General features: G+C 36.5%; 1 protein-coding gene and 2 long non-coding RNA genes across 4 annotated transcripts; 2 read left to right on the forward strand and 1 right to left on the reverse strand.

The window, feature by feature from the left end:
* Positions 1-33,181: 33,181 nt before the first annotated feature.
* LOC114299905 (putative inactive receptor kinase At4g23740) lies at positions 33,182-35,920 on the forward strand. Its single transcript, XM_028244734.2, has 2 exons — positions 33,182-34,540; positions 35,015-35,920. Exons 1-2 carry the CDS (start codon positions 33,319-33,321, stop codon positions 35,626-35,628), a joined length of 1,836 nt encoding a protein of 611 aa, XP_028100535.2. The 5' UTR covers positions 33,182-33,318; the 3' UTR covers positions 35,629-35,920.
* A 13,750-nt stretch (positions 35,921-49,670) lies between these two features.
* On the reverse strand, positions 49,671-60,203 carry LOC114306028 (uncharacterized). Of its 2 annotated transcripts, XR_014349074.1 has the most exons (6): positions 59,795-60,201; positions 54,269-54,353; positions 54,044-54,147; positions 53,703-53,847; positions 52,919-53,161; positions 49,671-49,706 (listed from the first exon to the last, which is right to left on the reverse strand). It is a non-coding gene; the product is annotated as an uncharacterized LOC114306028 (long non-coding RNA). The 2 variants fall into 2 exon arrangements; XR_014349073.1 differs by lacking the exon at positions 49,671-49,706 and having other exon boundaries at positions 51,072-53,161; positions 59,795-60,203.
* On the forward strand, positions 55,368-55,677 carry LOC145806230 (uncharacterized). The gene is made up of 2 exons (XR_014349075.1): positions 55,368-55,478; positions 55,521-55,677. It is a non-coding gene; the product is annotated as an uncharacterized LOC145806230 (long non-coding RNA).
* Positions 60,204-70,976: the final 10,773 nt, after the last annotated feature.

Consider the following 70,976-nt stretch of genomic DNA (forward strand, 5'->3'; position numbering starts at 1 on the left):
AATAAGAAATGGCTTCCTGCAGTGCTGCAAAGTTGTTGAGCAATCCAGCATGACTGTCTCAAGTCATCTATCTCAAGCAACAGCTACTATTGACTTCTATATCAACATTTGTCATACTGCCAAGGCTGCAGAGGAGAAATTAGTGAGAGATCAGAGCTATGTTTTCACAGTACATTCTGAAGTCTCAATGCTGAAGGAACAACATTCCTTTGTCTCCCATTTTCGAACTCAACTACTGGCGAAGAAAGCTTAACTTGAGGAGGAGTTGTCTGCAGTGAATTCGAACTGACACCAAACTGCAGATCACCAACCAAGGATTGGCCAATCAAAAGCAAGAAATGACCACAGCCATTCAGTTGGTTCCCTCATTTAAGAATAGGAAGTCTGTTGTAAAAGAACAATTAAGGCATTGTAATGATTTTTGGGCCAATTTATGGCAGAATGTATTTAACTCTTTGTGAAGAAAAACAAATTCTGATTTATCATTTGAGTACTCTTGTGTTCTTTTGCTTGACATTTATTCTACTCCTTGTGTTTCCCAAATAGTTGGAAAATAAGGTTTCAAATATCTGCCATTGATCTTTTTGGGATGTATGTATCCATTCAAATTTCTCAAATGGTATGCCCCAAAAGGCAGGACTCTATGAATTTGATATGGTCCTTCCCAGTTAGGTGACCATTTACCAAACTTATGGCTTTTAATTCCCATTGGGAGCATTGTCTTCCATACCAAATCACCTTCATCAAAGCTAATGTATTTGACTTTCTTATTGTAGTTTTTGGCTGCTTTATTCTTTTGCAAGAGAATACTGTTTAATGCCAGAATTCTGGCTTCATCTATGCCTTCTAATTCTAAGCACATACCCTGATGGTATTGCTCATGATTTAGTTAGTCTTGGCATCTTACCCTCAAAGATTTAACATTAATTTCCACAAGTAACACTGCATCATGCCCATACACCAAGGCATAAGGAGTAACTCCTGTGCTTGACCTTGGGAAAGTTCTATAAGCCCACAATACATCCAACAATAAGTTATGCCAATCCCTAGGATTATCTTCCATAACCTTTTGTATTCCTTTCTTCAAGGACTTATTGGATGACTCAGCTTGACCATTGGCTTGTGCATAATAGGGGGTAGAGTTAACAAGGCTAATTCCAAACTCTGCTACAAAGGACTTCACCATTTTCCCATCGAACACAGTCTCATTATCAACAGTTATAGTTTATGGGATGCCAAATCTATGGATTAAATCCTTGATGAATCCAATGACCTCAGTTTGGTCTACAGCCTTGTATGGCTTAGCTTCGACCCACTTAGTGAAATAATCAGTGGCTACTAAAATGAAACAATGATGCTTCGAAGAGGGTGGGTGTATTTTCCCTATTATATCCATGGCCCATCCTCTGAATGGCCAATGCTTCACCACTACATGCAGGTCAGTTATGGGCACATGCCTTATTGTGCCATGCTTTTGACATGCCTGGCAACCTTTTGCATACTCTATGCAATCTTTAAGGATAGTTGGCCAATAGTAGGAATGTCTTCGAAGCAACCACCTCATCTTCACACCAGGCTGATGAGTACCACAGATGCCTTCATAAACCTCAGCCATAGCTGTTAATGCTTTTTTGGGGCCAAACATTCCAACAATAAACCATCTCCCCTCCTTTTATAGAGAGCATTGCCGTATATGATGTATTGCATGGATTGCAATTTAATTTTCCTGCTGGCCTTCGAGGATGGACCAACCAAGTACTGCATTATTAGATGCCTCCAATCTTGTTCCTGTAAGTCATTATGATTGACTTCCAAGACTACATTCCTTTTATTTAAGGGTGGTATAGATTTCTGGTATGTTGTTTGGTTTATGTCCTTTCGAGTATTATCCATTTTCTTGAAATTCGAAACTTTCTGAGCCACATCATTAGCCCTATTATTCAAGAATCTTGGGACATAAGTTACATTTGCTATTTGAAATTGAGAAAACAGATGTAATGCAACAACATAGTATGACAACATGTTTATACTCTAACATTTGAAAATTCCTTTCACTTGGTTAACCACCAATTGAGAATCTCCAAATATGTCAACTATATGAACTTGTAGTCCAATCAGAATTTCCAATCCCACTATTAAGGCTTCATATTCAGCTTGATTATTAGAACAAGTGCTTTCATCCACCCTTAAACCATGTGTGGTTTCTATTCCTTGTGGTGACTTAATCACTATACCGATTCCAGTTAGGTCATTGGCTTTCGATCCATCGAACCACATTTGCCATGGCTCAACACTAGCCATGCCAAGTTCCATTATCTCCTGGCTTTCTGTCTGAGATGGATGATCTGCCAAAAAATTGACTAAAACTTGTCATTTCACTGCCCTTTGGGGAACGTATTCTAAATGAAATTCTGATAAGGCTAATATCTATTTGCCAATTCTTTCCCTCAACATAGGTCTAGATAACATATACTTAACCAAATCTGTGGTTGCAATTACCAAGACAGTTGTAGGCAAAAGATAATATCTTAATTTCATTGTAGAAAAATACAATGCAAGGCACAGCTTTTCTACAGGTGAATATTTATATTCAGAAGAATTTAAAAACTTACTAAGGTAATAAACAGCTTGCTCATTGCCTTCTTCATTGTCTTGGGCTAAGAAAGCTCCCAACGAATCTTCTGATGCAGCTATGTACAACTTCAAGGGCTTGTCACCCTTTGGTGGCATCAGCACTGAAGGGTTGGCCAAGTAGGCTTTGATACCTTCGAAAGCAGTTTGATGCTCTGCTGTCCACACAAATTCCTCTTCATCTTTCAGCCTTAATAAGGAAGAAAATACTTTAGTTTTCCCTGCAGTGTTAAAAATGAATCTTCGAAGAAAATTAACCTGTCCAAGGAACTTTTGTAATTCCTTCTTACTTGATGGAGGCCTGGCTTCAATGATGGCTTTGGATTTATTCTGGTCAATCTGTATTCCTTTCTTGGGTACTACATAGCCCAAGAAATTTCCAGATGATACGCCAAAAGCACACTTAAGAGGATTAAGTTTCAACTTGAACTTTCTCATTCTTTCGAGAGCTGCTTCTAAGTGAAACAGATGCTCTTCCATGGATTGGGACTTAACTACAATATCATCAATATAACACTCCAAATATCCTCCAATGAGGTCATGAAAGATAGTGTTCATGGCTCTCTGATATGTAGCCCTAGCATTCTTCAGACCGAATGGCATTTTAACCCATTTGAAGGTACCAATATTTCCAGGACATCTGAATGCTGTTTTGTGAACATCCTCCTCCGTAATGCAGATTTGGTTATAACCAGAGTGCCCATCCATCATTGATAAAATTTGATGCCCTGCTGAACTGTCCACCAGCAAATCTACTAAAGGCATAGGATATTCATCTTTTGGAGTTGCTAGATTTAGGTTTCTAAAATCAATGCATACCCTCATTTTGCCATTCTTCTTAACTACAGGCACAATATTAGATAGCCATTCAATATACCTGGTTGTCCTAATAAAGCCTGCCTTGAGTAGTCTAAGAATTTCTTCCTTAACTTTCTGGATCACTTCTGGACCCATTCTTCTTGGTTTTTGTTTGTATGGCTTGAAGTTAGGCTTCATAGGGAGCCTATGTTCCACTAATGACCTATCCAATCCTGGTAGTTCATTATAAGACCATGCAAAACAATCTTTATATCTCCTCAGAATAGCCAACAACTGGTTCCTGTCAAGAATATTCAACCAAGCACTTATATAAATGGGTTGTTGTACAGAATCTTTCCCTAAATTTATTTCTTCTAAGGGGTCTTGTATCTGAGCACTTACTGGAGCTCCTTCTTTGATTCCTTCTGGTTTCGATGCAATCTCCTTGCCGTGTTCTGTTCCCAGGTTCTTTGATTCAACCTCTTTACCCTCCTCCTCATAGACGAAGTCTGTCCACAAGGCTTCTTCTTCCTGTATTTCTTGGACTTTTGTTCTATATCCAATGCACAGTATTTATCAAGGGCCAAAACTCTGGCTTGTTGCTGCTCCTGCTTGTAGCCAATTATCATGGCTTCTTTCTTTTGCTCCTGCACTTTCTGGACTATTGACTTTACATCCAATATTGAAAACTTAATTAAAGCCAAAGACTTGGCTTCTGGTGCTTTGTCTTGCTGCCTACAACCAGGTATCATTGTCATCTTTAATGACCACCTCTTCATCAGTACTCTTCTGGACTAAGTGCTTCAGGTATGTCACTTCCTCATCAGCTGTTACTTCGGCTAAGCCATCAGATTTCAGCAGTATACTGAGTGGTGTCACTCCCTCAATATACAACTTGGCTTTTGCGAAGTCTACGCAGGCTATGAAAGGTTGAGGATCTACATCAATTTCCTCTGTGTTCCCATTACCTAGAGCCATCATTATTTTCTGATGCAAAGAGGAAGGCACACATTTGTTAGTGTGGATCCAATCTCTACCAAGTAAAGCATTGTACTTAGCATTACTGTCGATGACGAAGAACGCCGTCATGCAGTCTCTGGTTCCCACACTCAAGTTGATGGGTAGAATTCCCTGGGCCATCTGTTTGTCCCCAGCAAAACCAACAATGGTGGTACTGATTGGGATTAACCTGGGATTCCTTTTCCCTAATTTCTTCAAGGAAGATTTTGGTAGTAAGTTCACCGCTGCCCCATTATCCACTAAGACTCGGTTCAACTGTATCCCATCGAAGAAGGTCTTAATATACAAAGGCTTAACATGCTGTATCATAGAATTCGAGGGATATTCAAAAGGATACGAGAGGTTAATACTTACCACTTCTTCACTCTCATATTCAGTTTGCACTGGGGTAACCATTCCGGAATTATCTTGTACCATACTCACTTGTGAGTCTTCACTAGAGATTGGAATTGGGTCAATTTCTTACCTCTCTTGATTCTCATCTCCAGCTTGGAATTCATGCGGTAGTATGTGTACCATGTTCACTGACACTGAGTCAAATTGGATGGCTGGCTGTGTCTGCTGCTCCCTTTGGCCACCTTGTTCAGTCACTCCAGAAGCATCCTCCATGCTGCTTTCAGGTACTTCATCGTTTGAATGGTTTGTCACGACTGGTTTTTCAACCAAAAATGTTTGTTCAGCCATGAAGGCTTCAAACATTTCTTCCTCAGCCATTTCTTTCTTTTAGCATAAGCCAACTTCCGTTTCTGCCTCGCTATCACTTTCCATCAATGCCTTCTCTAATCCTGCTAAACTGGACTTCTCTCTGGCTTTAAGTTCATAATGAACTTTGGCTAACTGTTCTCTGTTGTAACCCATTTTGCCTTGTAGAGTTGGTTTTGGAGTACGGTCTGACTTTGGATTCTTCTTTCCTTCTGTCTGCACCAATAAAGAATTCTTTCCATTCTCTTTCAAGTCTCGTTGGTACTGAGTGTACCTACACTGAATTTTTCTCCTTTGTGATCTAGAAATCACGGGGACCATATCTGGTTCCTTTGTTTTTGGGTACTTAAGCAAGACCCAATTGTTCAGAGCCACCAAAGGAGGTTTGACCATCCTACCTTGGTTTCCAGCAACCTCTCTCTCAGTAGACGCCTTCCTAGGTTTGTTCTGCATTACAAACCAGTCTGGGACCCCGGGTACCCACGAACCTACTAATCCTGCCGTGGAACTACTTCCTTCTTCCTTCGAAGCCTTCCTTGAAGCTAGCTGCAAAGGCCACTGCTTGGTCCTGACCTCATGCATCCTATCAACTGATGGTTCAACCTTCAATGTCTGCTGCCTAACACCAGATGGATATGGTCTTTTATTGTAAGCATTGATTGGTCTAGGACGTCTCTACACATTCTTGTAGTATTGTTTCCCATCAATCGGGAGTCCTTTCAACCATTTGTAGCTTAGTCTGCACCTAGGACACATCCTCTGCATTGCAGCTGCTTCTAAAGAATCGTCATCCAGTGCTTCTTCCTCAGAGTCTTCCTTCTGGTGTGAGAAACCTTGTCCAATAGTTGGTAAATTTCTAGTGTCTTTCTTGATTGCTGTCTGATTGGCCACATCCATCTGCACATTGACTTCTTCTAATTCTTTCAAAGATAGGTTCTGAAAATCTGGCATAATGACATTGGCTGCCACCTCTCCAATTTCTGGAAATGGATAACTGTCGATCCCCATGGCCTTTTCAACTTTGGCTGGGAATTTCAAACTCCCTTTCCGAATTTGTTCTTAGATCCTGTCTCGAAAAACAACACAGTTTTTAGTCGAGTGAGACCACCAAGAATTATGCCATTTACAATATACTTTCCCTTTAAGTTCATCAAGAGATGGAATTTTAACCCCTTTTGGTAACTTAAGGAAATTGGCCGCAAGCAAATGATCAAAGATGTCATCTACCTTAGTTAAATAGAAAGAGTATTTCCTGTAAAGGTCTTTCTTTTTAAACTGCTGGTCAATTGTTATATCTTTATGAATATGCTTCATAGATCACAGGTTCTTTCCCCACAATCTCTGCTGCATCAATCTCATAGTTAGGATCTTTGTAGTATGTCTTGTATGATGCATTATTTCGATCTTGCTCCTCTTCTAGTAATGCTTCATATCTAGATACTTTGTAAGTCAGTTCTATTAAGTCCCTGAACTCTGTTGAGTCAAACTTCTTTCGAAGCCTAAACTCTAAACCATTTGGAGCCAATCTTACGAATTCTGGCTCTGGCAAAATGACTCTACATTTATTTCGAGCCCTTTTAAATCTGGCAATAAACTGAGTAGCCTTCTCTTCAGGCCTTTGACTCAACCTTGCCAGGTCTGCCATGGAAACCTCTGGCTCCGATTGGAAGAATTGGGCATGAAATGCCTCTTCCATTTGTTGTCAAGTTTGGATTGAGCCAGGTGTAAGGTTAATGTACCATACAAATGCTCCCCTAATTAGAGAGTTTGGGAACAATCTTAGCTTCATATAATCATTATTAGTGAATTCACCGCATTGAGCAGCGAACCTAGCGATGTGCTCTACTGTTGACTGGTTTTCATTCCCATAAAAAAGGGCGAAATCTGGTATCCTGAAACCTCTTGGGTATTCATGTACCCTATCTACCCATTCTGGGTATGGTTTTCTGTATACAGGAGTCTGGACCCCTCGAGCCATTGGTCCACACATCTCCCTAACGATGTCAGCAATTTGGTCCCTAGGGACCATATTTTGTGCCTGCTGAACCACCATTGGAGGAACAAACATAGGATTTGGTGGACAAACTTGTGCTTGTGGTCCTCTTGGTCCATAAGGTGGCATGTTTGGGACTGGTTGTCCCTGTGGTGCAGGTTGTTGTTGGAGGTGTGGGTAACCCCTTTGAATTTGTCCTACGAAAGGACCTGCGAAAGGTGCTGGAACTGGTGTTGTGTCTCTTCCATTTGTAGGAAAACCTTCCAACCCCCCGGGTATAAATTCGAATAAGGGATTAGTGAACCCCTTTGTGCCAGGTATGGCTTCGAACATGGGATTTGGAACCATTCTTATGCCATTTTCTTGTACTGGACCAATTCCACCAAATTGCATGGCTTCACTGTTAAGTACTGAGACATTTTGACCTACTACAAGCCTTGGAACAGGTTCGTACCAAGACTGAGGTGATGGTCTTTCATGGTTCTGATTACTAGTTTGACCATTAGAATGTCCATTAACTTGCATAGGTTGTTTATCTCTAGCCAATCTTTGTTAAGGGACATTCGAAATTTCCTCCATGTGTCTTACGTTTGTTAGTTGGTGGTTATTCATTCGATCCAAAAAGGATGTTGCCCACCTTTCCATTGTGTTCATTAATTACTGTCCCATTGCATCTATTAAGCCTCCCCATGGATTCATTGGCTGAGTAGATAGGACAGTGGATGGTCTAATTCCTTGGTCTCGTCCAATATTACGAACATTTGGTATTTGTTCTGAAGTACTGGTCTGTTCGACCATAGGTTCTGATAAAATGGGAGTTTCCACAGGATGTGTTATCAGATTATCCTCTGGATCAGGTATCTCTACCTCTCATTCCACGCCTTCTTCCAAGCGTTCACTTTCTTCTTTTCTCCTACGTCTAGCCATTTTAAATGTAGTCCCACTGGGCGTGCTAAAAATATATGTTGGCTTTTTGGCTTTCAAAGGTTATTGTTGTAATTGCGAGCGTGCCAGCAAGGATCAATTAGTCCTTACAGAAAATTAATTGCCAACCAATTATCAGACGATTGTGTTTTAGTTCTTTCAGCCTCAATGAAGATGACTTTTACTAGTGGCCTGACTTTGGAGAATTAAACAGATAACAATGAATTGAAGAACAGTCGAAGTATTTCATTAAGATGAAAAGACTTACAATGATCCAAACTCAGCCTCGTAAAGGTTTACAGCAACTCTACTTGGAACTACTCCTATGAAATGAAGTGCAGTGCAGGAATTTTAAAGTACAGTAATGTAAAGAACTGTAAATGTAAAAAACTGTAAATGTAAAGCTAGAAAGGAAAATAAGTATAAATGACTAGTTTTTTGGATCTGAGTCTGGGGTTTTTTTCTGGGGCCTTCTCTACTATTTATATTGCTTCAAGATGACCATCGAATTGCATTTCCAACCGTCGAACTGCTCCTCCATGATCATCGATCATTTTGTCTCAATATTAGCTCCATTACGACATTACTTGCAGTTAAGCTTCCCTCCTAAATTTGAATCTGAAATGCGAGTAACCGTTGAAGCCACGTCACTTTGTATCTCTTTGTTGATCCGCTGCTACTCAGATCTCTTAATAACCAATACTAACTGCCACGTATACGATCAGGATCGTGGACTTAAATATTCTTTCTATATTACCCTTATTTCGCTACGCGTCGAATTGTAATTGGCTTGTACAAAATATGTAGCCAACAAGTACATTAAAAAGTTTTTTTAATGTGTTACATTAAAGTGCTACATTAGAGTATTACATTTTTGAAATGTTACATTATACTGCTAAGTTTGGAAAAAAGTACAATTTTTTTTTTTGAAGTGTTACGTTTAGTAATTTCAATATTATGAGAAAATCTACATTTATCCCTCAACACATAACACATGCGTATTTATGTTTGGCCCTTTATATAATTCACATTAAAATGGGACCTTTGAGTCCATAAGAAAAAAAAAAAAAAAAAAAAAAAAAAGGTCAAACAGTTTATAAGATCACTATTTAAGATTTATTAATGTTTCACCCTATTTTTATTATGAAAATGACAAGTTAAATATTTTTTTGAACATTTGGCCTGTAATAAGCACCTTTGCCTTTTGCAAGTCTCTCATTTCTCTCAAAATACATAAGCCATCTCTCTCTTTCTCTCTCTAGCACTTCATCACTACCATCGCTACCACTGCCACCATCACTCACTGTCTTTATAGTTTGCCACCAGAGTCGTTAATATCTCTCTCACGCTGGTGTCCACCCCCTTAGATCTACCACCGACAATCACCATCTTCACTGCCTCTACCATCTTAAATTGAGACAGACGATCTCATATCGGTGACCTCAAATCCATGTTCTCTCTCTCTCTCTCTCTCTCTCTCTCTCACGATGCTCTCCTTTTCTTTTTTTACACTTTTGGTACATAACTTGTTTCAATGTTAACTGGAAAAAAAAATCTTATGTGGTTCAATGCATGGATTTAATAATATTCGTCGTTTCAGAGAGAAAAATTTACGCTGGTTCTAATATATTTGAAATTAACAATCTCATAACTAAATTTGCAACCTCATATCTAAGATACGACCTTAAATACGTGCTCTCTCTATTTTCTCTATTTCTCTTCCTCTCGGTCTCTTTTGATATTTCGAATAGTAAAAATTTACTTTGTACAACAATAAAGTATTAAGACAATAAAATTATTGTCGCTGTAATTATCGCTGATCAACAGCGGCTAAAAGTGGCAGATAATTTTACTATCTTACAAACTCAAAGTAGGCCATTTGGTACTATATTCCCTAATTATACATGATATAGTGACCATGGAGCCCAAATTGGACTCAAAAGTAGAATAGACTTATCTAAATTAGACTAAAAAGTAGAATAGACTTATCTTCATATTCCTTGTCTAAACAAATGCAGCCAAAGTTGTCAAATTTGGATCGATGAGATACCAACCATAAGCATTGCACCAATGACAATGTGCCAATGGGCTCAAGACCATCCATGTCCTATTGCACATAGAGTTTTAAGGAAAAAGTTTGAAGTCATTAAAAAAGTTGTTTCAATTTAAAAGCTTTTAAATTTGATAAATATATGTGCCAATTTTTAATTTGTTATACGCAATCATATAATACTCTCTCTTGACACATCATTGTGGGTCTAAAATTATAGATTTTTGCAACAAATTTTTTTTTTTAATTTAAATGTCGTGTATATCATGGTTTAAGAAATATTAGAAACCCATAATTTAGGCTTATAAATTCATTTATAATAAAGTGACAAGAGAGTTGAGTCCTATATAATTGAAAATATAATTAATTAAAAATTAATACTTATCATATCACCTTATTATAAATTTAATTTGAGAAAATTATTTTATAGGTCTCAAATATTTTTCTAATGGGTTTTTATATTTGTGGATTGTTGGGGCTGTTCCAAAAAAATCCAAAGGCAACATTCCTTTCAGCTATGGTTATTGGATGCCTCCAAAAGAGGTAGTTGCAAAAGTAAGAGGTTGGTTTTGAGACAGTCGTCACTTTGTCCTAATTCAATAGCTTCACCTTCATATCTCTATGATAAAAAAAATCATTCCATGCCATTGGTGGCATTGTCACAAAGTGATCTGCTTCATTTACTTTGTAATTGGAACCATTTATTTATGCAAAAAACACATAAATGAATCGCTCATATCACTTTGTGGCAATGCCATAAATGAATCGCTCATTCAACAACGAATAATTGCTCCTCAACGAGTGCCTTAAGTTAGCAATCTGTCTCCTTTTTTTTTCTTTTTGAAATTTTGGCTATGTTTGGCATAAATGATTTGTGTTAAAATAGTCATAAAAAATAAAATAAGTTAAAAAGTTAATAAAATAAAATGTTATATTTAAATTTTTTTTTCAGACAAAAATTAAAAAAGTCAAAAAACTCATCCAAAACGAGATTTTTTAATACTAATCTAAAATAACAAAAAAACCAATTCACATCCCAAACGAAAACTCTATCATGAGAAGGATTCATGCCAACCACCAATACTACTCAAATAATGAATTTTTTTTTTTTCAATCTTTAGATAATTAAGAAATATCATCAAACTTACATTAAATAGAACATTCAATTATGTAAAAAAATAAATAAATAAAAAATAAAAATTCAACAACTTAACAACGCATTATTTATTATTATTACAATGGTGTCACACACACCAATTATTATACCAATTAGTATACCAACATATGCTATAGCAATACAATTTCAAAATTGAATCTGTTCCATTATATAAATTACAAAGATTCAAAACCAATAAAATTATATTATATCATCCGTTAATACATTAATTCATATACTAATTGATGAGTATAATTTTATTCTTCTTCTTCTTATTATTATTATTATTATGAAGATTCACACATAAATTAGGAGAGACACATCTCTTCTCTTATTATCCTAATGAGAGGACAGAATTTTTAATCAACGAATAGTCTCATTGATATACAATCAAGATAATGATTATCAACCTCAATACGGTGATTTTTATGATAATAATATGAGTGAAATTGATTATTGGTCACAGCCCACATGCATAGTTTGAAAAGGACCTTGCGCCTCATATGGAATGTGGGGGGGTCAGTTAGTTTCAAGTCTTTATAATTCATTTCTGACATTGCGATTATGATAATTTAATATTTGTTAACTAATTCAGCTGATCTTGATAATGGTAAACAAAATTGGCTTATATTGGTGTTCAAAATTGGGAATGACTTTTCTCCGGTCCGATCATGGATTGGAGAATATTGTTGGATCCGTGGGGTTCATCATGGGTTCCGTTTTTATATTTTAAGCCCTTCAATATGTAGAACTTGTCGAGTACTATATGGATATCGATAGTTATGTGATCACATCAAATTTTTGTAATCCGTTTATTTTTTACTGTCCATTTTTCATACGAAATTGATTTAATCACATAGCTATAGATATCTGATCAACATGAGATTTTACAGGCATATAGTACTCAACGAGTCCTACATATTAAACAGTTCGTTATCGAAACGAGACCTATGATAGGCCCTCACAAACTCAATAATACCCTCCAATTCGATCACGGACCGAAAGAAAGTCATTTCCTCTAAGATTTTACTTTGACTAATCTTTAGATATATGTAATTTTTTATCCCCACATATATCGGTATTTATTGGACCAGAAAAGTCATTTTAAAATAAAGGAGTAAAACATTTAACCATTTCGACTGTCAAAAATCTTAGTTGAACAAGCCAATTGGTTCTTTGATAATCATACTAAAGATTGAAATCTGTTCTTCTCATTAAAGAGGTGTATGGTATGTACTCAATTCCAGACAATAAATCATAGCCTTCGCTTGGCATATGAGGTTTTTAGACTTTTTGGTTAAAATAGTCACAAAGAGATAAAATAAGTTTTTTAATTTAATAAGATAAAATGTTACATTTAAATCGTAATTATTTCATTTTTTCTCTCATAAAAGTCATAAAAGTCAAAAAATCTACCTCAAACGAGACTTTTTAATTTTAGACTAAAATAATCAAAAAATTAAAAAACTAACTCACATCTCAAACGGAGCTATAGTGTCATCAGATTGAATGACAATCAAGATCAAATTCATTCATAACCAAAACTCTATAAAAGTGTCGTAATCAAGACCATTTCAATTCATAATAAAACACCTCGAAATCTCATAATCAAAGGCCACTATAATTCATATCAAAACACCACAAAGTCTTATAATCAATACCAGTTTTGTTCATGAAACAAAAATACCTTAAAACTTCATAACCATAGCCGCCTCGGGAATCAAGTTGACTACAAATTCGACTAGTAAAAGGGTCTATAATAAGTACTCTATAGTTCATAAGAGGACAAAACTTCATAGTTAGGGAATGTAATACTTTTTATTATGGGCTAGGGGGACGCATTTTACATTGACCTCACCTAACAATAGCCCAAATTACCATTAGCCGCATTCAATATGAGAAAATGACATTCACTTCCCCTAAAAAGTTAAGTGCATTAAACGTATGTCTTTAATCATTCAATAGACAATTGGATGGAATTTGATGATTTCATCAAATTTTGAAAGTATGTTAATATTTGTTTAACATTTTTATACAATAAAGAAAGAGTAATGCTAGAGACCCCAAATATTTTACCAAAATTTTTACCAAATGTCTCACATGGGTGTGGGACCCACACAATGTGGGTCCCATGTGGGTCCCACACCCATGTGAGACATTTGGTAAAATTTTTAGTAGAATTTTTGGGGCCTCTAGCATTTTTGATAAAGAAAATAAAAGTGTACTAGAAACATTAAAAAAGAAAAACTTAATTAAAAAAAAAATTAAAACTAGGGTTTATTCTTTCCAATCAGCTTCCAATCTCTTTTCCATCGTTGCCTACACATCAACTCTCTCTTTTTAATCCACCATTTATGTTCTCTCTATCGTCTCTATCTCTCTCTTGTTTCGTCAACCAAATCACCCCGCAACACCTTCATTTCTGATGTGGGTAGACCCATAAAGGCCATAACTCACTATGAACAACCCAAGCCTACCACTTAGGGCCCAATACGTAACCCAACTGATAAGGCCCAGCATAGCTAGAAGTCAACATGACATGAAGGGCCAATGATATTCAGACACGTGGCAGGTAAAGGGCAAGCCACATCAACAGACAAAGATCTGCAAAATTATTGTCACTGCACATCGCCATTAATATAGCCCTTCACAACATTTATTACAACAACACCTCTCCGTCGGGACAACACACCCTCACCCTGAACAATGTGAGCTACAGCATAGACTTTTGGCCAAGGTGACAGGTTGGAAGGGACAACGAAATGATTACCAAAGAATATAAGCAGACGTTGAAGACAAGAAGAAGGTTAAGCTTTTTATCTCTAATCTATCTCTGCAATCCACTTCTCTTCCTAACTTACTTGTCGGAGGGTTCGCTGGGGGACTCCCCGTTCCTCATTGGACTTTTGTGCAGGTTCCCCCGTGGGCTTGGTCATTCAGACGTAGGCTTGAGGAGGGTGGATCAGTCCGACCCGTTCCACTTGGAACGAACTGCATCATCAGTTGGTGCCGTCTGTGGGAACGCTTTGCTCCGAGCGCCAGTTGTGCTCATTGTCGCCGGAGACCCTGTTCCAATAACCCTTTCTTGCTACCCATCAAAGTGTATGGTCACGACTAGATCCATGGCTTCTCACCAAAATGCTGCCGACCACCAAACCGACCCCCCCAATCCAAACAACCCACCACAGTATTTCATCGAGCTTACTAACAGCATTAACCGCATGGCCGAGCAAAACCAAGCCCTGATAAATGCCCTACTCCAAAGAAACCTTCCTATGCCTCTTCCACTACCTCCAAATATTCCGCCAACCAAGAACGAGCCCCGAGCCATACTATCCCGCAGCCCTATCCACCCAACTTGGAAGGCTTGCAACCTCCTCTTCCTAATATAAATCCACCACCCCGACCCCCGCATTCATCGGTCCTGACACCAACCCCTGAAGGGGAAGCCAGTAGCGTCCAACCCCCGCTGTCTTCCGGTGGTGATAACATCCCTCTCTAGGATGCAGAACTTCGAGCCATGAAGCTCCAACTCCAAGGGGTCATGCAGAACATCTAGCATAAACCCTCTACTACAGTAAACTCACCATTTGTTGCCTCCATCCAGGACAAACCTCTACCCCCCAAGTTCAAAATGCCTACCATCGACTCTTTTAACGGTATAACGGACCTAGTCAACCATCTGGAGACCTACAGAACCCTCATGATCCTCCATGCATTCCCTGACGAGATCATGTGTCGAGCTTTCCCCGTGACACTGAAGGGGTCAGCTCGGCTGTGGTTTAGCCAGTTACCAGCAGACCACGTCTCCACTTTCCAGCATCTCAGTGACTCCTTCCTCAGCCATTTTATTGGAGCCCAGCGCCAACGTCGTCTGACAACCCAACTCCTTAACATCCGCCAAACCGAGGGGGAGTCCCTGCGCAGTTTCGTTACCCGCTTCAACACCGAAGCCTTGCAGGTGGCAGAAAAAGATGATAAGGTCATCCTTACGGCTTTCATAGCCGAACTACGGTCGTCTGATTTCCTCTTCTCCCTCTCTAAAAATCCCTCACCTTCATAGCAGCCCTACTCTCCAAAACTCAAAAATACATGAACGCAGAAGATTCCCTAGCTGCTCGCCAAGACCCTACAGCTAAAAACCCGACCCCCCAAGAAAAGCAAAAAGACTCAAAAACTAGAAACACCCAGTACAATAACCAAACACCCCACTATACTGACCGACCCCTCAGAGCTGATAGGACGGCACCAGCCCGACCACCCGATCGGTTCGAACGGTACACACCCCTCAATTTCTCCATGGAACAAGTCCTCAATCAGATCCAGCGGGACTACCCTCTCAAATAGCCCCAACCATCACGAACCCCTTCAAATCGGAAAAACCAGTCCAAATATTGCTGCTTCCACCAGGACCACGGCCATAATACCGACGAGTGCGTCAACCTCAAAGATCAGGTCGAGACCTTAATACGTCAGGGACGGCTTAGCCGGTTCACGGACACCCACCCTCAGCAGAGGCAAAGGACTGAGCCCCTCAGAAACAACCGCCAATGCACCCCTTCCCGGTAGCTAGCCCCACCTAACCAAGGCCATGATCGCCCTCTACAGCAGCCTCAGCCGCAAGGTAATCCTCCCCCCACCTGTTGGAGAAATCAGAGTTATTTTAGGTGGCCTTGCTTGTGGAGGACCATCCCGCTCGGCTCAAAAAGCAGAACTCAGAAAGATAAGGCAGGGCTCAGACAAAGCAGTTGCCATGGTGGACCGACCCTCCAAACAGCCTAAGCAGTGGATCGAGCCTATCACCTTCACGGACGCCGACTGCGCAGGCATCCGTTACCCTCATGATGACCCTCTCGTCATTTCTGCTCTCCTCTCCAACTACAAGGTCAGACGAGTTCTTATCGACAACGGCAATTCTTCAGACATCATCTTCCTCAACTGCTTTCGCCAGCTCAAGATTGGGGAGGAAAGTCTGTCTCCTCTCCAAACCCCTTTGGTCGGTTTCACTGGTGACCGGGTGACCTCCGTCAACTCCATCGATCTTCCTATCACAATCGGCGAGTACCCGCGGCAGACCACAAAGTTGCTCACCTTCCTTGTTGTCGACTGCCCCTCCGCCTACAACATCATCCTTGGTCGCACCGCCCTAAATGCTTTTCAAGCTATCACATCAACTTACTACCTTGCCATTAAGTTCCCCACCAATCTAGGGGTCGAGACAGTATGGGGAGAGCAGACAGTTGCCAGGGAATGTTATGTCACTTCACTCAAAAAAGTCAAGCTGAAGGAGGCAATGATCATTGAAGAGCTTGACGTCCGAGATGAGGACGAGCTGGTCAGAGGAGAGCCTGTGGAGGAGCTCGTTGAGGTTCCCATCGACCCCGCCAACCCGATGAAAACTGCCAAAATCGACAGCCAACTATCCCCCAAGCAAAGGCCGACCTTACTGCCCTCCTGATCGAGCACAACGATGTATTCGCCTAGACTTACTCAGACATGCCGGGTATTGACCCCTCATTCATAACCCACCGCCTCAGCATTGAACCCCATTTCTGACCTTACTGCTAGAAGCAGCGCATCTTTCATCCGGAGCGCAACGCTTTTATTGCCGCAGAGGTCGACAAGCTCCTTGAGGCACAATTCATCAAAAATGTGGACTACCCTAGATGGTTGTCAAACGTCGTCCTAGTCTGTAAGAACAATGGTAAATGGCGACTCTGTGTCGACTACTCCGACCTCAACCGAGCTTGCCCCAAAGACAGCTATCCTCTCCCCCGCATAGATCTGCTGGTTGACGCCACGGCCGGTCATCAAATGCTCAGCTTCATGGATGTCTTCTCTAGGTACAACCAAATTCTGATGCACCCATTTGATCGGGAACACACCTCCTTTATTACCAACCGAGGTACCTACCATTACCGTGTGATGCCATTTGGACTGAAAAATGTTGGGGCCACCTACCAACAGTTGGTCAATGCTATCTTCCATCATCAGATAGGTCGGAATATGAAAGTATATGTCGACGACATGCTAGTCAAGAGCAAACTCTCCGCTGATCATCTGACCGACCTGCGAGAGACCTTCGCCACCCTACGAAAGTACCAAATGAAGCTCAACCCGGAGAAGTGCGCCTTCGGCGTAGGATCTGGGAAGTTTTTGGGTTTCATGGTCAGTCAACGGGGCATTGAAGCCAACCCTAAAAAGATCAAGGCCTTGATTGAAATGCAGTCACCCAGAACGGTTAAGGAGGTTCAAAGACTCACTGGCCGAGTTGCCGCCCTCAACCGTTTTATTTCCTGCGCAACGGATAAGTGCCTCCCTTTCTTCAAAGTTCCTCGACAAACTTTTGAATGGACGACCGAATCCGAAGAGGCTTTTCAGCAGTTGAAACAGTGCATGGCCAACCCCCCTCTTTTCACAAGCAATCACGGGCGAACCCCTATTCCTCTATTTAGCCGTATCAAGCACCGCAGTCAGTGCAGCTCTTATCAAGGAAGACGGCTTTGTCCAACGGTCGGTCTACTACATCAGTCGTGCTCTCAGGGGAGCGGAGCAGAATTACCCACTGTTAGAAAAATTGTCCTTAGCCTTGGTCACTGCCTCAAGACGACTCTGTCCTTACTTCCAAGCCCATTCCATAGTGGTCTTCATCGACCAACCCTTGAAGAAGGTACTACAGCAACCAGAACTCTCCGGCAGACTCATGTAGTGGTCAGTGGAACTCAGCCAGTTTGACATCTCCTACCGGCCTCGAACAGCGATTAAGGGGCAGGCTGTCGCCGATTTCATCCTAGAATTCACTAATCCTACCCCAACCATGGCCCCTCCACCCCCACCAACCCCTACCGACCCAGAAGACCCTCACTTTTGGACTCTCAATGTCGATGGATCATCTCGCAGGGAAGGTAGTGGAGCTGGTCTCATCCTCACCGCTCCTAAGGGTGATTATTTCAAATGTGCTCTTTGTTTCTTGTTCAAAGCCATTAACAATGAGGCCGAATATGAGGCATTGATAGCAGGTCTCCGCCTAGCGAGGGATATTGGTGTCAGCCACATCTGGGTGTTCAGCAACTCCCAGCTCATTGTCAGACAAATTACCGGGGAATTCGATGCCAAGGAAGACACAATGCGGGCTTATAGGGATATAGCACTCCCCCTTGTTCGCCTCTTCAATTCCTTCCACATCAAGCATATCCCTCGGGCGAAAAACTCTAAGGCGGATGAGATGGCTCAGTTGGCTTCTGCAGACCAGTCCGACCTCAACCATGGTGTTTGCCTCGACTACCTAGCCCACCCTGTCATTTCCCCCAACCAGCAAGAAGTCCAGTTCCTCCAAAATGAACCTATCCCTTGGGCGGCAGACATCTTCCTGTATCTAACAACAGGGGGACTTCCAGACGACAAGCAGCAGGCCGCCAAAGTCAGGGCCCGGTCGGCTAATTACACTCTTGTCAGTGGACTCTTGTACAAAAGAGGTTTCTCACGACCATACCTGAGATGCCTCAATCCTGCTTAGGCGACCTACGTAATGAGAGAGGTCCATGAGGGTATATGTGGCAATCATTCGGGCAGCAGGTCCCTAACCCACAAAATACTTCGCACTGGTTATTTTTGGCCTACTCTCAATCAAGATGTGACAGACTTTGTGCTCAAATGTGACAAATGCCAACGTTTTGCCAACATCCCCCACGTCCCTCTTACAAAATTGATCACACTCTACAATCCCTACCCCTTCACCAAATGGGGGATCGACCTGGTTGGCCCACTGCCCATTGGCCGAGGCCAAACCAAATTCGCCATTGTTGCCATCGATTACTTCACCAAATGGGTTGAAGCAGAATCCCTTGCCACCATTACCGAGCGAAACACAACCACATTCATCTGGCAGTCGATCATCTGCAGATTTGGCATCCCTCAAGCCATCGTCTCCGACAACGGAAAACAATTTGACAATGCGAAATTCAGGAAATTCTGTGAAGAGCTCCAAATCCAGCCATGTTTCTCCTCCCCAGGCCATCTCCAAGCCAATGGCCAAGTTGAGGTCACCAACCGTTCTCTTCTCAACACTATCAAAACTAAGCTGGAAGCTGCTAAGGGACTCTGGGCTGAGGAATTGCCGAATGTACACTAGGCTTACCGCACTACCGCTCGAACTCCCACTGAGGAGATCCCTTTTCGCTTAACATACGGCGCGGAGGCGGTCATCCCAGTGGAGATCGGTCTTCCTACCCCAAGGGTTCTACATCCGAACCCAAAACTAACTGAAGAGCTGCGTCGGGCAGACCTAGACCTGATTGAAGAGCTCCGAGAAACAACTGCAGTCAGACGGGCCTCATACCAATAGAAAATGAGAACACATTACAACCGCAGAGTCCGACCAAGGGAGTTCGCCGTGGGGGACCTTGTTTTGCGCGAAGTAACCCTCGCCACCAAGAACCCGACTGAGGGGAAGCTGGCGGCCAAATGGGAAGGACCTTACGTTGTTAACGCCAGACCTCGTCCAGGCACGTACCGGCTTCAGGACATGGAAGGTCGCGATCTCCTCCACCCATGGAACGCCGAGCATTTGAAGCGCTATTTTCAATAAAAGTTCAATTCTTGTATCAATCTTTTGTTGTATTTCCTTTTAACAATTTGCACACTTTATTGCTCTCATTCTTCTCTCCTGTGATGTAAATTTCTGATCAAATGGGCTACACTTTAATGACGACAAGCTTATATTCGAAATATATGTGTGATCTTTCAAATAACGCTTTGATTGCAGCCTCAGCCAGACTGAGCATAACAGCCTCTGCCAGACCGAGCATACAAAGCCTCAGCCAGAGTGAGCATAAAACCCTCGGCCAAACCGAGCATCAAAGCCTCGGCCAGACCGAGCATACAAAGCCTCAACCAGACTGAGCATAAAAGCCTCGGCTAAACCAAACATCAAAACCTCGGCCAGACCGAGCATACAAAGCCTCAGCCAGACCGAGCATGACAAGCCTCAGCCAGATTGAGTATGACCAGCTTCAGCCAGACTGAGCATGACCACCCTCAGCCAGACGGAGCATGACAAGCCTCAGCTAGACCGAGCATGACAAGTCTCAGCCAGATTGAGCGTAAAAGCCTCAGCCAGACCGAGCCTACACAGCCTCAGGCAGGCTGAGTTACTTCAAGCTACTAAATTACTTGTAGAGTCAGTTAATCATAGCTTAACCCTAACTGAGCACGCATACAGAGCTCGGTCAAGGCCATTCATGCAAACTTCATGCTTGTGGCATTAGTAGACACATTTTGTCAAAATTCCAGGTCCATGTTTTTACACCACTCTTCACTTAGTCAAATTCCAAACTTATCTTTTATTTACCAACACTCTTGCAACATGATTTACAACTCCATTTTTGGGCATAATTTGAAACTTCACATCTTTGACATTCTTACATGTTTCCTTTACAAGTCAGATTATTTTCTTACTTATCAACTTTTGCAAGTCAGCCACTTTCCTTACAAATCAAGCCTAACTTAAATAAACCACCCTCATTCACATCAGACTCACCAAAATAAAGACAGCAGTGTGGCAAACACAAACTTTATAATTTTATTACATTTTCAACTTCACTCTGCATGGAGTTTTTATTACAAGTTCAACTTCACTTTGCATTGAGTTTTTCTTAACTTTACTCTGAATTCAGTTTTTCTTACATTTCAACATTGGCTTTGCGTTGAGTTTCCCTTACACAAGCCTCATACACAAGTTACCATTCTCATTCATTCCAGATGCACAAGCAAAAACAATGGAATGAAAACACAACTCAAATTTTATTTATTCACAAACTTATACATAAGTTCATTACAACAATTCAAAAAAAAAAAACAAAAAAAACTTGTACAACCCAAAGCACAATAAATACCCAAAACCCTAAGTACAGGTTTTGTTCACACCGGTCACTCTTCCTCACTTGAAACAAGGTCTTCTTTTTCAACGCCCTCATCTAGGGAGGTCTGGGCCACGTCTTCTTCATCAATTCTTACACCGCTAAGGTCCAAGTCTGGGAACAGTTTTTCTGCCTTCCTCTTAAACATCTTCCAGGCACTATCCCAGAACTCAGCCATTTCGTGTTTGTAGAAGTCCGACCGCTGAAAGCTCTCAATAACTTCTGCTTCAGTCCTGTCCCCAGCGGTCGTTCCCGACGGGCCTGCTCCCCCCCCCCAGACACCTCCCTTGCCAAGTTGTTGGGGACCGCAGCATCGACTGCCATCTGAAATTCAGCAGACCCCTTGAATTGCTCTACTGCTGCAACATACAGATAGAGGTATGCTGTCCTTTCAGAGGCGACCTTGGTTTTTTCTTCCTCCAATCTCGCCTTCTCCTCCATTGCCTTCATACGCTCATCTTCCAGCTCCATCTGCAGACCAGCAATCTTCAGGTCTGCTTCTTCATTTTCCTTGATCTGCTGGGCACACAGATCTTCATTGCTGGTCATAGCCTCTTTAAACCGCTCGGTGGCCACCGTGCAAGCTTTCAAAGCATCTTCCAGCTTCTTCTGCTCGCCAGCCAGCTGGAACTTGAGTGACACTACAGTGCGACGTTCGTCCTCTAGCTCTAACTTGGCCGCGAGCAGCTCAGCATGGGCTCGAGCAGCAATATTACGCTGAACGATCGCCAACACTTCCATCTTTTTCGCCTTCTCAGCTTCCTGCCAACCCCTGGCATACGCGTTTCACGCAGCCTTCTTCCAGCCTGCACTCTCCTTCTTGAAAATTGCAAGTTGGGCCTTAGCCTCCTCCGGCTTGACCTTCGCAGCTGCCGCCTTTCTCAGCAGAGCCCCTGCTAAGGTGGTTACCTTTATTTGGGCATAGCACAACCCCCTTAGCAGCTCAGCCTCATTAAACCTGGCCACCGAGCGCACGACTGTATCGTCTACAATCCCCACAAGGCGATCTATAGCCGCCCTGGCTGGGCCTTCTTCTCCCTCCAGCTGGCCAGACAATGCGCGAGCGTGGTAGATAGCAGTCGTCAGTCTGGCCCATTCTCTTTGGGGCACAGGGCTCCCTTTGGGCTGCTGCTCCATCACTTCCTTAACGTTAGCTGACCCACTCTCCAATTACATCTTGGGGTCGAGGGCGCTTATGTGCCCTTCTTCCTCTGGGACCCCTTGACTCTTCTCTCCCTGTGTCTCTGGGGTAACCACCATTTCTAGGGTTGCCACCGCTCTATTCTCCCCTGCTTCCTCCGCCATAGGGGTGTCCTCCCCACCGACCCTTGCCTTTTTCGATCCAGGCGCATCTGCAGCCCCCTCAGGGGCACTCCTCCTCTTCTTCTTCTTCTTTAGAGCCTCCCCCTCCTTGTTCGCCCTTTCCTTCATCGGATCAACTGGGGACGGTCGTGGCTCAAAACTACCCAAGTCTTTTTTCCCCCAAAGGCTTGGGGCGCAGTCGGATCCGCTCCCTTACGATCAACTTCAGAGCTGGCCCCAATTGGGTCTCCTTGTACTTGTCCGCTCGTGCGAACAGTCTCCTCTCCTCCTCATCCTCCGCCTTCCTCTGCGCTTCCAGCTCTTCCCTTACTGGGTCCTCCCCCAATGGTTGCGGCCCCAATTTCAGGGCGAACAATGTTGATGGCAGGACCAGCTTATCCCACCTCAACCCTTTCTCTTCTCTCCATTCCCTCACCCTTTTTACTCGATCCTCAGCCGCCTTGTCCATCTTGGGCTCCACTGATTTGGTTGGCACTTTCCACGTAGTGCGAACTCCCGCTCCAGCGTTTGCCGTCACGAAGAACCATTTCGGCCTCCACCCTTTCACCGAGGATGGAAGCCCCGCCACCAAATCTCGCCCCGCTACTGCTTGCAACGTCACCCATATCTCCTACTGCCCGGAGGCCTTGTAGCACGAGAAGAACTCGTCCACAGTCATGGCCATTCCTCCGGTCGCTTGCTACCAGGAACTCGCACACGCTATCAATATTTTCCAGGTGTTCGGCATCAATTGCCCTGGCGCCGCTTCCAACTTTTTCAGCATATTCACCACCACTTCAGGCAGGGAGAGCCTCAAACCTCCTCGCAATGCCTCTTCGTACAGACTGAATTCACCCGGTCGTACATCCGACGCCCTATCCGTGGAAGTAGGCAGCCTCAGCCCTATCTCCGAGGGAATTTGGTACTTCTCCCTTATCCCCTCCAACTCCTCCGCGGTCAGTACTGATCTATCCACCTTAGTGTGCCAATGGTCCGGCTCCACCTGACTAATCGGTCTCGCTGCCGAAATTATTATCCTGGGGCAAACCTGCTCCGCTTGATTTGCCCCTTCCGCCCCCCTATGCTCCGTACGGTATTGCTCCGCCAAGTCCACCGCATCGTCATCCTCTAGTGGATCAACCCTGGCATTTGCAGCTTCTTCTTGGTCCATTTCTGTGGTGTGTCTGCGAATAGCTTCGGATGCGGGCGCAAGGAAGTTCAAAAAATGTCGCAAGGGTGTATCACTTGCAACGAAGGAGTCTACACTTAGAATGTTTTGATTTTTCGAAAAAATGTAGGTAAAACGTATAATCCCAAAAGCCCAAGGCTTGCCTGTATTCCAGGGGTCATAATTAATTTTTGCCAGTTTGAAAAATTTTCAACCCTCCGCCAAAACTATCTTTTTAACACCCATTATGACCTATCGTTTCACTTCTGGCCCAACGCCTAACCTCCCCCACCACAAGATGCTGCCACGTGTACGACCACGATTCACTGCCCCCTTTCTCTACCCTGTCTTTTCCACTTCAAGTCATCACGTGACCCACCGCCTCTCGAGCCCCACACCCCGCCATCTCGTCCTTCACGGTCTGCCCTCCTCATGGTCAGTTCCTCCACTCAGCTACCCTTCGTGGTCGGCCCCCCTCATGGTCTTTCCCTCCACTCGGTTACCCTTTGCAGTCGGCCCTCCTCATGGTCGGTCCCTCCACCCGACTACCCTTTGCGGTCGGACCTCCTCATGGTCGATCCCTCCACTCGGTTACCCTTCGCGGTCGACCCTCCTCATGGTCGGTCCCTCCACTAGGTTACCCTTCGCAGTCGGCCCTCTTCATGGTCGGTCCCTCCACTCGGTTACCCTTCGCGGTCGGCCCTCCTCATGATTTTTCGAAAAAAGGTAGGTAAAATGTATAATCCCAAAAGCCCAAGGCTTGCCTGTATTCCAAGGGTCATAATTAATTTTTGCCAGTTTGAAAAATTTGCAACCCTCCGCCAAAACTGTCTTTTTAACACCCATTATGACCTATCGTTTCACTTCTGGCCCAATGCCTAACCTCCCCCACCACAAGATGCTGCCACGTGTACGACCACGATTCACTGCCCCCTTTCCCTACCCTGTCTTTTCCACTTCAAGTCATCACGTGACCCACCGCCTCTCGAGCCCCACACCCCGCCACCTCGTCCTTCACGGTCTGCCCTCCTCATGGTCGGTTCCTTCACTTGACTACCCTTCGTGGTCGGCCCCCCTCATGGTTGGTCCCTCCACTCGGTTACCCTTTGCAGTCGGCCCTCCTCATGGTCGGTCCCTCCACTCGACTACCCTTCGCGGTCAGCTCTCCTCATGGTCGGTCCCTCCACTCGGTTACCCTTCGCGGTCGACCCTCCTCATGGTCGGTCCTTCCACTAGGTTACCCTTCTCAGTCGGCCCTCTTCATGGTCGGTCCCTCAACTCGGTTACCCTTCGCGGTCAGCCCTCCTCACGGTCGGTCCCTCCACTCGGCCACTTCTGGTCATTCGTTCCTTTCACTCGACCTTCAACCCTCATCTTCCTCATTATTCCTTTCGTTGGGCTAAAGCTACACTTGGTAATGGGGGACTACTGACGTGGGTAGGCCCATAAAAGCCATAACCCACTATGAACAACCCAAGCCTACTACTTAGGGCCCAATACATAACCCAACTGATAAGGCCCAACACAGCTGGAAGTCAACATGACATGAAAGACCAATGATATTCAGACACGTGGCAGGTAAAGGGCAAGCCACATCAGCAGACAAAGATCTGCAAAGTTATTGCCACTGCACATCGCCATTAATGCAGCCCCTCGCAGCATTTATTACGACAACACCTCTCCGTCAGGACAGCACGCCCTCACCCTGAACAAGGTGAGCTACAACATAGACTTTTGGCCAAGGTGACAGGTCGGAAGGGACAACGAAATGATTACCAAAAGATATAAGCAGACGTTGAAGACAAGAAGAAGGTTAAGTTTTCTATCTCTAATCTATCTCTGCAATCCACTTCTCTTCCTAACTTGCTCGTCGGAGGGTTCGCTAGGGGACTCCCTATTCTCCATTGGACTTTTGTGCAGGTTCTCCCGTGGGCTTGGTCATTCGGACGTAGGCTTGAGGAGCGTGGATCAGTCCGACTCGTTCCACTTGGAACGAACTGCATTATCAATTTCTATTTCCACTTCTCCATTTACATCTTCAATCTCCAATTCATTTATCACCTCATGTTGTGACCTTTCCATCAATATCTTCAATTCAACCTCCTCAACATAGTTGGCTCTAACCCTTCACCATTGTCATCTCCAATCGTGACCATTAGTGTGACCTCATGACCTTGCTGTCACCTATGAAGTATGAGTACTGGTACTGATATGATACGAATATATTGATATGGTTAAAATAAAAATAAAAAATTAAGGTACATGTACGGCTTGGTAACATTTAATGCCAAAAATAAAAATATAAATCAAAATTAAATGTCAATATATTTAATAATTTACAAATTATAGTCTAATTTTAAAATTATACTAAGGACAAAACAAAAAATAAAAACGAAGTCTAGTGAATGAGTTTTATCTCTGTAGTAAAAGAAAATATTGTTTTAATTGAGGTACGGTACGGCTTGGGTATATACTAGATACGTATAGGTAAGCCAAAAATTAAGAAGAAAAAATTTGGATACATGTTTCAAGTACCTGATACGTATGCAGAAATACCATACGAGTTACCATATGTCGGTAAGTACTCGGTACAAGTACGGTATGTTTTCAAAATACCCATGCTTCATAGGCTGCCACTCATCAAGAGGCATATGTAATTTTTCCATACTATGGGTCAGCTGGACAATTTTAAAGGAAAGTTTTAATGTAATTAGTCTTTTTTAATCTCATGGGGTTGATCTAGTGGGTGCATCTTGAGGTCTAAGGTGTGCTCCTTCCAAGTCTCAAGTTCAACTTCCACTACACTCTATCAACTCCTTGGGGCCATAACCACAAGATTTGTTTGAGATTTGTCCAATTCACGCAGAGGGAGCGTTTTGCGAGGGTTTTAAGATTAGTTAAGGTACGCGTAAACTAACCTGAACATCTGGTCATAAAAAAATTAGGCTCCGTTTGGTTTAGTTTTTGAATTATGATTTGAGTTTTGAGTAATGTTTTGAAAATAAATTTTTGAAATGAGTTTTGAAAATAAATTTTTTTTTCTGTCTGATTCTCATGCCAAGGATCTTTTGTTCCTAATATTTTATTATTATTATTATTATTTTTAATCCAAAATCACTTGCAACCATTTGATCATATTTTTAAGGAAAATTCTCTGGTATGCCCTCGAGTTAGAGCTGCAAACGAACCAAGCCGAGTTTTGCTGAGCATGAGCTCTGCTCGTTTACTTATCGAGCTCGTTTATTAAGGTCGAGCTCGGCTTGATAAAAAAACTCAGCTCGGCTCGTTAACATTAATGAAACTCAAACTTGGCTCGGCTCGATAAATTTTTTTTATTATTATTTATATTATTTAAATAAAAAATATTAGTTAATATATAATTTAATATATTATTTAAATTATTTAATATATAAATAATATATTTATTATATAATTTAAATAAAGATAAACGAGCTGAGCTTGACGAGTCGAGCTTATACGAGCTCAAGCTCAGCTCCTTTACTAAACTAGCCTAATAATCGAGCTTGAATTCGAGCTCGAGCTCGGCTCGTTTACTAAACGAACCGAACAGAACCCTTAACAAGCCAAGCCAAGCCAAGTTTGTTCATGAACAATTCGATTCATTTGCAGTCCTACCTCCAGTTACGAAATTTGAGGTATTTGACTATGTGTTATTGGGATGTTAGTTACAATCTGATTATAACTTGATTATATATATTGTAATATTAGTTATGAGTCATTTTGATATTCTTTCTGTTTCAAAATATTAGCTTTTTATTGTCCCAAAATATTAATACATTTTTAAAAATTAAGGACTAAAATAATATAAATTTCTTATTTTGTCATTCTTTTAAATTCATTAATTATAGCAATTAATGTTTCCAAGAAAAAGTCATAAATGTAGTTTTAGAAATTTAATATTTTTGAAGTGTAATCACTATATTACCAAATAAATAAATAAATTTTTTAAAAACGGCTAATATTTTGTAAAAGAATAAATATTAGTTGTTATATTATTTTAATTATAATCAAAAGTTATTTGATTTTTGTGATATTTAATTATATTTTCTTTAATCATAACTCATATATAATTGTTATAACCTTTATAATGATCAACCTAACAAATATCTATATAAAACCCACTATTTTAAAAGTGTGTCCTACAACATCACCTTGTTTTGAAATATGATAACAACATAATTTGGAGGCAGTGTATCCCAAGTTCTTCGTCACGGGTGAATTTACAACCAAACATTATGGGACGACAACACAAATTACGGTAATGTTTATTGGTCCAAAAATTCATAACTTGAATAATTTAAATATGTCAAAATGATATTATTTTTAAGATAAAATGACGTCATTTTGATATATTCAAATCATTCAAGCCACACAAATTCAAACCGTCAAATATTTTTTTACAAATTATTATAAACATTCGGCTATGACTTAATAACACAATAAATCAATGATCATAATTGCCAGATTACGGTCATAATTTTGTGAATAATACTATACAATCAATTAGTATATTAATAAATAATATAATTTTAAAAATTTAAAATTTTATAATTTATATAATAAATAAAATTTATAATTTTAAAATAATAATATCATAATATACATTACGGAAATGTTACGTAGCTCAAATTTTGTGGCTCAAAAGTGGCTCAAATGGCCAAAATGACGTCGTTTTGAGTACAGAACAACATAAAAATGGCCAAAACGTCGTTTTGGCCATTTAAACCACTTTTGAGCCACAAAATTTGAGTCGCGAGACATTTTTCTATATATTAATATATTAATTAATATATCATAGGACCACTGTAATTTTGCAGACAAATGACTGAACCAAGGCTACGAAATCATAAATGACTGTCCCCCATGTTGTCTATCTAATCATTCCATCTCAACTCAACCCATCGCTCTATTATACCTCGTAGTTAGCTATTTTAACTGATTATATAATTTTTTTTACAGAATAAATATATAAAAAATTCTCTATCTGTCTTAAAATAATGGTTCATTTTAGATAATTTAATTTTTTTTAATAGTATAATTATTAAATTTTAAAAAAATTAATTTTCTAAAATTATCCTTTTGATAGTAATTTTTTACAAATATCAATATTATAATTGTACTTTTTATATTATTTATTAATTTAAGAGAATGCCAAAATAATAAATTTATATTATTTTTGTACTTAATTTTTGAAGAGTGACTAATATTTTGAGACAATAAAAAATTAGAATAAGAGACTAATATTTTTAGACAAAAAAAATTAAAAAAATGATATAATCGGCTATTTTATTTTATTAGTTATTTTACCATGAGATCAGTTATCTTAGCCCATCTCAAAATCATTGGCACACGCGACATGTATAATTTAAATAAATAAAAATAAAATAAAATACAAAATTTATTATATATTATATATCATTTAAATAATAAAAATACATATTTTTTTTATTAAGCGTAATGTCTAAATTAAAGTTTGAATCTCGCTCTTACTATATATATTTTTGCTTTTAAATAGAAAAATTAAGGTTACGTTTAGTAAAATTTTAAAATTATGATTTGAGAATAGGGTTATATTTTGAGATTGTGAGTTTTGAAATTAGGATTTGAATGTAAAAAATTTATTTGATTATGAGTTTTGAAAAGAGTTTTGAATTTAGTTTTAAACCAAACACATAACCCAAAATTCTATTCAAAACTTATAAAAAATTTAAAAATCATTCAAAAAATATTTTTTATTTAAAATATAAAAATAACAAGTGCCAAAAAAAAAATTTGTTCCAATCAACCAGCATAAGAATAGAAAACTTGAGAATATCACTAATGTGTTTACTTTATAATAAGGAAAATCCTACCAAGTGTACCTAGATATTGTATAAATGTTGGGAAGTATGCAAAAGTAATTTGAAAATATTAGAATATATTTAAAGGTGTAAGGGTCCGTTTGGGAAGAGCTATTCCAGACTTTTTTGATTATTTTAGTCACAAAAAATAAAATATGCTATTTTAGTCACAAAAAACAAAAACATCACATCCAACCCATAATCATTACACTATTCTCTCACAAAAAAAGTCAAGAAAGTCAAAAGGCCAAAAAATCCTTCCTAAACCAAGCTTTTTAGCTCAGATTAAAATAGTTAAAAAAGCTAAAAAGTTAAAAAGTCAACCCACTTCCCAAACGGATGTAGGAGTCATCAATGGACTAGGGCTGAGCAAGGAATCCGTGAAATCTGTAATCCGATCCAGTCCAGTCTAATCCGATAGGTTTGGATTGGTTTTTTGAATCCGTGGTTCGGTTCCGGATTGAAGAATTAAAAATCCGTAGTCCACGGATTGGTTCCGGATTGAACTCCACGGTTCCGGATTGGAACCGATCCGGACCGTATACAAATAGTCTATATTTTTATTATACATCCTCCCCCATAGTATCTTCTCTTATTCCATATAAAACATAAACTCAAACCTAAACCTGCATAATATCTCCTTTTATTACTTTTGTTTGTTAGTTTTTAATTTTAATTTGTAATGGCCTAAATACTTATGGTGAAACCAATTTTGTTATGGTTGTTTAAATTCTAGAATAGTATGTCGTTATTATAGAAAGATATGTTGCTATTGTGGAACTAATATGGCGCTATGTTTATATTTGTATGAAATTAAAGTGTTATATATATATATATATATATATATATATTTTGTTATTTAATTATGTGAATCCGTGATCCTAAACCGATCCAATCCGTATTTAAATGGATTGGTTCGGGTTGGTTCCAGTATTTAAACGGATTGGATTGGTTCCAATTTTTCAGGAACCGTAAATAACGGATTGGTCCTGGTTTTACCCTAATCCGGTCCAATCCGGACTATGCTCACCCCTACAATGGACGGGTCGAGGCTACCCAACTCATAATTATTGTGTCCAAATTTTATATTTTAATAGATTTTTTGAGTTTTGATCAGTCAACGAGTTAGTATGAGTTAGACTTATTTAAAAAAACTAAAATCACATCCAACTCATAAACTCAAATCTTACTGGTCAAAATCAAACCGAACCAAGTTACATATTTTTCACCATACTTATATTATTAAGTTAGACACATTTTTTATTCACATATTTTTAATATTTTTCTTAATTATTTTTCTTATTTACTTTCCAAACATAATTCAAATATTTTGATTTTTTTAAACCTTTTTGCATCATATATAATCTAAAAACAATCAAGTGACATATAATACTTACAAGCGGAGGGAAAAAATGAAATGAAAAAAATAAAAATTTTAAACATAAGAACAAAAAAGAGGAGGGAAATTAAACAAAACCATTACATTGGACCATTGTTCGGTGAAAATGACAACTTAATTTATTTTATTTCATAAATTCTCTAGAGAGGAGGCATATAATTGAGTAAGGATAACGTAAAATATTGTCTCTTTTTTTTTTAGACACTATTACCAAAAAATATGTTACTGTGAATCAAAGTATTATGTTACTGTGAGACAGAGTAACATAACAGTAACATATTACTGTCAAACAAAGTAACAAGTTACTGTTTACATCAATTTCGATGATACTAATTTTTTTTATATTTTTTAAGAATTTCATAGTCAAATGAATCTTATTTGATAGATCCTGATGAAAGAATTATAAAAATATGAATTTATTAAAAGCCGTCATTTAGATCAAAAGTTATATTATTTTAAAGTTTAATATTTTGGTAATAGTGATTTGTGTTGGATTTTTCAAGAAAAACATTTCATGTTTGTCCTTAATGCATTAAATTTTTACTAAAAAAAATCAAATTAAACATTAAACTTAAAAAAATTAAACTAAATATTAGACTTACCCATGTGAGTACTTACGTGCCAGGTTTATAGGTAGACTCAAGTCATAAACCTTTGTCCAAATCCTAAATCATCTTTTATGAGATGGGATGGGATGGGCACTCAAACGGGTTAGAACGGGCCATGGGACGGGTTGGTCGGGTTGGGTAATATCAGATTTTTTTTGTCAGCGAGTCATTTAGGAACCCCTAAGTGTATTGATTTAGTAAAAAATGCTTTGTGTTTTTCAATTTTTATTTTTTATTTTTATTGTCAAAGATAGTATTGGCATATTAGTATAATTAGATTACAATTGAAAGATTCACCGTTGTTCCATCAATTTAAATCTCTGACCTCCCACTCATTACATCATAAGGTGTAACTACTAGACCATTAGATTGCACCCAATATTTTTTTGTATCTTACTTGTTCCTTAAGGATACTTGTTAGTAAGACTCTTATAATAATATGAGAAATACTATGTTACACACCCTTTGAGTGTATATTTTATGCACCTTATAACTGAATAAGAAAATAATATAACTCTATACTTTTTGAGTTATAACTATAAAAAAAAAAATTATAACCAAATATCACATGAAATATAACCAAAGATTTTATAAAACATAATTAAAATAATATCACAATTAAATAAAAAAAATTAGTTATAACTAAAAAAAATGACAAAATTATAAATGCATATGAGGTGTTTTGAGAAGTTAGTAAAAAGTTGATTTTTTGACTTTTTAAGCTTATTTTGTTTTCTTGTGAATAAATTATGTGAGAAGTGATTTGAGTCAAAATGAATAAAAAATTAAAAACTGACTTTTTATCAACTTTCAAAAGACTCTTATGATACACCCTTTCGAAAGGAATGTATGGTAGAATTTCTCATTAAAAAATTAAAAAACTCCAACTGATTCATTACAGTAATCTCTCTCTCTCTCTCAAATGAACCCATCAGCACATTCTGCTTATCTTTAGCAAGCGACGTCATCATTTACAATCATTTATGCTTATATGGAATCATGGATATGGACCTGATTGCTGAACTGGTCTCTCAAATTACCCATCTTTATATAACCAGCTGACTCACTGAGTAACATGCAGACCGAGTTGCTTAACCAGGGTTGGTCGCCTGGTGGAGAATACAGTGCATTCCCTACCATTGAGCCAGGGTCGACTCCTGAGAGGGGGTGTTTGAAATCTCTTCACGAGAACACGCCCTATACTCTCCTCAACAACATGTCCTCTGCTGGGGCATGTGGTTGCGCTCTATTGGTGCCCTAGTGATGGGTCCCCCACTTGATGGGGGTTAATTTCTGACTGACAATCGATTATTCCAAGATCAGGGCCACGGGCCGTAATGACACCTCAAAGCCCTTTTTTCCCAGATCAAAAAAAAAAAAGATTTCAGTTTCCTCCATTACACTACACTACTAGTTATCTCAAGTTCTTTACCCTTTTTCTTTTTCAGAAAATTCTCTGGTTTCCCAGAGAAAAAAAAAAAAAGATGAAGAAACAAACAACAAAAAGCGGAGGTGGTTTCTGATCATCAAAACCCAATCTTTAAAAACAGCAGCCCTTTGACAACTGCCCCTAATTCAATTCAAACCCACTTGCCTCCAGTTTCAAATTGAGATTCTCCTCCTTCACTTTCTCATTCATCTATATTATTTTATTTATATATCATATACTATACATTTCTTTATTTCAGTTTCTTCTATTGATTCAAAACCATACTTGTGGGGGCAAAGAAAGAGTATTTTATTTTTTTTGTTTCTTTCTTTTTTTAGTAACTCGGTCTAGACTGTTCAAATGGAAGTGGCATACACTTTCTCTTTCATTTTCTTGGTGGGTTTTCTTTTCTTTCAAGCAACTTCAATTCTCATTGAAGATAAGCAAGCTTTGATTGATTTTGTGAACAGCCTCCCTCACTTGCGTTCACTCAACTGGAATGAGTTCTCATCCCCTGTGTGCGGCCACTGGACTGGCATTACTTGCAGTGAAGATGGGTCTCGAGTTATAGCCGTCCGATTGCCCGGAATCGGATTTCGCGGTCCGATTCCACCCAACACTCTCAGCCGCCTCTCTTCTCTGCAGATCTTGAGCCTCAGATCCAATGCTATCACTGGTCCTTTTCCTCCTGATTTTTACAGCCTCACCAACTTATCATTTCTCTACCTTCAGTTCAACAAGTTTTCGGGTCCATTGCCTTTGAATTTCTCTGCTTGGAACAATCTAACTATTGTTAATTTATCAAACAATGAATTCAATGGTAGTATACCCAATTCTATATCGAATCTAACCCATCTCACAGCTCTGAATCTTGCTAACAACTCCATTTGGGGTGAAATTCCTGATCTCTATTTGCCAAATTTGAAGCAAATCAACTTATCCAATAACAAACTCACTGGCATTGTTCCCAAATCACTTCAAAAATTTCCGGGTTCAGCGTTCATCGGTAACAATATTTCGTTCGTTGATTCTCCGGTTGTTTCATCTTCTCATCAACCCAACTCGAAATCCAAAAATGTTGGGAAACTAAGTGAAGCAGCATTACTAGGGATTATAGTTGCTGCTTGTGTTCTTGGGTTAATTGGGTTTGTTTTCTTGTTGCTTGTTTGGTGGTTAAGAAAAAGAAGTGAAGATGTGTTTTCAGGGAAATTGAAGAAAGGAGAATTGTCCCCTGAGAAGGCGATTTCACGGAGTCAAGATGCGAATAACAGATTGTTTTTCTTTGAGGGTTGTAACTATGCATTTGATTTGGAGGATTTACTCAGGGCTTCTGCTGAGGTTTTGGGAAAGGGAACATTTGGGATTGCTTATAAGGCGGTTCTTGAGGATGCGAACACGGTGGTGGTGAAGAGGTTGAAGGAGGTGAGTGTTGGGAAGAGGGAATTTGAGCAGCAAATGGAGGTTGTTGGGAGTGTCAAGCATTCGAATGTGATTGAGCTAAGGGCGTATTACTATTCGAAAGATGAGAAGCTATTGGTGTATGATTTTTATAGTCGAGGGAGTGTTACTGCAATGTTACATGGTATGCTTTCTTCAATCTCACTAGTTTTCACAAGTTAAAATAACACTTCAGTTTTTGCTTTTGTTTGCTTTAAAGAACAGCTTCAGTTATATTTGCTATAGAATTAGATCATCAAACCAGGAAACTGTCTGTTGGTTTTTCTGTATGCATAGCATAGAGGGAAGAAAATCATGGCAATTTAAATCATCTGTGAACTTGGAATTCAAAATTTTCACTTCATTGAAAATGGAAGATAATAAACAGTTTCAGAAAATGAACAATTTCTCTTATACCTTAGCAATATGAACATAACAATTTTGAGGATAGTGATAATGATACTGTGGAATAGTGTGAATCGAACCTTAAATTCCACCAAAGTTTCAGTTGTAATGCTTGCACCAATAAGGCAGTAGAACATATTTCCAAACGGAGCCTTGAAGTTTTCAATGACTGCAGAGTTTGAGCAATCCTTCTAATTCATTTGTAATATGGCAGGCAATAGAGGGGATGATAGAATCCCATTAGATTGGGAAACCAGATTGAGAATAGCTATTGGAGCAGCCAGAGGCATTGCTCGGATCCATGTCGGGAAGCTTGTTCACGGCAACATAAAGTCCTCAAATATCTTCCTCAACTCCCAACATTACGGTTGCGTGTCAGATCTCGGGCTGTCAACAATAATGCGACCACTAGCACCACCTATTGCCCGTGCTTCTGGTTATCGAGCCCCAGAAGTAACAGACACGCGGAAATCATCACAACCGTCTGATGTCTACAGTTTCGGTGTCCTGTTACTGGAACTCCTCACTGGCAAGTCCCCTATCCACACGACAGCCAGTGATGAGGTCATCCACTTGGTTCGGTGGGTCCACTCAGTAGTCCGAGAAGAATGGACTGCTGAAGTGTTTGATACTGAGCTATTGAGGTATCCAAATATAGAGGAAGAGATGGTTGAGATGTTACAAATAGCATTGGCATGTGTAGTGAGGATGCCAGATCAGAGGCCAAAAATGGTGGATGTAGCGAGAATGATTGAACGTGTCCGGCATACTGATTATGAGAATCGACCATCTTCTGAAGCCAAATCTGAAAATTCAACACCGACATAACTTGTTTCGGGGTTGGAATCCTCAACCCCACGATGAGCGAATCCTTGTGTGTTTGTGTTTGTTTCTATCGTCTCAATAGGTGTCGAAATGTTGGTTGTTTCTTTCACAGTCTTGGTGAACATATGCATAATTATGATGTTTTAGAAACATGGGAATTTAACAGATGGTGGTGGTGTTGTGTGACTCTTTATAATTATGGTAAATATTGTGGTTCATTGGCTTGTTTGAACAGATTGTAGGATTCCATCATGAATGGTGATTTAAGTAGTTGCAAGAGATATTCTTAGTCCAACTATATTTGCAAATACTTGTGATTTTTTTTTTGGTTTAATTGAGATGTGTAGTCCCATTTCCAGTGAGCAGTTATGGATGTTGTTGGGATAATTTTTGTGAATGGACAGAGACAGATGAATTTTAAGAGGTTAATGGGATGAATTTTAGTGGCCACATCAGTAGTTATTTGTGTTGAAGCATTTAATGGGAGTATAAGAGCAGTTCTAATACTTGAGACATTTCGCCTATCAAAAGTATATGAAAAATATATTTTTATGAAAAATTTTAAACATCCATAAAATTTATATAAAAAATTTGACAAAAATGATATGGTAATATCGATATTGTAAATAAATCCATCTTTAACGGTATTTTATTTTCAAGTAAAAGATCTACAATTAGTCAGATTATTATGTATGAATTTTTTATTTATATAACATTGCTAATTTTTATTTTTCCTACTCACTTTAAGGACTATTTTGGGAAGATGATTATAATCAACTTTTTGATTAAAAATTACTTATAAGTAACTTTTTTTATGACAGAAAAAATAAATTATAATATGAAAAGTGAATTATAACTCACTTCTCAACAGGCCTAAGTAATTTATACTATAACAATACTTTGTAGTTGGCCACGTAGGTACTCAAAAAGAAAAAGCATTTGCCCAACCTCTCTTGACTTTCTAATTGTAGCTAGCTCCCTTACTGATGAGAGGCATAATATCTAATGTATTATCTAGTCCGTTGAAGAATTGAAATTTTGATTTGACTCAGTAAAATTGCTAACAAATACAATATAAAAAGCCTGTTAGAGTTTCTCTAAGGCATGGGAAGCAAAACTGAGACTATTTTAGCTACGTTCGGATAAATTAGGCTTATTTAGTCACGTCCAGATAAAATAGAAATCAATGTGTTGGGTTTAATCCTTTGTAGGGTAAATTTATCAAAATACCCTGAAAAGAGAAGAAGCTATTCTTGGCATTGTTCCCTCAGCGTGACTTTTGGGGTACCAACCCTCTGTCACTATTTTTTGACATGGAAGGATTTTGAGTTTTTTTTTCCCCCTAAAATAATCATAAAAGAATAAAAATAAATTTTTTAATTCAATAAAATAAAATATTATATTAAGAGACTGTTTAGGGTATCTTAAATAAGTATACTTTTTATCTTTTTTTACTACAAAATTGAAAAAAAAATATATGAATATTTGGATTAACTTTTTGATTTTTTATGAAAAAATATGTATTAACAAATTGTATAAATTAGTGTGTAGGAAAAAAATTTAAAAAAAGAATGACAAAAATACGGCTCATCCAAAAAAAAAATTAAAAATATTTTAATTTTTTTGTTATGTATTTGGTTATGATTTCAGTGTAGACTTCTGAAAGTAGTATGGAGTTTCAAATTATGTGTTTGGTTATGAGTTTTAAAAATAATTTATTAATTGAGTTTTATTTTATGTGTTTGGTTACGATTTGAGTGTAGAGTTGTTTTTAAATTTAAAATATTAACATTTTAAATTATTTAAATTTTTTGAATATTTAAATTATTTAAATTTTTTTGTTAAAATAATTTTTTGAATATTTAAATTATTTAAATTTTTACGCTTTAAATTTTTTGAATATTTATTTTAATTTTTTGCTTATTAAATTTTTTAGATTATTTACATTATTTAAATATTTAAAATAAAATTACAATTTTACCAAAAATTAAAATTAAAATTAAATATTTAAAATTAAAATTAAAATTAAATTAAAATTAAATTATTTAAATTACATAGGACAATAAAATAAAACCTCACTTTTTATCATTTCACAGAAAATGAAAATAAAATAAAAATAAAAAACACATGAAAAAACCATTTGCAAAAAAAAACTTAAAATACATAAATTATTTTAAATAAAATACGCCTCATTCAAAAATATTTAGTACGAATTAAAAAATTACAAAAACGTAAATTGAAAAAAAAAACGAACGACAAAAATACACCTCATCCAAAAAGATTAAAAAGAAAAAACAGAAATTACCATTTGCCATGTAATTTACAAATAAATAAAACACATGAAAATCTATTTTTGAAATATAAAAACAAATTAATGTGTACGAATTAAAAAATGACAAAAACGTAAATTAAAAAAAATAACGAGAAAAATACGCCTCATTCAAAAATATATTAAAAAAAAACATAAAAACATAAATTACCATTCGCCACGTTATTTACAAATAAATGAAACACATAAATTAAAAAAATGTTATTGTATACCAATAAAAATAAATAAGACAAAAAACGTAAATTAAAAAAAAGAACTAATTAATGTAAAAAAATAAAAATGACAAAAACATAAATTTAAAAAAAAATAAAAAAATAAAGCAAAATACGGCAAATCCAAACCCAAAATAAAAAAATAAAAAAATAAATATTTTACCAAAATATGCCAAAATAAAACCCAAAATAAAAAAATTTAAGCAAAATACGCCAAATCCAAACCGAAAAAAAAAAAAAAAAAAAACAGCAACAACAACAACAACAAGGGCACTTTGGTAAATGAACAGGAAGACACCTCACCAAAAAGTCAAAAAGTCAAAAAAGTCAAAAAGCTCTTCCCAAATCAGGCTTTTTAGCTCCATGTTAAAATAGTCAAAAAAGTCAAAAAGTCAAAAAGCCAACCCACTTCTCAAACGGAGGCTAAGTGTATCTCTAATGATTGGATAGGTAAAGAGCACATTACTTCTATAATTTAGCAAATAAATAATGTTAAAATGCTCTATTTTAGTAACATTGCTTCAATTAATGTAAATTTTTCATTTCTTGCAGAAAATATTAAATTAAAATGCTGTATGTGAACCCTGAAAGAAAGATATAGACATAAGTCTTTGTTACAATGTTTATATATAAGTAATATATTATAAATCATGTGTGAAGACAACGAATATTAATAGCAAGCCATATAGGATACTCCAGTGGAGAAGTTCTAAAATTTCAATCCTTAATGCTGTGTTTGGTTGGGGGATTTGGAGAGGGATTTGGAAAGGAAAAGGAAAAGGAAAAAGGTGTGTGAAACTATGTGAAATATAGGCATGATTTATTCACATTTCACCTACCTTTTCCATTTCCCTTTCCAAATCCCTCCCTAAATCCCCCAACCAAACACAGCATAAGTCTCTGTTTGGTTAGGATATTTGAAGATGGATTTGGAAAGAGAAATGGAAAACGTAGGTGAAATGTAAATAAAATATACTTATATTTCACTTAATTGCACATACATTTTTCTTTTCTCTTTCATTTTTCAAATCCCTCTCCAAATCATGTTGGCTGTCCATTTTAATGGACTTTAGAAGACCAGAAATTAGGCCTTTTATGGGCCACAAATTTTAGACCTAACAGTGTCAATTTGCTAAAGCTTTTTGAAGCCTTTGAGGCAATTTGAGGACCCAATTGGACTTTTAGCTTGGGGCCTTACAAACGAAAATTGTTGGGCTGTAACTTCGGGTCTTTTCGATGACTATAATTTGGGCCATGAATTTAAGATGAGTAACCAAAAAAATCTAAAAGGGGAAGAGGTGGGGTGATTTTATTTACACTCAAATAATAACTCCCTACTCCAATTAAAATTTTACAATTTTATTTCTTATTATATCTTAATATAAATTTACTAATAAGAACAATACACATTAAACCTTAAAATAAATTTTTTTTTTTCTTATGGTACACGTTAATCACTTATTGCATATTGTTCATACTCAAATCTCTTTATCTTCTTCTTTAAGTTTCAATTATTTTCTGTTAATCTTTTTCCTCACTTTAAAATTATGATCGATCCCACCAAAACTAACCATTATTATCAACATCATTATTTCTTATTGTATTATTTCTTACAAATAAAAAAATTGGAATAGAATCAATGGATGAAAATCATAATCAAATTTCTAGTTTTGGTTCCAGAGCTGCCATGGCTCGCAAAGGGAGGTCTCTAGAAAAAACACTACACCCAAAAAACACAACATTGATCTTAGAACTGGGCATCACTGCTAACAATGGCAATAGAATAAAGGTTCACAATTCTTATTAGTATCCAAAAAGAACTTTGCTGCGTAACTCGAATTTGAGTTTAGCCCGAATGGCTCGAATTTCATTTAGCCGGTCATCCACTTAGTCGACCGACAGATCGTCCGGTGGAAAGGCTGACAGTTGCGGTCGACAAGGTAACAATCGCGGTAAACAAGTGTTTCACCCTGATCGTCCGAGTAATCGTTCGACCAGTCGATCTGTGAACAGTTATTCGAGCCATTCAGGGTAGCTCAATTCAAGCTACCAAATATTTTCCATCCAAAAAATCGCCCTTGTAAGCCACCAACAGTTCCTTCGTATGAATAAAACTTGGCTCCGACAAACTCAATACATGAATAAAACTTGACTCCTACTTCAATAGCGAGGGGGGTTGGGAGTTTGCCGATGTCATTCTCCTTTTGTCAGTGTTTCCATTCTCTGTATGTGAATATAAAAAATAAAAAAATAAAAGGTAATTTGAATTGATTTGTTTAATTGGGTGTTCCACAAATTATCATTTTATTTTGAATGGTAATTTGTGAAAAAAACATAGAATGTATTGAAAGAAAATTATAATTCTAAATAATTTAGTAGAGTATTGAGAAATTAGAGGTAGTGAATAATTTTTTATGTACAAATAGAATCCTTGAAGAAGTGGATGGGTGGTGATCCTACATAAGACCCACTTTCTTAGAAACACTAAAAGGTTATTGAAAATTTGAAAATTATTTTCACATAAAGGTGGAAACAATATGCAAATGATGGGTGTGTTTGAAATTTTCATTTAGAATTGGATAGGACTGGACATAAGATTATCTAACTCGCGAAAACCACCCAACTCGAACTGCCTGCACCTATTTGGACAGTTTCGCAGAATTGTTAGGATCGGATGTGATTTAAGATTTTTCTATTTTATAAGTTGCAGGTGGGTCACGGGTTTTTCCCACCTACACTCACCGGCCCGCACCTGTATACAATATATATGTGTGTGTGTATTTTTAAATTTGGACCATCAGATTTTCTTGTAAGTTTTGTGTGTAACCCTAATCTCCTCTTCTCTCACTCACTTTAATATGATTATAAAACTTGTATGCTCTAACATTATAATATTATAATAATATCACACACTGCCTTGTCTAAAATACTTATTATTCAATTGAATTTTTTTTAATTTTTTTTACAAATCTAGTTATGTGAATTTTTTTTTCTATGTTAGTTTTATTTAATTTTTATTCTAATTTTTTATAATCCATTTTTAATGGAGGATAGTGTTGAATCTCCTGCAATAAAAAATATTTAAAAAATGAGAAAAAACAAGTCAAAAAATAAAATTTTAAAGGAAAAAACTCAATCCGCAAACCGCCTACGCACATCCACGAACCTTATCCGCACAAACCACAAGACATGAGGGTTCAATTTTTGTCAAATCGCAAACACAAGAGCGGATAGGGTTCGATGGTTCAAATTTTTTTCCAAATCACAGACATGAGGCGGGTCCAAACCGCAAACTAAATCGTCAAAAATCAATCTGCAAACACCCCTAGAACTGGGTTGCAAATTGGGTGGGTTGAACCCAACAGCTCGAACTTGTCCTAAAAGTTTTGGGCCTAAGGATTATTGTTTTTCTTGGCTCAAACATACGCAAAAAAATTCAGCTCAAATTCCTTTTGGTCTAGCTTGAACATTCATAATTTTAAACAACGGGAGCAACATATTGTTTGAATTTTAGATTGAAAATAGACCTCTAACTCAACCAAACCTGTTCGATTTGAAACCAGAAGACTAAAGTTCAATGACATTTGTGCAGCATAAAGTTTTTATTATCTCATGTCTCACTATTACATTTATAAAATACATAAATATTACTACAAGACCCTTTAAACTAACACAATGATGATAGTTGAAATAATAAATAATAATGCTACGCAAATAATGTTTGTCCACTGGAGTTCGGTGAGTTCATTTGCAACCTGATTCAAGTCTCTTCACAAAAGGCTAGCCATAAATAGACACAATAGTAGAGCTATAAATAATGCCAACTCCATTATTTGTTAAATGATCATACGAATGATAGTTTTAAAGATTGTCAATAAATAAAATATTAAAATATTTATAATCTCAATATATATTTTTTAAATTGAAAAATAATTTTATATTTTTTAATTATATATTTTTAACACTAATAAAAAACTTTAGAGCTGTTTTTAACGTTTTCATTTTGTTAAAAGGTAACCTAACTACAAAGGTTAGGTGCGTAGGTAGGGTCAGCTCACTGTTTCTAATAAAAATGAGTTTCAAGGCCCAAAATAATTTAGAGATCTAATTGTAGAGCTCTAGGCGAGTTCTAAATATTTGGATTTTATTTGTGATGTGATGTGATGTGTTTTATTTTTTATTTTTTTTTTATTTTTTTTTATCATATCATTAGAACTCAAATTAAAATTTTAAAATTAGAGTTTTGTATCATTACTCTGAGGCATAATGGGAGAACAAGACAGTCATATCACACAATTAGAGCTACAACATACATGCGTGCTTTAAAAACTGGAGGATAATTACAAAAATAAATAAATTGAGTTTTGTAATAAAATAAACTTTAAAATTTTAGTTTTGTTAATTTAAATCCCAATCTTTTAATTTGTTTTCAATATAAATCATTCGCCTATTTTTTTGTTAAGTAAAAGCGACAAGAAAAGAGTATCGATTTTACTTAATGAAAATAGACAAATATTTTAAATTGAATATAAATAAAAAATGTAGTATTTAGATTGATAAAATTTAAATTTAAGATTTAAGTTGTTAAAAGGGTTAAATCCTATTTTTTTTTTTTTTTATAATTTTCCCAAAAATCTTTTGGGAGTGTTGAAAAGTCGCCTGATGTCTCCACCCCTAAGGCCAGCCTTTAAATTCTATATACATACAAAATTAGTGCATTGCGACTTCAATTCTAAAGTCAAAAAATAAAATAAAATAAAATAAACACTTTTTGGCCATATATTTAACAAAACTTTTATAAGGCCAAGTTTGGGAACACCCCAAAAAGTCAAAAAGCTAAAAAGTTACTCAAAAAGTTAAAAAGTTATCACTATTCACCAAAAGTCAATAATTACGGCTGCACAACTCCCAATTCTAATTTTCTCCTACAAATCAATTTTTACAATTTTTTATTACACATTTTTCCATAAAAGTCAAAAAGTTAACCCAAACATTCATATTTTCAACCTCAACTTTTTAGTCTAAAAAGACAAAAATTGCACTTATTTAGTCTTCCCAAACTTGACCTTAGTCTTTAGAGTAAGGCCGGTTTGGAGATAGGTTATTTTACTATATATATATATATATATATATTGAGTACATAAAACATTTTAATTTAAATAAAATGAAGTGAATGATTCATAAAGCAAGATATAGTTGAGACATCTGTTCAATTCCATCTACAGCCTACATGGGCATTTAACACAGGAAATATTGGTCATACACAACACCCGGAATCTAAGGGATCAAATACCATTTGCATCTTAATATTGTTCTTTTTTTTCATTTTTTTTTATGTTCCCCATAAAATTAAAAATAAAAGTAAAATGGTAGAACAAGTGGAAGCTTATGTGTATGTTTGTATATCTTGTTTTAATAATGGAGTATGGGACACTGTGACCATGTCTTTTAATGCTGAACCACATTGTATTTCGACTATTTAATCAAAGATTAGTTTTAAAAAAAAAAATTAACAAGCATGCATTAACTATTGACCTGATCTCTTTTTAAAATATAATATATAAATACACGTGTAAACAGTAAACATACAATCGCAAAAAATAAAATGTACTTAGAAAAAGTAGTCGTGGAGTCAAGTGACAATAAGAAGGACATGGTCCCAAAAAATCAGGTACATAAATTCTAATTTAATCAACTTTAATGTACTTAGCCTGTGTTTGGCAAGGGTTTTTTCAGGCTTTTTTTGATTATTTTAGCCACAAAAAACAAAATAGGTTATTTTAGCCATAACAAACAAAACATCACATCCAACCTATAATCATTACATTCTTCTCTCACAAAAAAAGTCAAAAAAGCCAAAAAGCTAAAAAGCCCTTCCCAAACTAAGCTTTTTAACCCAGGCTAAAATAGCCAAAAAAACCAAAAAGCCAAAAAGCAAACCCACTTTCCAAACGGAGGCTTAGAAAAATAGTCTTTATTGAAGAAAAAATTATGAGTTTCTTCAACTTTATGCTAACTGTATGCACGTCCAATCAAATGTAAACATGTAGTCTTCTCTTTTTCTAATAAAATAGTGACATGACCATTATTATTGAACAGATACACGAAAAGTAAACAAGTTTACACTATCTCCGATGGTGAGCTAAATTTTTTATTAAATTTGAGTAAAAAAAAGTTAATTTTTTTAATTTGATATTTTTTCCTTCAACCGTGTATCAAAAGGAGAGGGTTGACCGGTAAGGTAAAAAAAAAAAAAAAAATTTATCTGTTTGAACCTTTTTGACCGGTTTGAACCTACCTATTTGAAAGGGAACCGGTCGACCGGTTGGTCTCCTCCAACGGTCACGCACAATAAAGTAGTGAAATCTGTACCATGTTCTCACTTTGATGAATTTTTTGGTTAATTCTCATTTTGATACCAATTTGCTGAAACCATTGGAGCTCTAAAAAGTGAATTTTTCACTAAAATTTAAATCTGATACCAGGTTTGGTTCACCATTGGAGATGCTCTTAAGAATCATTATTTGATCCCCACTCTCAAGTCAAGTACCTTATGCCCCGTTTATTTTCAGAGGTAGAATGAAAGAGATTGATAGTGAAGGGATTAATAGTGAGGAGATTGTTAGTGAGGGGATTGATAGTGAGGGGATTAAATAAAATTGTGTTTATTTTAATGATAGTTGTTAGTGTAGGGATTGTTAAATTATTTTTATATAAAATAATAAAACAAATAAAAAAATACAAAAACATTAAACATTAATGTTTTAAAAAAATGTCCAATATGTAAAAAAAATTAAAAAAATAAAAATAAAATAAAATTTTTTCAGAAAAAATAAAAAAAATAAAATAATGATTTTTACTTAACAAAAAATACAAAAAATTAAAAATTAATGTTAAAAAAAATTCCCGACATGTAAAAAATAAAATAAAGAATAAATAAAAATAAAAAATTTCTAATCTGCCAGACTATTTTTCTAATACCAAGTCTTGGAAGCTCATTCAAATCCCATTTGCAAGGTCAATCCTATGTCCTTCAGCTTAGCGGTTCCTTCCTCAACTCTGTAAATAAACAGCACATTAAATAGAACGCACAACTATCTTAATCTCAATTCCCCTCTCATACTTCAAAACAAACTGGGCCTATAAAAGAAGGGATTTGTCCATTGTCGGGGTGATTCGAAACATGAATGTGTAGGAGTGGGTGAGGTGTACTTCTCTTCTGGTCTTGTTTGATTCTCTTAACTAATTTTAAATCTATTGCTACTGATTTGCTAATCATTTCTTCATTATCACTCTAATCTTACAGTTTAATTGTTCATTTACGTATGTTTTCTTTTGGTATATTAATGGGTTGCTTTTTGCAAACCATAAAGTTGTGTTAGGGTTTGCATTTTCAACTGAAGTTTCCACAAGCTTTTTACATTAAAATCCAGGTGAGAGAAGAAACAATTTTATTTATTTATTTATTTATTTGCCAAACAATTAATAAGGGATTGAGTACATTTCAAGTTAAAACACAATTGGAACCTGGAAGTAAAAAACTATGATATAATAAGAGTGGATGGAAAAAGGAAAAAAGAAAAAAGAAAATGTTGGAAAAAAAATGTTTGACAGTGGTCAGAATTTAACGTAACCCATTTAAGTGTCCTAAAACATACATCCCAAGCAAAATCCTCAATTTAGGGGGGGCCTTCGTAATCACTTTTTCTTGTGGATTTAAGCATTTAACTTTATAAAGAAATTCATGCTGATACCAAAATAATTTATTAGGTTATTGAAAAAAACCAAAACAAATAAATATTAAGGTACCGTTTGGTAACACTTACGTTTTCAGTTTTCTGTTTATATTTACAAAAATTTTAAAAACTCAAATAAAAACTTGTTTGGTAAAATTTTTGATTTATAAATCAGTGGTCTCAGTTTATAAATTTGGCCAAAAAATGAAAACACAAAAACTGTGTTTCCATTTTGGGTTTTCAGTTTTTTTTTTTTTTAACCACCCAACACTAGCCACCACCCGCCACCATTTTCCACTACCGTCTTCCGCCACCACCACCCACCACCCACCCCCACCCCCACCCCCACCCCCACCTGCCACCACCACTCACCACCCACCTGCCACCCACTCGCCACCACCACCCACCCCTTGCCACCACCACCACCACCACCACTACCACCCACCACCCACCTGCCATCCACCACCCGCTACTACCATCCACCGCCCGCCACCACCACCCGCCACCTACTTGCCATCACCACTCACTACCCACCTGTCACCACCATCCACCACCTACCACCACCAGCCACCTGTCACCCACCCACCCTCCCCCACCACCACCACCACCACCATCACCCACTACTCACCCGCCACCTACTTGCAACCACCACCCACTCGCTACCACTTACCACCCGCCACCGTCACCCACTCACCCACCCACCACCACCACCACCACCACCACCACCACCATCACCCACTACTCACCCGCCACCTACTTGCAACCACCACCCACTCGCTACCACTTACCACCCGCCACAGTCACCCACTCGCCCACCCACCACCACCACCACCCGCCACCATCCACCTCCACCCGCCATCCGCCACCCACTTGCCACCACCATCAACCACCCGCTGCCACCACCGCCACCACTACCACCACTACCCACTCGCTACCACCACTACCCACGCGCTACCACCCACCACCCGCCACCGTCACCCACCCAACCACCATCACCACCCACCACCACCCACCATCACCTGCCATCCGCCACTCATCTGCAACCACCACCCGCCACCGCCACCGCCACCGCCACCACCACCACCACCCACTCGCCACCACCCACCACCCGCCATTGTCATCCACCCACCCACTACCAACACCCGCCACCTACCCGCCATCTGCCACCCACCTGCCACCACCACCCGCCACCGCCACCGCCACCACCACCACCGCCACCACCACCCACTCGCTGCCACCCACTACCCGCCACCGTCACCCACCCACCCACCCACCCACCCGCCACCACCCACCACCACCAGGTACCCACCATCCACTGTCACCACTTTCCACCACCCGCCACCGCCACCACCACCACCCACTCGTTACCACCCGCCACCATCACCCACCCACTCGCCACCACCCGCCACCACCCACCACCACTAGCTACCCACCACCCACCGTCTTTCGCCGCCACTTGCCACCACCGTCTTTCGCCGCCACTTGCCACTACTTGCCATTTTTCACTCTTTTTTATATTTTTTAAATTTTGTAAACATTTTGTCAATTACCAAACGCGTTTGTAGTTTATATTTTTCTAAAATTAAACAAAAAATAAACAAAAACCAGTTTATAAAATTTTTGTAAATATAAACTGAAAACGTAAACGTTACCAAACATACCCTAATTAATTAATTGGGGACCCACATATTTTTGTGAAATGTCTAAGAGTATTTCCAATCCAACATCAAAAGTTCATCAAATTTGAAATTTGATAAAAAAATCTCAAATGAGACACTCCAACCCTTTTACCAAAGTCATATCAAATAGAGGCAAAACCCAAGTTTTTATCAAATAAATGGAGTCTTTCATCTTTTATCAAATTTAAATTTACCGTTGGGCCAGACTTCCTCCCGGATGTCTATTCAAATGTCTACCAAGAGCAATTTTGATAGATTTTTTTATTCATGTCCAAACGACCTTCAGGACATCCGTCCGGACGTCCTCCCGAACAACCGGAGATATGAAAAAATATGATAAAAATTCTAATTTTAGCATTAGAGTGAACAGTACCAAATTAGATTTTTCATCAAAATTTTACTCATAATATTAAGATTTTAGGATAATATTAATATATTTATCATTTATCTCAATTTATCTCAATATTGAGACAAATGATATACAATGTTTTAATAGTAATTGAGTTTCTCAACATTTTCACAGACGGACAAATTTCGTTCTGACACAAATAAATTTCGCCTTTACACAAAAAAATTTCTTTGGTATGATAATAGACAAATTTTATCGAGGGATCTTACCTAATAAAAAAAGGAATTTTTATTGATAAATCTCATTTAGAAGTGTTCTAACTCAAGAAGCCCATAAAGAAACTTTTTAACCCACTTAGTCACATGTATTTATAGTTTTATTCCATAAAGTCCTTTTTCTTGATTTACTGTCACGCCCCAAAATTTAGACAATTAAACATTAAATTAGGACTAAATCCTAATCAATATCCCATCATCCAAATCCTAGGGGTGAAACAAAAAAACTAAACATTCTCATCTCCATAAGATTTAAGTAAATACCAATGCTCAAAAAAAAAAAAATACAAGGAATAAAAAATTAACAAATACCAACTAAACTATCTATCATAAATTCATAACTATCCAATACCTCAAACATTAAAATAATAATAACTAGTCAAAACAACTTAAATAATATAAAGTTACAAACCATGTCAAATTATTAAAATACTAAGGTCATAAAAAAAAATTAAATAAATAAACTAACATCCATCCTACGTTCAAGAAAACAAAAGAAGTTCAAACAACATGTCCAACAACTATAGTTATTCCACGTCACCACCGTAACCCCAACTAATCCTGCAAAGGAACACTACAACAAGTTGGGTCTTGAATGAAGAAATTTTTTTGTCTCCAAAGAGCTAATTTCGTCACTATAGATATTTGTGAGGAAATATTTTCGTCACCAGTTTCGTCATTGAATGTTTGTCACTAAAAACCACTGTGACAAAAAATAATTTCGTCACCAATGAAATTACTTTAGTGACGAAATTTTTTGTCACCAATAAGACAACATTTTGTCACCAAAAAATTTCATTTTCGTCACCAAATAATTATTCAGTACCATATTTATAACTTTAGTTGACGAATAAATTTGTCACACATGTTGATCATTGATGAAGAAATAATTTCGTCAAAGCAAGATGAAAAGGTGACGAAATTTTGTCTCCAAAAGTCATACATGGGTGACGAATATATTTCGTCGCAAATATATATACACGTGACGAAATTTTTAATCACCAAACAATAAAATCAATGAAAACTTTCATATATAAGCTATAATAAATTTTATCACAAAAAATATTTATTAGCGACGAATAATCACTTTATCATAATAACAAGTACAAATGACGAAACAAATTCGTCACTAAACATATTCCATATTTTATATTTCAATTTAAATTATTATTTCACAAATATCACTGCTCATATCCCAATAGCCTTTCAATTGTACTAAGAAATCCACTAGCTATTATACAACACTTCACAAAAAAAATTCACTAAACAATTTATATTATAAATCAAAATATATTCATTAAACAAATTTAATAATAATCCATTAAGTATAACAAAAAAAACATTATAGCAAATCCCAAAATGAACTAACGTGGAGTCCACAAAAAAAATCATCACGATCTTGATTTGCAACTAGAACTAAGTATCAGTTCAGATAAAAATAAATAAATTCAACACTTGATCTTGATTTGCAAGTATACTTCCCGACGTCATCAAAATCAATCTGCAAAGAAAATAAATAAGGAAAACATTAATATATTGTCAATTACATTTAAACTCATATATAAATAATTTTATTGTATAAACCAATTTAATAGAAATGCATATAACAATCCAAAACTTCAAAGAGTTGAGGTTATCCTTGATGATAAGTAACACGGATAACAGAAGATGCCAGAAGATGCCAAAAGAGTGCAGGAATACCATGTATCACTAACACTAATGTCAACAAGAACCAAAGAGAATCATAGAACCTTTTTGACACAAACTAATCAGCACTTTTATTTAAATCTAAATATTTTCCTATTTTATTTTTTAACCTCAACGAGGTAAAAGGTCAAAACACATGCATGCAAGCAACCATAAAAACAAAAACAAACACACGTGAATAGATATTGAAATAAAAACACAATAAGACCTCTAACCAATTTGGGTTAATTACATTTTACCCCTTTATGGTTTTGTCCAAAAGCACTTTACCTCCTTCATGTTTAAAAATATATACATAACCCTCTTGAAATTTGAAGTGAAGTGCAAAAGTCGCGAATTCTGGTTTAGTTAACCATGCATGTACACCACACACTAAATTGAGCATGTGTGAATGTAAGAAATATATATAATAATGCTTTTGCCCCATTTTTAATTTATCTTTTTCTATTATTTTCTTCTTCATTCCCTCTCCCTCCTTTCTACAGTAGCAGACCCACTCTTCTCTTCCATTCTTCTTCTTACTTCCTCCCACACCTCACACGCCACCATTGACCAATAGCCTCATGGGCCACCATAGCTATCAACCACCTCTAAAACAAAACCCAGCAGCCACTTCCCCAAACACCCAGGTTGGGTGACTCAGTAACCTCATAGACATAGTCCACCAGGTCACCATCGTACATGGCCAAACCCAACCCCAATACCTAGTGACAAGCACCTTTCATCCCTCTCATCTTTCTCTCCCTCACAGTGAAGTAAAATTTAAAACTCATCTCCTTCTAACAGTCTAAAAATAGTAAGTTCTTGACACAAGTTCTAAACGCAACAAATCACTTTCAAGTTCTGAACTGTTTGAAGGCAACTAAGTTGAGAACAATTAAGATGTTATTAATGAAATCATTATACCAATGATGTGTATTGATCCATCACTATAGCCAAACTTTATGTTAGGAACAAAAGCAGGAACAAAAACACTTACTAACATATAGTATTTATCTCTCCTGAATGATCTACTGCTTGATCTCTAAGATTTTTTTTATTTATTTTTAAATTAGATGTTTTGTTATGCTTCAATGGAAAAGTTAGAATTTCATAGTTGCACTCATGTTTCAAGTTGGTTTCCTAGGAAACAAAAACATTTTAGCCATTTTGATGAAGGAAAAAAAAAATTCCTTGGACGCAATAGGCTAGTATACTAAATTGGTGGTCAAGTTTGAATTTAGATGTTATGGCTACAAATTGGCTATTTAGACCATGCTCAACTGAAACTACATCATCAATAACAAGAAACCTTGATAAAATTGAAAAAGTAGCATCATGCAATAATACAAAACAACCTACAAGGAAAAACATACAAAGAAAAAGAACTTGTAATAAATTGATAGGCAATAAAGGTTACCTTATATAAGGATGAAAGGGAAATAGAAAAGTGAAATAGAAGCAGAAGCAGCAGAGAAGAAATACAAAGAAGAACCAGAGAGGGAGAAGAAGAAACAAAGAGTAAGTAGATAGAGTATAAAAAAGAGAAATGAAGGGAAAATAATGGAAAGAAACAGAGGAGAGAAAACCTGCTACACAAGGAGAGAAGTTATGCTATGGTTAACATTCAATTATGCCAATACTAACTAAAGTTCATTACACTGCCATATGTATATGTCTGTCCAAAAAACAAAATCAATAAGAATTTAGAGATCTAAAATAAGTAAAGGACCCCCAAAATAGCAGTGCAAGGGGAAGCTCAACACTATATACATATTCCAATTTCCAATAGCCAAGAAGTCTCAACTATTTTGGGTACCACCTAAATAAGCTACTTATTGGCTTATTTACTACAAGTTATCACATCAATTCTCTACTTTTGTGCATGTATTTTCGTAAACAGCCAATAAGTCACTAAATAAGTCATACCCAAACCACCCTTAGTTTGGAGTTCTAAAAACTTCAGCCAAAGTCACAAACGTCATAGTGCAGTTCATAACTATTGAGTTGAAGTCAGAAACGTCACAGTGCTGTTCTTCATAGATGTACTAAAAGCAAGTGGAAATATGTCTTCAAATAAAAATTGAATTTTTTTTCTTTGATAAATAATAATTGATTAAAGAAACAACATCAGAGGGGTTGCCACCCTTATACAAACAAGAACTCAAATGAACAAATCAAAGCACACAATTATAGGTTCAACACGATTAATCATGTCTTTCTTCACCTAAATAACTCCTATCAAAACATCTAATTACTTCCTATGTCTTTTTAGTTCAACCAAATTATTTCCGAGTACACGAAGTTTGTGAACAAAAATGTTACATTTAAGTTAAGTTGAAGGCTTTACCATAGAACGTACCTCAACAGGGAAATAAGTAATTTAACATCCTATAGCCCCTTAGTGTACATAAAAACAATCATGGTACCCCATTACTATTCTACATATTGAAAATGGCTCCTTAGACACTAGAACATTGAACCATGAACAAAGAAAGGCATGGGGAGAAAACTTCCTACATGTGTCTATGGGGCGTATTATTTATTCATCCACATCTATCCCAATGAGCCGTCTATCAAATCTTAGCAGGCAATATCCAGGATGGACAAAAAAACTGTAATGCTTAGTTCAATCCATGGAAACTACATAATACAAAAGGCCCAAAACAAAAAGTTTTCAGAGGTTGAATTACTTCCCCCCTCCCACCCCACCCCACATTACCTTTTGAAGAGCTAGTTAGCACGTGTAACATTTTCTAAAGTACATACTTTAGAATGCTATAACAACCAATATTGATTTGTGCCCCAAAAAAATAAACAAAACACAAAATAAAGCTTCTCATCTGTGGCATGGAAAGTAATGATTACCAAAGTGTTTAAGAATTGAAAAAAAGGCTAAACACTATAATCATTTAGTCTTGTACATCATAATGAAAGACAATGCTGCTGATAACGCCTCAACTATGTCAAGGTATGCATAATTGAGAGAACTCCACAAGGAAAAAAGGTGATGGAGGGTAAACTTACAATGTGGAGAGGGATGAAAGCTCACCAAACATGTCATTCACTTGGCCCTGAAGTTGATTGTGACCAACATTTCTACAATCAAAGCACAATGTAACAACCAGTGGTTAAGTGTGAAGTTTTAAATAGTTTTGACATGAACAATAAAAATCAAATTTCGGATGCTTGTCTTAGAGGTATTTTGGGGAAGTCATCTAAGATATTGAATAAGGGATGCCACCAGTGAAGCCATTTCCAGCAAGGTTTCTGCATTATAAGAGGATTGCTAATGAAACCACCATAAGAAAATTAAAGGGCGCAATTTTTATTTTATTTTTTATTTTTTGATAAATGAAATTAAGGACTGAAATAGAACAGAAGGAAAAATCAGTAGGTATTAAAAATACAGTTGCATGCAGTTTGGAGGATGCTGATAAGGTATCTAGTTTCCAAGATTATTATTGTTTATATAACTACAGAATTCATCAAATCACCACATCAAGATTATCAAACAGAAAGATGAAAACACCAGCAAATCATCTTAGAAGGCTATTGATCTTACAAATTGGTTACTGCTGTCAAACTTGCAAGTTGGTATCCCATTGACCCAGTAAGTCCAAGACCAGAACATTGCAATGAAAAATTGTGACCTGCTAATTTTCCCGAGAAAATACTTTGAAAGGCATTTTCCGAGAAAAACCCCAATAAAAAGTGCAACTTTTTTTATATTCCTTACACTTCAGATCTCTTCATACCAATTAAATTCTAATCAAACCAACTCATATCATGAATTAAAACTAAAAATTACCTTTCTTGGCCAGCAGCAGTGTTCAAAATCCAAGCTTTGATGACTTTGCCATCAACATTCAATCTTTTGCTAGCGAACTCAATATCGATTGTAGACTTGGATTTGAGATTGAACTCATTCGCTACCACTGCCGCCGCTCATCATTCTTCGCCGATCGAAGAATGGAGATAGTGTCGACCGATCGAAGGATATGTAGAAGACTTAGGTTAGGGTTTAGAGAAGAGAGAGAGAGAGAGAGAGAGAGAGAGAGAGAGAGGTTTGGAATCGGAAAAGATGAAAATGATTTGTTTGAGAGAGAGAGGTTTGGAATCTTAAAAGATGAAATTGAGATTATGACAAACCTGTTTCCATGGCAGTATACAACACAAGGTAGAGGAGTGTCCTCTGGGAAAGGTGAACCCACATAATGACTGCATTGCAAGGTGTGGCCTCTTTGATTCCTTAGCTGCAAATTTGAAATAATATATAGTTTGCGAAGCTTAAACCATAATAAATATGAAACAAAATGTGTATTGTAAATAGGTAGTGGCAATAGAAGTTGAAAGTTTGGTAATGGATGTCCATACTTGCCTCAAGGTCCTGTCTTTTGTACTTTCTGCCGCAAGAGTAAAATCCTCTTCCCATAAATACTGATCTGGATTATAATCCGCCCTAGATGTCCAACATATAGATGGAACAACAAATACAAAGAAGATTAAACATTGAGAAACACTAGCAAAAGCTCATAGATGTTGCATAATATTAAGGTACAAGTTAATAACATGAGAATGTGAGGCACCACCATTTAATGTATGAGATGAGAGAAGTGGTCAATCTAATCAGTTATTTGCAAAGATTAATGACTAATTTGTTCCAGTCAATTGGTGCTATTGTACAAGGACCACTTGAAAGAATGTTTATTGGGGTAATAAGAAAACCTGAAACCTTAAATAAAGCAACTTGGGAGAATCTTTTTGGGTTAATTTCACTTTACTCCCATGTGGTTTACCTTGAAAACACATACACTCTTTGAACTTCCAAAGCAACACTTAAACCCTGTGTTCATGACTAAAAAGAGAAATAATCATTTTTTTTCAATGCATTTTAACAGAGAGAGTAATGCACACACACTTAGAAATTGACTGCATGATTGGACAACAGTTTTTCCACCATATTGAATAAATAAAAGGACAATATTGCCCTTGTTATACCAGGACATGGAGTTGCATCACTGTCTACAACTTTTTCTTCATTATAATTTAAGCATATAGTTGTGATGAGGACGAAAATGGCAATTACAATGTGCATATTACAAAGGAGCAGTATCGAGCAATGATTGGAAAACACATTTAGAAGAACAAGAAGAGGCTCAATGATTCATTTGCAAGTCCTAAAACTACCCGAATTAGGATGCCAGTCCTAAAAATTAGTTCTAAGGTTTCAAAATTGGGAAATGAGCTTCATGGTGGGTAACATAAAATTGAATCAACACCAGATCTTCTCAATGATGTTAGTCCTCAAAATCTAAGAAATCATCATGAAGTAGATTTTTCTTTGGAATATGGCATTGGCAGGTTTTCTTTTTTCTTAAAAACTAGTACAAGTGCAAATCTGTTTCATTGACATTTGAACTTTGAAATGATATTTTTTCTTTATTCAAATTTGGAAAACATTTTGTAGATCATGTAAAAATTTATGTATTATTGATTGATGTTTATTGATTTATTACAATGATTCATGATTCCTATATATAGAAGAGGGTGAGTGTGTAGTAGGTAAGGAGTAGGTGAAGTGGAGGTGGTAGTGGTGTAGTGGGTTAGGTTTAGTGAAGTAGGTGAGGTGGTAGTGGTGTAGTGGGTTAGGTTTAGTGGAGTAGGTTTAAGTGGGTGAAGTAGGTGATAGGTTTTAACAGCCCCCCGCAAACTCAAGGGGGATAGGAACTAACCAACTTGAGTTTGGAGAGAGTTACAAAACAAGAAAATACATAAAAATAAAAGAGGATAGGTGACACTGTATGGTCGTGTCAGACCATTGGTGAAGACACTGGATGGTGGTGTCATAACGTTGTAGAGGACACGGTATGGGGGTGTCATAACGTTGTAGAGGACACTGTATGGGGGTGTCATAACGTTGTAGAGGACACTGTATGGTGGTGTCAGACCGATGTAGAAGACAGTTTATGGGGTCATGTCGGACCGTTATAGCAGACAATGTTGTGACAGTTGTTGTGACAGTTTACAGAGTCTTGCTGGACCCTTGTAGAAACTAACCGGAATCAATGTCGGGACAGTTTACAGAGTCTTGTCGGACCCATAAAGGAGCTAACCGGAATCAATGTCGGGACAGTTTACAGAGTCTTGTCGGACCCATAAAGGAGCTAACCGGAATTAATGTCGGGACAGTTTACAGAGTCTTGTCTGACCCATAAAGGAGCTAACCGGAATCAATGTCGAGACAGTTTACAGAGTCTTGTCGGACCCATGAAGGAGCTAACCGGAATCAATGTCGGGACAGTTTACAGAGTCTTGTCGGACCCCTAAAAAGTCGCACCCTCAAAAGGTGTGCCCAATCTTTCAAAAGGCGTGCCATCAGAAGGCGTGCCCAATCCATAAAAAGATGTGCCATCAAATGCGTGCCCAATCCATAAAAAAACGTGCCATCAAAAGTTGCGCCCTCAAAAGGCGCGCCCACTTCATCAAAAGTCGTGCCCGACAGAAAGCGTCGAGCCATCAAAAGGTGAGCCGGAGACGCGGCGAGGCACGTGAGCGACAGAGTGGCGTGTCGGCCGCGTCGTCAGTGTCGATATAAACCAATGCGGAGGCTGTGCTTGAGGCAGAAGCGAAGACAAAAAAACCTGGGAAAAAACTTCTGAAAAACTCTTCATTTTCTGAGAGAGATATTTGTTTTTCTGAGAGATTGCCTCTAAGAGCTGCAAATCTTGAAACACTCCCCTTCCGAACATTATCAGTCTGAAATTACTATTTCACTGAAACACTCAGCAACCCAAAAAACATGGCCTCTTCTTCCCGTTCAGCCACCCAGAATATGGCCTCTTCATCCTGTGGTCTACTCACTCTCTTTCCCGACCTCAACGAGTCAACAAGAGAGATAACTGGTGCGGAGGCCCGTGAACCTCAACCAAACACCTCTGGTTTTGCTCCGTCGAACTTTCCGATGCGGTCGGTGGAGCAAAGAATGGCAGTGCAGTCGGATGTGGAGGCCAATCAGTATACATTAAAGTCATGTGTAGAAACCATGACTGCGGTTACAAATTTGTCGAACCGGCTGCAGAGTAGGACAAATGAGGTGCAGCAGTTAAACGCCCAACTGGCTCTGCTCCAACGCATGTATAAGGATGCGCGAGCAGAGTTAAGTGTGCTAAAGGCGGAAAATAAGGAGCTGAAACGGAAGGCCACCGTGATGTTCCGATTTGGAGGTCCACCGTATGCTGTAGTGGAGGAGCAGGGAGGAGGCAACTTGCTTGGTGGTCTAGGAAGCACGGAGGCAACACCGGCAAGGACCACCCAGGACGGAGGCAAGAAGAAAAGACCGGCGGCTGAGTAGAGAAGAAAAATCCCACTGTGGGTGTGGTAGTTTTGTTTTTGTTTGTGTGGGTTTTTTTTTTTTTTTTTTTTTGATGTAAAAGTGTGATCGGGGTTGATCCCCTGATATGAATAAAATGACAAGGTTGTGGAATGTTGTTGGTGTTATTTTGTGGTGTTGTTTTGTTTAATAAGAAAAATAAAATAAAAGAAAATAATGGATAAAGAAAATAGAGAAAAATATTTGTGGATGGGTGATAAGAAAAAACAGCAGTGTGATTTTTTTTTTTTTTTTTGGTGGAATATAAAATAAATAATAATAAGAGAATAGAAAACGGGTGATGCTTACTAACAAGGGATAGGGAAAATATATTATAATAAAATATATATATATATATATTAAAATAAAAGAAAAGGGTGAAAGAACGTGGATGAAATAAATTAAGAGAAAGGAGAGATATGATTAAAGTGGGTTTGAAAGTGGGAAAAGATGAGAGAGAGGGAGATAGAGTGGGTGCATGATGATGATGTTGGGTCCATGGAGAGAGAGAGAGAGAGGGATGTCCAAGAAGCTTGTGCTTTTGATAGTTACACATTACCCAAGCTGTATGTGAAGATGCATGTTAGTGTCTTACACTTCTGCAGGCTTGGTATTCTTTGTGGGGCACTTGCAACACGTGACATTGAAAATTGTATTCGAAAATGATGACATCTCCAACATGAAACGTCTTGGAAGCAGCCCAGGCCTTGTAATCAATATTCCCAATGATGGTTCAACCAGCGGAGTCCCCAACCTTGTACACTGCTGCCATTGAAACCTTCAAGCCAGCAAACATGGCTACCAACAACAGAGCCACAGCTCTACACCCCACACCCAAATCCATGGCTAAGAGAGAGAGAGCAAATCGGGAAAAAAAAAACAGCAGTGACGAGCAGAAAAGCAGCGCCAGAAACGCCAACGACGACGACGAGTAAGAGTACAACCACGGATATGTGAGAGGCGAGATGAACGGCGATAGAGGCTAGACGATGATGCGGGTGCCGCCGCCGACATAGCGGAGGAGGGGTGTAAGAAAATGTTGAAGAAGTCAAGGTATGTGTAGAAAATAAGCGGAATAGGTTGAGGTCCGGCGGGCGGCCAAGGCGAGGTTGCCGCCTGCCGGTGAAGCGAGAAATACTAAGGTCTTAACCTTGCTCTGATACCATGTAAAATTTAATGTATAAAGAGAAATAGAGAGAGAATAAACTGTATGTATTATTGATTGATTTATATTGATATCTATTACAATGATTCATGATTCCTATATATAGAAGAGGGTGAGTGTGTAGTAGGTAAGGAGTAGGTGAAGTGGAGGTGGTAGTGGTGTAGTGGGTTAGGTTTAGTGGAGTAGGTGAGGTGGTAGTGGTGTAGTGGGTTAGGTTTAGTGGAGTAGGTTTAAGTGGGTGAAGTAGGTGATAGGTTTTAACAGATCAATTTATGAACTTAGTTACGTGGATTTTGGGCACAGCATCACTCATAGGATAATTAAAGCTGATGAAAAGCTAGCGGTATTATTGACCTTGCCTGTTCCCCAAAGGGTTTCCTTGATTTGGGGTCATTGGCTGTAATGATGGCATGAAAAGAGGTTTGGCCGGGAATGGTGGGTAACTATAGGCCCCAAAATCTTTGTCATATTTATAGTTTTATTTTTGAAGTTTCTGGTGCTTTTTCTTTTCCAAGTGAAAAAAAAGGTGAGTAGGTCACTTAAATTGATGAGGGGTGCTGCAATTCGTACAAGGAAACTGGCCAAAGACATGTTGTTGTCATGGAAGAGTGTCAATAAGAATATACTATTCTTTTTTTTTCTTTTTTTTTCGTTGTTAAACTGTTTGAATGAACTTTGTTGTTAAAAGGATTTTAAAGCATAGATCTTGCAATGCAAACAGGAAAATTTATTTGTAATTTCAGTATAGATTAAATAAGCTCTCGCACAAACTTGGACTGGTTCTGCCATAAAGGAAAAAATATATGGGGTGGTATTCTCTAGTGGGTGCACCTGCTTCTATCTTGAACAACTGGACTGATGAAAGCTCTTCCTGATTGGGGTGACCACCTATGTTTTGGCAGTTTGTATATGTTCAATAGACTTAAATTCATGTAGGTGATTTAATTTTTTTACAGACCCTCCAACAAACTACATTGGTTTAGTTCCAATAAAATGTGAAAATGCTTGTATGTATGAGATAAAAATCACAAGCATTGGTTGTACTTGACTGCAAATGAGATGGCCAATCCACATGTTTGACAAACCAATCGAAAACTCAGTGTATACTCCATTCATGAATCTATCAAACATCCTACTATCCCCTAAATTCTGCTTAAATACATAAATGCATCATACAATTTTTTTTAAAAAAAACAAATTCACCAAAAACAACAGCAACAATCAATTTCAAAAAAGTTATTAGTAATCTCAAACAAATTTCAACAAATCTCAACCAAACAACAACAATCTCAAGCAATCTCAAGCAAAGATTCCAAAATCTAAAGTAAATTTTAAACAAGAAATATTTGTATTTCAATATGCTTACGAGTTTGAGTTTGTGATATGTGATCTACGAATAGGGCTGTGATCTGCGAGGAGGGTTTGTGATCTTTGATCTTGTTGATTGATGTTCATCGAAGAGGGGTTTGTGATGTTAGATCCTCGTCAACTGATGTTCACCGGAGAGAGATGAAAGAGATGGAGGGAAAGAGGGGGGTAGGATGTCGACTGTGAGAGACCGATCAACAACGAGAAGAGAGAAAGTGATGGGGATCGGTGACGAGAAGAGAGCCCTGTTGATAGTCCCTTGCTCATCGAAGAGAACAACGCAGAGAGAGAGTGAGAGAGAGACTCTCACAGTCACTGATGAGAGAGAGTAAGGGGGTTGGTGATGAGAAGGTTCTGGATTGGAATATCACAAATAAGAGAGATGAGAGAATGAAAAAGATGGAAAGAGAGAGAGAGAGACCAGTGGTTTGATGACCCAAAAAAAAAAAAATTCAAGTAATTATTTCTTTCAAACAATAATCCCAACCAAGTGATTTTTATTTTTCAATGTAGAGTGAATTATATATATATATATATATATATATATATTTAATTTTAAGTTTTTGTTTAGTTAGGTATAGTATGAATATTTAATTTTTTTATAAATTATTTTTAAAAAATCAAAAAAATAAAAATAAAACCTACTTAAAAAATTGGTTGGGATGGGATTGTGTCAAAATACCATTGCATCATATTTGTCTAGACAAGAAAAATGTAAATATTTAATTTTTTTTCTTACCTAAGAAGAAGTATTAATTGACGAAAATAAATTTTGTCACCTATTATTTTTACTTTTTTATTATATGTGACAAAATTTTATAATTCATCACGGATTATTCTTATTTAGTGATGAAATTTATTTTCTTCGCTACTTTTCGTCACCATAGGTTACTTAGAGGGAAGTGGTGACGCTGCTGCGCAGCCCGCGCAGCAGCGTTTGCTGTGCGGTGATTTGGGCCCATTTCGGGACCCATTTTGATAATCTGAACCGTTCACATTTTAGAATACGTTAAGTAGAACATGCCTGAAAAAAATCAAGTTAATCGGATATCGTTTACCCATTCATCCACTCACATTTGTATTCATTTTAATCAAGTTAAAATACATTTGTATTTATTTTTGTATATACAAATGTGAGTGGATGAATGGGTAAACGATATCCGATTAACTTAATTTTTTGCAGGCATGTTCTACTTAACGTATTCTAAAATGTGAACGGTTCAGATTATCAAAATGGGTCCCGAAATAGGCCCAAATCTCAGCACAGCAGACGCTGCTGCGCGGGCTGCGCAGCAGCGTCACCACTTCCTACTTAGAGAGCTAATTAACTTGTGTTTTGTTCTGAGAGAGAGAAAGAAAGAGGGAAGGAAAACTGATAAACAAAAAAAAAAAGGGAAGTTAGTAGTCTATTTTTTTTAATTACTGCCCAATATGTCAAAATTTTCCCTCCAAAATTAGTGACAAAATAATTTCCTCACTAAAAAATCTGAAAATATTAAAAATTATTAGTGACAAATATATTTCTCACCAAATTGTCTTAAAATATTTAAAATCAAGTTTCTCAAAATATATATATATAAAATTATTGGTGACGAAAATATATTCGTCACTAATAATTTTATAATTGGTGACAAATTTTTTTCTCACCAAAAGTCTTAAAATTTTGGCGCAACCCAAAAAACTTAGCGGGAAAACCTTCAGTGACAAAACTTAATTTTTTCTCACCTAAAAAGAAGTATTTGTTGGCGAAAATAAATTTTGTCACCTAATATTTTTATTTTTTTATTATATGTGACAAAATTTTATAATTCGTCACGAATTATTCTTATTTAGTAACGAAATTTATTTCTTCACTATTTTTCGTCACCATAGGTTACTTTTGTTGTAGTGGAAGCTCCGCTGCGCTCAAATAGAACGCACCCGAGTTGCCAAAAGACAAAACGGGTCAATATACAAATATACTAGTATGAGTACAAGATTTAACACCCACGTATCCACCAGACACAAATAAAAAAATACATTTAATTCTTGTTACAGGACAAAACAAGTAGTTTCATTCGCACCGAGACGAATGGGTAGTTTCTCGAGATACGGTGGCATTTAGTTTTTTGCCTGTACACAACGAAATATAAATTGAGTATAAAATAAAAAAAAATAGAAATAAAAATATGATGGGTCAGCCCTGCATAAAAAGTTAGTAAGACCCATCATCCTACAAAAAATAAAGTTAGTATAATTTAATCATAAGTAACTTGCTAAAGAAACATAAAAATGCACCGTTTCATACTTAAATAATTTGAATTGACCAAAACTTAAATAACAAAAGTTGTACAAAATCAAATATTATAAAAGGCAGCGCGAACAAATTTAGTAGAAACTGAACAGGTTTAGAAAAAAAAAATGGATAGAATAACCTAGACGGAATTCAACCGAAAAATCTGAATCTGAAAACGAACATAAATTGCCCTAAGATGATTTTTTCTGCAAAAGTTCAAACATGAAAGTATGCATAATAATGTTTTACTTCAGTTTACGTGAAACTAAGAAAAATGAACTCTTTTCGTGAGTAAAAAAAGCATGTAAAGTCTGTCCTGCTAAAATGAATAAAAACTATTGTAACCAAGGTCATCCGATTACAAGTTCTAATCGATCTTTTTAATAAAAAGTTAAAACACAAATATTGTCTAGAATCACATATACATGCCTCTACTCAAATTTCATAATTTATTGACGTCGTTTTTAATTTTTCAAGATGTACAAATCAATACAATTCACACTACAACAATAAACTCATAATTAAATTCTTTGTAACTTAACTTCACCACTTCGGCCTCCACTTCCGGCCTACACATATATCTCATGTGTCTCCGGCATACCTAATATCGCTCCGAAGCCAAACTTGCATGGGGATATCGTCCCGAGTTTGACCCACACTCCCCAGATGGTTAGCATATACGTACGCGCATAAATCAAAGCACTCGTCTACTCTTGAGAACGAGGCAACAATACACATATACAAAATATTTCACTCGTGAGAACAAACATAACAATGCCAAGTCTGAGTCATTCAAATAAATCTCAGAATCTTCACTTTTTTATACACTCTTTCTCATTATCACTCAAAAAAAAAAAAAAAAATCTATAGAGTCATGGTGGAGTGTAAAGAATTTATCTATAAGTTCTAAATTTATTTTAATGTCATATATCTATGAGTGTGATTACAACCATAAAATAAATTCATCTAAAAACCCTAAACCTTGTATATACGACTAATCAAAATAATTAAAATCAATCAATTATCTAAAAACCCTAAATCTCGCATGTACAACTAATCAAAATAATTAAAATCGATCAATCGTCTACATGTAAATATGAAATCAATTCAACATCAAATAAATAAAAATAATGAATTAAACATAAATTAAGAGAAATAAATTTTGTATTTACAATTATTTTATTTTTAAAAATCAAAAAATTACTTAAATAATCAATAAAACCCCCCAAAATAAAACCCTAAACTTTTCTTCTCCACTTTCCTCTTTCTCACGCACACAGCCGCAAACTCTCTTTTTCTTGATTACTCTCTCACTCTCTCTCTCTCTCGGGTTGCCGCCACACACAGCCCTTCTCTTTTTTTCCCTTTAGTTTATAAACTAGAGTAATGATTCATCCTTCATTTTTCCCCCACCCCCTTTGACTCCCTCTCTCTCTCATTGGTTACCTTTTCTTTTTCTTTTTCTTTTTTTTCCTGCTCTTCCAATCACCCCCTGCCACATGACAAAGGGGGGTGAGGGGGTGACCCCCAAAAGGGGGTCTCAAGCATTATTCTATAAACTAATCACTTATTATATAATACAAATACAACATAATTAAAATATAAATAAATGTGATATATATTTTATCAATATATAAAACACTTATATATAATATATATATATATATATATATATATATAAATATACGAATTACTTATATATAATTGACTATCACATTAAATTAATTAAATCTCATATTAAATTGTCATATAACCACATAATTAATAGAACCAAAAATAAAATAAAGTAATAATAATAATAATAATAATAATAATAATAAATAATGACTTACGAAAACTCAGTTGCTACATTTACACTATTTTCTGAGACTCTTATACCCTTATATTTAATATTAATATTTAATGTTAGGGGAAAGAGAGAGACTGGAAAGGACCAAGGCATAAAAAATTTCATACACAAATTAAATAATATTGATGTTATTATTTGATATTATTATATAATGTGAATATACTTTTAATATCATCTTATATAAACATTCACATTCGCGTCATCACATACAGTCATGTTTATATTCAAATGAAAGTTGAGACTTGTGATTGTATAATTTGATGCAATGCTAATGTGAACCTTAACATCACATTTATCACACGTCATCTGATGTAAACATTCGCATTCACGTCATTACATACAATCAATATTTAGATGCATGAGAGCTACCAAAATATATTGACAAATAATAAAAAATTATGTTTAATTTTTTATGTGTAATATATATCAACATTAAATAATGGTATGTAAATCATGCATTTTTTTGGAGTCAATGGTCATAGGAACCATCAAAACATAATGATAATCAAAATTAAAAATCAACATTAATGGGAGCAAGAGAGATTGAGATATTTTGATCTTCTTATCTCAAATAAGACCTAATAGAATAATAAAAAGAATATGAATTAAATGAAATAAAATTCTTAAAAAGAGAGACTTATTAAAAAAGCTCCCATAAAAAAAAATATATATTTTAAAAACAAAAATCATAAAATTTTGAAATTTTAAAAAATAAAACAACTGTTTGTCACGTCATTTAGATTGTTTCATGTTCATCTCAATTTCAACAAAATGGAATCATTTTAGTCATGGGTTGATGGATGGGACTTAGACCAGGTTTGACAAATGTATTTTTAATATTTTTTTTTCAATAATGATTCATCTCATTAATATAGGAATATTAATTGAGTATTAATATGGTGAAATTTTTTTTAAAAAAATCAAAGGTCAAAACATCACATCAATAAATGCAGTCCACCTCCTAAAACTCTTTTAGAGTTGTCAAATATTTTTCATTTTCTATTATTTTTATGGTGAATTTTATTTTTTTAAATAAGAAAATTTACTTTTAGTTCTTATTAGACAAGAATATCCTGAAAATAAAAAAATTGACAAAAAGTAACTTTAAAGACAAAGAAATTAAAAAAAAAAATTAAAATGCAGATTTTTTTTTTTTTTTTTTTTGTCTTTAGTGAATTTGTGTATTTTAGATTCTTTAAAATAAATTTACTTTTAAAATTCGTTTAGATTAGAAGGAACTAAAAGAAATTTGTTACAAATTTTTAAAAAATCAGTAAAACAAAAATATTTGTTTAAAGGTGCAAACTCCAGAAAAGCAAAAAAAAAAAAAAAAAAAATAGAAAAAAGAAAAATTATCACACAGTGATAGTTTCATAAAGTTATTATAAATTCATGAAAAATTAAAAAATTTTAATTATTAATATTTATAAAATTTATTACTAATTTATAATTAATATTTATTATTTATTTATAATTAATTTTTAGAATATACACTGAATTGTTATTTGTATAAAAAAAAAAACCAATTTTTATGTCTATAAAAATTACGGTAAAGCACCAATAAATCTCAAAATGTGATATTGTGAACTGTTTCGTTCTTCCTTTTTTCTTACGAACCTAAAAATCTCATTAAAGTGGAAATTACACAAAAGGATAGTCATTTGCATGTTTGGGTTTAATTTTTTAAGGATAAAAGTGAGTTTTTCTAAATGTAAAATTACACATTTGGATTCCCTGCTTCTAAAACAAATTTTACATTACGAACAAAAACCTATAACTCTAATGTAACACTCCAATGTAATACATTAAAAAACTCGTTGGTGTATTTTTCTCAAACATAATAACGTATCACTAAAAAAAAAAATTTATTTAGTGTATTTTTTCCAAATAATAACATTCCAATATAACATACTTTAATCAATGTTAACGTAACACTTTAATCAATATAATCTCAAACGTAACACTGTAATGTAACATGCTCTAATGTAACATATACAAAAACACTAAAAATTTCTTAGTATACTTTTTTCACATGTAACATTCACAGTTTGAAATTATACATTTATTCAAAATTTACTTAGAAATTTTTGTTCTCCTTTTGGAATGGTTTGAAGAATCCCATATCATTTTTTGGAGTATTACATTAGACACTACGCCAAAATTAGGCTTTAGCGGCGGTTTTTTACCGCCGTTAAAGGCTGTAAAACAGCCGTTAAAGCCTTTAACGGCGGTATTAATGCCGGTTTTGTTACCGCCGTTTATGCGTGTGTCGGAAAAAGTACAACCGTTGTAAAAAGGTAAATTACCATCGTTAAAAGTCGACCAAAAACGGCGGTAACATAGGACCAAAAACGGCGATTTTTTACCGCCGTAAATAGGTTCAAATTTTTCAAAAAATAATTCTTTCTTCTTGCACTCCCCAAGTCTTGAACCCTCAACCTCTCATCCACCCACACTAACCACTCTACCATAGCCACTCTTCATGAAATATATTTCCTAAATAAATATTTAAACATTACTTTTACTTTATTGTAGATGGTTTCGCCGGAGCACGCCGGAGTTTCGCCGGAGTTTTGCCGGCAAAGACCGCCGTCATTAACGGCGGTAATGATTGGGTATTAGCGGTGGTTTTGTTACCGCCGTTAAAAGTGGGCATTAACGGCGGTTTTTTTAACGGCGGTAACAAAAACTGCCGTTAATGATACCTTTAACGACAGTTTTCGTTACCGCCGTTAATAGTACCTTTAACGACGATTTTCGTTACCGCCGTTAATGCCCTGTTTTGGCGTAGTGAGAGTTTTACATTTGAGAAAAGTACAGTAATGAGTTTTTTTGTATGTTATATTAAAGTGTTACACTAAAAATTTTTTTTAGAGTATTATATTGGAGTGTTACATTTAGAAAAAAAAATATACTAAGGAGTTTTTTTGTGTGTTACATTAGAGTGTTATACAAAAAAGTATTTTATGAGTGTTATATTAGAGTGTTACGTCTGAAAAAAATACACTAAGTAATTTTTTTGTATGCTACATTAGAGTGTTACACTAAGAAATTTTTTTGGAGTGTTACGTTTGAGTGTTACATTTGAGTGTTATAGTTTGAAATTATACATTTGTTCAAAATTTACATTAAAGTGTTACACTAAATTTTTTTTTAGAGTATTATATTGGAGTGTTACATTTGGAAAAAAAATATACTAAGGAGTTTTTTTGTGTGTTACATTAGAGTGTTATATAAAAAAGTATTTTATGAGTGTTATATTAGAGTGTTACGTCTGAAAAAAGTACACTAAGTAATTTTTTTGTATGCTACATTAGAGTGTTACACTAAGAAATTTTTTTGGAGTGTTACGTTTAAGTGTTACACTTGAGTGTTATAGTTTAAAATTATACATTTGTCCAAAATTTACTAAGGAGTGTTTGTACTCCTTTTGAAATGTTTGAAGAATCCCACATTCTTTTGAAATGTTTAAATAATCTTATATTTTAAGTCATTTTTGTACTTATTTTGAAATGTTTTCCAAAAAAAAAAAAAAATCTCATATAAAAACTCATCTCAAATTTGATTCTCATATATTGTGTACTTTACATTTCTAATACAAAAGCAAAAAAAGAGAATAAAATATAATAAAAAATAATGATATAATCATAAATTTAATTTTTAAATAATATATTAAATCTATCTTTTCAAAATCAATAGGATTAATTGGTCTATAAAAAAATCTTTGGGACTGAATGAATCACCATTTCTCAAAATACGATTTATAGGTAAATTTTTCTAAAAATTATAAAGCAAATTACACTGATATCTCTTGAAATTTATATAAAATATATTAAATTTTATAATTTTGATATAATTATATTAGTTATTTTAATTAAATTAAAATGAAAAAAACTAATACAAATAATATGAAATCACATAGATAAAAACATACATTTATATAAGAGATGATAACTTTTCTACAACTAATGAATTATTGATACAAATAGGTCCAAATATTATACTCCTATCAATTAAAATTTTAAGAAAATTTAATATAATTATATGAATTACTCATTATTATATTTTTATTAAATTTTAAAAGAGATTAGCGCGATTTATCTAAAATCATAGTAACTTTTTTTTTTTCTAAAAGGACAATCACGTGATCTCACGTACATTTGTCGGTCAAAGGAGTAAAGAAGTCTAAAATGGGTGACAATGACAGAACCAAACGGTGGGAGATGTCAGCGTTGGGCCACCGATCCAGCCGGTCATACAGTTTTAATTTTAATTTTTGTATCAGAGTTTCAAGACAAAACCCTGTACGGTCCGCTTGTTGTTTCCATGAGCTTCACCTTAATAAATTCGTTTCCCAAATTGCCCTATAAGAATATATTTATTTATCAACTCTAGCTTGAAAATTGGTTAGCTCGAATGGCTCGAGGTGTCAAAATAATATCGTTTTGACACTTGTTTTGTTTTGTGTTTTATCTTTTTTCTCAGTGAAACAAAGGGGCATGAGAAAGAGAGAAGAGGAATAGAGAGAGAGAGAGATGATGGTGAACAACATAGAACAAAAACAACATAGAGAGAGAAGAAGAAGAAGAAGAGATGGAAGAACAAAACAAGAAAAAAGAGATGGGAGAACACCATTATTAAACAACACAAAGAGAGAGAGAGAGAGATATATATGAGAACACCATTGTTAAACAACACACACAAAAAAAAAAAAAAAAAAAAAAAACCACTAAGCCAGACCCAACAGCAAATCCATCATTGTTAACACCTTCCAAGCTCAAATTCCTCACCAAATCACCAACATTTTCTCTAAATAGAGTCTCATTCCCATCCACACACCCACTCGACCCACACACAATTCGATCCAATCCACTCAAACTTTCGTTGAAGAACATGTAATCGTTGTACCTCAAGTAACACCCATCGTAGAACAATCGAGCATCACGAATCAGACGTTGGAAAGGGAGGCAACGAAGGATCTGGGTTTTGATTTGGGCGAAATAGATGTCGTAATCGGAGCGAGAAAGGTCTTTCATGCACTCTCTGAAGGCGTAGACTGTGGTGTTGCCGGAGTCGTTTATTGCGCCGCCATAGTATTGGGCAGAGATAAAGGGGGTCACGACAGTCACGACAAGCGAGAGAGAGAACAGAACAGAGATAGAGAAGAGATGGGAGAGAACACTTAGAGAAGATAAGAGAACAAAAGTAGAATAGAGAGGGAAGGAGAGAGAACAATTCGGGCATTCGAGCCTCAATAAATCGAGCTACGAGGTATTTTTGTTTATAAATATAGTGGGGTCGACGGTCTTATAGATCAACATTATGATAATCAGCTAATGTTATATGCATCAATTAGTGCATTAACTAGTGTATTAATTGATGATGTGTCATAATTTAAGATATTTTTTAATATTGTAATTTGTATAATGAGTGAGGTCAATAATAATGTCATAACTAATATTAGTACATTAATTAGTGCATGTAGCACCACTCTTTTTTCTTAAGTTAATAAAAAAAAAAAAAAAACTAGTTTCAATTTTAATTTTAGTTGTAATTAAAAATGTCAAAAACTCAACTTATTTTCTGTTAGTAAATTTTTAGTTTGGATATGATCGACAGGAGTTAATCGATAGAAAACTTAAAAGCTCGCCCCAAAAAAAAAAAAATGATAACGTAAAAATAGTTAAATTTTATGCTTTGACAAATGTAATGATTTCTTTAGGGTAAGTCAGCTAATAAAACACAGACAAATACTAAAATAAACAAGAAAAACAAGAGTAATTGCTAATCTGCCAACTAATTGGTACGGTTAAGTTACACTCTTAATGATAAAAACTGATATTACTCCTAATTTTCACAAGTGTTGTGAATGGGTTTGAATACTCTATTTGCTTTCAAATTCTTTACTTTTGTTCGTTTGCATTGGCCCCAACTGCTGCAGCCACACATCCCTCTTTGATGCATGCAAATATGCTCTCTCATCCGCTTGAAAAACTGCCTACTTGCCTTAACCGTTGCAACTACTTTTCTCTCACTTCTTTGATTACATGCTTTTGGCCACATGTTTTAAACACAATGGTGCATCAAGTAGGAATGACAATTTGAACCCGACCCGATGAGAACCTGACCTCCCGATCTCGATTTTAGTGGTTTTTTTCTCAAAAATATCCCCAATAAGACGGGGATAGTATTTAAAAATCAATCCCTGATTAGTTTCGGGTCAGGAACGAGGATAAGTGTCCCAGCCCCATACCGGGCCCGTTTCCGTCCCCGTCCCCGTCCCCGTTTGTCTCCGAAGTGAAATTACTATAATACCCCTTTTATATATATATATATATATATAAATGAAACCCTCACACTCAGTCTCTCTTGGTCTCTCTCTCTCCCCTTTATCTCTCTTTTCGTCATCGTTGACCACCACTCACCTTCGTAGCTGCAACCACCTCTTTTCTTCCGCGACCTCATCTTCTCTACTTTGAATACGCTCAGCCGCCGGAGCTCAACCGGAAGATTCAAATCCACCACCACTACCACCGGATGTGAGATCTGATCTGATCTGATCTGATCTGATCCGTTCCATGTGTGTAAGATCCAGATCTACCACCACCACCACTGCCCTACCTCATCTCTCTCTCTCTCTCTCTCTCTCTCTCTCTCTCTCTCTTTCTGATCTGATCTGTGTGTGCAAGTGTATAACAATTTTACATCTCTTTTTTTGTTTTTAAGTTAATGATTGTTGTTGATGATGATGATGATGACGACGACGACGACAACAATGACAAAACAATAAAAAAAAAAAAAAAGATGTTGTTATTGTTTCTTGAACTGATCTGATCTGATTGTTGGTTTGACAGATTAAAAAAATAGATGTTGTTGTTGTTGTTGTTGTTGTTGTTGTTGTTGATCTGATCTGATTGTTGTTTCTTAAACTTGATTTGTTTCATGAAACTTGATCTGTTTTTTTAATTTGTTCTACATATTTGTTATTCTACATATTTGATATGTTGTTGAATGTAGATGTTGTCGTTGTTGTTGTTGTTTTTTTATTTTTTTTTT

Source organism: Camellia sinensis, chromosome 13 (genome assembly GCF_055761805.1).
Source record: "Camellia sinensis isolate YWXY chromosome 13, ASM5576180v1, whole genome shotgun sequence".
NCBI lineage: Eukaryota > Viridiplantae > Streptophyta > Magnoliopsida > Ericales > Theaceae > Camellia > Camellia sinensis.

Coding starts and splice junctions, on each gene's coding strand:
- LOC114299905 (XM_028244734.2), top strand. CDS start 33,319: ATGGAAGTGGCATACACTTTCTCTTTCATTTTCTTGGTGGGTTTTCTT. Junction 34,541..35,014: donor TGTTACTGCAATGTTACATG/GTATGCTTTCTT, acceptor GTAATATGGCAG/GCAATAGAGGGGATGATAGA.